Below are 72089 nucleotides of genomic sequence, written 5' to 3'. Positions count from 1 at the left end.
TATGTCAAATAATATTAGGTTTATAAGAAATAAAAGATGTGGCATAATTTCCACATTTTAGCAAACTGAACGCCACTTTTGCTCAATTATTACAGGAAATGTATCAAACATAATATAAAGGCCATCAAATAAACGACGTTTATTTGAGTTTTTTCATTCAAAGTGAATACACTGTGTATATTTCCTAACACGTCATCGTACAAACTGATGACAAAATCAATGATAAATACAGTAGATAGGTACATTGACTAGTATTTGCTTCTATTACAAAAAGTTTACGAGGAAATCGTCACAAGGCCCTCCTTCGATATCTTGCAAAACATAAACGCAAACGAAAACAAAATCGCCACTTCTAATTTCCACTTATCTACTAAATATAACTCTATCCGCCTCAACACAATTAACCATTCCCATATACAAATAGTACGCATCTAAGACATCACGATCCTGAGAACTTCATTACCCCGCTGTACCCCGCAGTACCCCGCGGTGCCCCGTCCGCATACTAGCGGAGCGCCCGGCGTCGCCCGTGGCGTCTCTACACTGTTATCTTAATTGATCTGGCCACGCCTCGGGCTCTCTATCTCGCAGACAATTAAACGCGCGTCGCCACTTCCGCAATGTTACCAAACACGCTTATAAATTCGCCATCGACGCAAATGTAATGAGAAACGCGCCATGAATTATGACCTCCACCTCCTCCTCCTCCTCCTCCTCGCCTCGCGCTGCCGGAGAAACTATAACACTGTCGAATTCTTATGATTTATATAAATAAATGTTGTTAAATTATTTATTAGAAGCACTTAAGTAATAACTGTTATTTTATAACATTCATATAATTTAGCGCGTTCTCAAACGCACGTATTGCGTCGCAGTCGGTCAAGTTGTCTCAATAATAATCACAACTGGTGGCTGGTGGAACATATATTACTTAACCAGAACGTATAAAACTTAATTGATAATTAACATTTATTTGTAAATTTAACTTTTGAATTATCGTGAGAGCTGGCTCCTTATCTAACACCAATAAGTCTTTTCATGTCGAGTTCCATGAACTACAACGTTAATTTTCTACTATTCTTAATTTTAATATAACAATAATATGTTTCAGCTCATCGCCATCCTCTGCCAAACGTGGGCCTCTCTCATAAAGCGCCAGCCATCCCAGTCTTGGGCATTCATACGCATTCATTCCCTGCCGTCCAGCTTCTTATAAATATTAGCATTACTTCAAACCTTTTTTTCTTTGGATATAATAAGCCTTCAGGCTTCTAAATACCTTCAATTTTTGTTACTCTAAAAGGTAAAAATGACGTCTATTTTGAGACATTTCGATATCGATACACTCCAAAGACTACTATAATACGTAGCTATGTGTATGTCGATACACAAACAAATTGACTTTCACATTACAGCAACATGTAGGCATTTCTATCAAACGACTTATTGGTTTCTTATAATTTCCAACAGTTTAGATGTAAGTAGGACAGTCGTTGTAACGGAGATAGTACACAGTGCAGTACCGACGAGGAAGCTCTCTCACGAGGGTCGCAAGGTCAGCCAATTGAATTTTACCAATACCTAATTTGTATTTGCAATTAACTTTATGTTTGACTGCGAAGGAGACATGCATGCGTTGCACCGCGTGGAGTACCTAGCTGTACTTCAGAGGGAACCTGAGAATCTAGTGTTGAGAGTTGAGACACAACAATCCCAATAAGCTTCAATTTCTTACTTTCCACCGAATTCTGGAGGTATCTCGTGTTAGGTGGAGGACCTCAACTTAACGCTTTGCTTCGTTACCAAAACGAGTGAAATGAATATATTAAATATTAGAGTTTCATAAGTGAGAATCAAACCCACATTCTTAAATCGTATTAATAACTGCTCATTTTGACGAAAAAAACACATAATGTAAGGAGATCTTAGTTATATTTCAATACATTTTCTCTACTATCTATCTAATGGCAGAAACAGCTTAAAGTTTAAACTGAATCAAATACAGAATACGACAAAATCTAATTAGAATAATTCCAAGCTCAAGTATTTACCTATTTATTATCTCTGCATAATATATCGTAACATTAAAGCACCTCATCGTTCAAAGTATTCCTTACAACAAACAAACACACATCTGGTTCAAAGGTAAACTATTAATATATAATTGATTATCATCTGACACTCATTTAAATCAATTCCCATAAATTCAGATTCTTAAAAAGTAATTTGTATGCAATAAGTGATTTATAATGCATCTGTAGACCATAAAGTCTATAGAAACTTATATTGAATACCATAACGCCGTGGTGTAAATGGCGATGTATTGCGGGTTCGATGCCGGGTTAAGTACGATGAGTTTTGTAAGTTACTTGTGACATACCTACCGTCATTCGTAAGATACTTTTTATGTAGAAACGAGAACTCTAATCGCTTAAGGTCAAACAAAATGGCTTCTATTAGGTTTCAAATTGTCGATTTATTCAGTTTTGATTTCTTGTTTGTTATTTAAAGTAATCGAGGCACTGACGGGGCGCCGACGCATCAACAAATGAGGGGAATCAATTATCATAATTATATGTTTACATTTTTTCTATATAGTTTCTATATAAGTTCTTCTCATTTTTTTCCTTTAGTTTCATGCGGTATTTTGGAGATAGCAGGGTAGGAGGAATGAAACTGGGAATCTCTTGAGGTAGTAATAAGACAAATCTCGTAGTTGGGTTCCGAGTTGCGACACTCAACATGCACTGCCTCGACAATTAATGGAAAGCGGGGAACAGAGTATTTTACCACAAGGTTCCCACTGGTCTGCCCTGCCCAGCGTGGAGTCATGAGCTCCATAGTGGCCAGTCAGTTAATAAAAAAAGTCTGGACTCATTTAAGGATCAAGATATTATATTCGTTAGGTACATTGGATATATAACTATAACACCTTTTCCATGTTATATGAAATCTTGCGTCGAACGGACACGACTTAGAAATAAGGAAATATATATTTAAGTGAAGAAATTGTCACAAAGATTTCGTCATTTCACAACAACAACACATTTTCTCTTATCACAGCGTTTAGAACATATTTTTCCTTATGTCAGGGAGAAGAGAGGCTGGTCGGACCCCGGCACCGTCAGACGTGACCTGAGACCACCCCCGACTCCCCCGTGCGAGGACTCGGCACAACTACTGATATGCTAATGGCCGCTGCTGATTAAACGGAACTAAGTCGTGTTGACCTACAGTGTCGTGGCCGCCCTGAAGTTAGCTGTAAATGGCCATGCAGATTTATTTTAAGATTTTTTCTTTTTCTAGAGTGTGAGACCCTCCTTAATTTTATGTTCTTTCAACATTTTTTTCTTTCAGAATACTTCTATTTACTCCCAACTATATTTAAAAGACTTATATATGCTACCAGTAGACATCTACTATACAGTTAATGTACCTAAAAAAATAATTGTGACTTGCCTGCTAACATCTATCGGCAGTTCCAAATTGATTTATATTCTTACTAAACAGTCTTGTGTCATAACATGCAGAACATATAATACTCCTTATATCTATATGAATATCGAAAACCCATTTATAATAGACGCACTCGTACAGCGTACAGCGCGTCCCGATTACCAACACAATATAAACACAGACGTACTCAATTCGCGAGATACATTAACTTGAGTAATAAACAATAGGAGATGTTCCGATAGTTCCCGATAGCATCCACTCTGCCGCTTATCGTCATCTCTTTGAAAACTCAACAAAGGAGCCCAAATCGATTTTGTTTAGAAACATTTCATATTGGCACTCGAACAACGAACAATAAAATATTAGACAGAGCCTTTTTAATGCTTATCTGTGATTCGTATCGATCACCAAATTACAAGTCGAAGTCTAAATGTGAGGTACTGCGAAGCAAAGTGGAGCTTATGCGTCTAAGATGAGGGTCCAGAGGAGACGGACGCTGCGTTGTAATTACCGAGGTCGGCCACGAGAATGGTCCATCACATCGTAACCGTTGACCGCCGCGAGACTGTTGCTTGTTACAGGAACGGTATCCATGTACTACTATAGTATAGGTACGTTATTTACTTTGGTTAGGTTACGGAAACTACTAGCTCGAATCGAAATATTACTTTTGCGTTGAATAGTCCACTAATAGTCAGGCTCAGGGCCACCTGTGCCTGCGGTCTGCGGTCAGTGGTACCTATTACGTGCATTATGCATCCTCATACGCAATATTTGTTTCTATTTGACCGTGCTGGCGAAGTCGCTGGCAAAGTCAGTTAGGTAGGTATATAAACTGAGCGGACACATTCGCGGATTTGACAGTGCCTATATTGAAAAACACTGACGTGTTGGACATTAGATTTTTTTGACTTAATAATTTCATATTTTCTGCTCTAGCAAGATAAAACACAACGTTAAGCTCCGTCACTCAACGTCTTTTAAAATGCAAGGTCTGTAATTAAAGCGTAAACATAAAGAAAGGAGTGTCTTGACATTAGATTTTGTCTACCCACTGTATATTCATCTCCTAAATTATTTTAAGATAATTACCATAAGCATGCAGGCTAAGGACCTCCATCTCCGACTTAACCTTTTATTAAGATTATCTTACAAAAATATAAATCAGTAACAAACACGCCAATATGCTCAAACTGGTAAGTACTTTACGACAGTGAATGAAAGAGATTATATTTAAGGACATTTTATAGACAATGTAATAGTAGCTTTCATATAGAGAGAGGCTATATAACCCTTATGCTCCGTAACTATATTAAAATATAGGATCGAGTTAACCTTAATTACAAATATATTGGGAATATCGAATAGTTCATCCGGCTGTTATCTATAAATCCGGATTGGTATCGACCCCCCGCAGTCCCGCGGCAGGACGCGGACGGACGTATCTGGCCGCCTCGCGTATAACTGTGAAAACGATTACGTACTTACGTATGTTACGTACATTTCTTATTTATTTATTTTTTTGTAACGCTGTACTCTGCATATGGCGGGAAGACAGAGGTAACCTAGTGCTAAGGCATTGCGTGTTGAATCTTAGGACACAACACCTCTTTAGTAGAATGAATTAATAAAAATATTAAATATTTGAGTTCCTCGAACGGGAATCAAACTCACAACCTGTCGCGTTTACAGTCGCACACTTGTACTGTTATTTATGTTAGTACATTATTTTGATTGGTCTGTATCTCACACACACGTGAGGTTAATTGTGCTTGACTCTATAACAAGCGTATTAAACTTATTTTAAAATACATTGTACCTATATGTATTGTGAACAACGCGTAGGTTGTTGAAATGATGACTGATCAAAATGTTATTAGTACTTAGTGGTTAGAGGTCGTGGCGCAGGGGCACAGGTTGTGGGTTCGATTTCCCGATATAGCGTGAAACCGGAAAATATATAGTGAGTAAAAGGTGTAACGAAACTAAGGCGAAAATTGGAGAACGGACTGTCTTACACAAGCTTCTTTCTGCTGTCCCTGGTATGCGGGCAAAACGTGAACTGTTTTTTTAATATAATTCGACAAAGTTACTTTGATGGAAGAGGCAGCGCTTCTTTTACTGAAACTGCATATAGGGTAAAATATTTCAAACCCGGAACTAAAGAAATTAATCGAAACAGTTTGGACGTAGGATTTTTTTTTCATTTCACGATTTTTCTCCATACCGGTATTCCGTGTGACGCACACATACATAAAATACTATTAAGCGTTGCCAAACTTCTACTTTTCATTCGTCAAAACATAACCGAACGAGAAAGAACGATATCTCACGTTCTTTTTCACGCAATTACCTATTTATTATAATAAATCTAAACAACGTTCAAAGCTCTTATTAAAATTGTTTAATAAAATTCTACTTTAAGGCAATTTATTATATCTCCTTTATTATGAAATTATTTAGAAATAATGCATAGTTCTTGAACCACCCACAAAATTATATTGATCTACGATAGATCACAATCTACTCTAAGTTCTGTTTAGATTTTTTTTGGCTTGTGCTTTTATTAAGTAATGTGTTATAATAAAAAAGCTAAGCAGATATTCTCGATGTTCCAAGTTTTACAAGTCACTAGCAGCTCAGTTGTAATCACTTACCACTTGGCCCTGCAACAATAGATATTTCAAATTCAAAACACTAAATATTTCAGTTATGATATTTTATAGCCATATATTATGATATTTACAGTTAGTACACTAATTCGAAACGAATAGGTATATGTTTAAGCAAATAAAGTTAATAGTTATAGATTTCATGTATTTTAGTACTGACCAAGAGCAAGAGCAGCAGCGGCACCAGCAGAGACAGCACGGCTTGGCGGCGGGCCGGCAGCCGCGCGCCGGCGCTGCCAGGCTGCACATCTGATATAATATGGCTATTTTTAATATTGTAATAATTATTATATTTTTAAACTCTTCGTAGTGGCATAGAATGTGACTGTGAACGCAACGATTGCGAGTATGATCCTCACTCGGGGGAAATTAATTATTTAATATTTTCATTTCCTTGCTTTAGTAACAATAAAAAAAGCTCTGCCTCTCTGTTATATTAGCATTACGCGTCGACTGATTAGATCACAAAATGATATTGATTTCACGCTATATCGGGAAATAGAACCCACAACCTGTCGCGCTACATACTTACATTTAACATTAGTGTTACATCGTCGTTGTCGCATTCTCCTCTTACTACCACTAATATTTACATCATAAGTAATATTAAAAACTCAACATTTGTTTGAAATGTCTTAAAAGAATGTATGTTTTGATACACACTTGTACACTCAAATACTGGCACACAATAGTTTCATGTTAGAAAAATACTCAGTAATCACATCATCACGATCACGAAACATCCGATTAATGATAAAATTAATATTAAACAACATCCAAATAATTTAAAACACTTAATAATTATTTAACGTCTAAAGTCGAACAAAATAATGTAAATACAACAGAACTTAGCCGTTCCGCGGCTAAGTTCTGTTCTTACACAGATAATTAAAAACATTGTAATAGTTGCCATTAACTAAAATACTTCTCGAACATACTTTTAAATTTTTTTTAAGATTTTCATTATTATTTATATTTTTTTAATTATTTTGATAGAAAATGGTATAAAAATTAAATAGAAACGAGTCTTATAATGTTAATGTTATGTCTTTTTTCTTTTATTGATTATTATTATAAACATAATTATTAAAACTTAAATGAAAACTAGTATTCAGATTTAGAGGTAAAATATTTTTTTTATAAAATCAGAATTGGTTTTTGATTTAATCAAATAGTGATAGATATATCTAAGCATTTACTTATTTAGCGGAAATAGTAATGAGAATTTTATAACATATTAAGAAATTGACAGTTTCAGTAAGTGGTACTTGTAATTTCGTGGTTTTAGGGACACGGTATTGAATAGAAAGTATCGATACTGTACTCATGAGTAGTATCGAAAAAAAAGTATCGTACCCTCAAAAGTATCGATACTTTGAAGTATCGAGTACTTTTTTTAGAGCCTAATGCGAATATGTAGCACGTCAATGTCAGTTAGTAAGTAACGTCTTTGTAAAAAATAACAAAATATTTTTTTTAAGCCACTAGCCACATAAAACTATCAACACAAAAGTATCGATGTTTTGAAGTATCGAGTACTTTTCTTAAGAACTAACGCGCATGCGTTAGAAAATCAAAGTCAGTCAGTAAGTAAGTAACAAAAATAAAAAAATATATAAATCCCATTCCTCCTCCTTACAATCGTTTAATAATAAAAAACATTCGAGCCGTTTCGGTGATAGGCTCTCGGAATTTTTTTCAGAGTAGGTATTAGTAGAAGTGCAACTAATTAATGTACTAATTACTATTATAATTATTATCAAATAGTAATTAGAGAATAATTTAGAATGTTACAAATATTATCTAATTACGATTTACGATCCTCGCATACAGGGGATCCAAAGAAAGATTGCGTGTCTGTAAGATGTTGCTATCATAAGTGTGAGCCGAAAGGCCAAGTTAGTTGGGTAATTTAATCGATACGATACCTATTAAAAAGTACTTGATTAGTACAAGTATCGAATACAAAATTATCGGTTTCGAAAGGCAATGTACTCCATTCCACAAAGTATCGATACTTTTTTCGTGTCTACGTGTTTTGCTTTGTTACTAAAGTTGGGTTACATACAAAGATTGGAGATCTCGAGCTCGAGCGGCTTTAATACCAAATCTTGCCCCCCTTTTAAGTCTATTATTTTTTAGGGTTTAACTACAAATTTATAGTTATTAATTTTTTTCCTAAACAAGTATTACCTGTATATGCTAGCTGTCAAATTTTATAATACTAGGTTAACCAAAAGTATCTTTTTAGTTTTGATCCATTTTATAGTGATGAAATATGCGTTTTTGCGATATAACCGGCCATACCTCTTTTTACTATTCTAATATTCAACTAAGATTTGTAATAGATGTCCATCAGATTATCGTACAATTGTAAAAGCTGTACAAAGGGGCCGAGAAAACCAACCATTAGTGCCAGCTAGTGCTTGCTAGAAACACGCTCGCGAGCATATGTTAGCGGTAGTATTCATTACGAATTTATAGTAAAAATGTGAATATGATTAATTAGAAAGAAACGAAATGTGTAAGTTGTGTATTTAAATAAAGAGTAGTTGTTATGATATTATTATGACTGAAGATAAAAATATAAATGAAGTAGGTACTTTTATTAATATATAATTTTAAAATAAATATTGTCAATATGATTTAGTAATTTGACTTCAATTAAATATTTTTTGATAGTGATTGTACATTATATTGTCAAAACTGTAGGAAGTTACTATGATATTGTTATAAGATTATAAATTAAATGAAATACTTTTACTAATAAAAATAAAGATTGTTATTTAAAAATAAGTATTGCTAATAAGACTAATTTAACGGCAATTAAATTCCACCCTGTATATATAATTATGTCAAAAAATTAAAACCAAATGCCTTTCATACAAACGATCTACAAGACTATTATACTACATAATACTGTTTATAAGTCTTATTTACAATAAGTAGTTAGTGTACCACATTAAACCAAACTAATATACGGAAATGACATTTTCCATCGCATGCAATGCAGATAACTGCAGTAACACAACCTAGTAGTGGACAGACTGCAGGCTGCGGGTTGCAGGGTGCAAGGTGCAGGTTCTAAGCTGCAGGCTGCAGGCTAATGAGTGGCGTCCATCCTAACGGGACGCGCCGCAATTAAGCGGGACTCGATGTATCGATACGGGACGTCACGGTGCGCCAATTTAACGTTATCGGGAGGACGTGAGAGGTTCATTTAGATAAGCCTGAGGGCTTCGATGAGGAAGAGTACTAACTCGTGGAAATGATATCTGTATTGCTTTTACACAGTTATAATATATGGTGAATGGTTGTTAAGTAATATGTGTATAATAAATTACTTTAATATGGCTAATGTGTTGAAATATGATTACTTGTAGCTATTGATAAATTGGAATTTTTATCCTACACGCTCCTCCTTTTCGCTTGCTCAATTTTCAAGACATTCCATATTTAACGATTGAATTCAATGCTGCACTTCATCTTCTTATCAGCGCGAGGAAATAAAAACAATTCACTTCCTCAGGTCCGAAATCCTCGGGAAGAGGGATACAGAAAAATCTTTATTGAAACGGTGTGTCCTTACGCCGGGTTCCCAGGTTCGCTCTGTCTACTTTGCTAAGTGTGGATTATAGAGTAAAGCTAAAAAAGCCGGATAAAGCTCTTACAATATTAAACTAGGTCGCTTATCATTTTTATTAAAATATAGAAGCATTCAACATGGATTCCAGTTCTGTGTAACATTTTGCTCTATGAGCATCAACTCCTCAGTGCCTCCTAAAGAGGCAACGCGAGCGTGACTCATAAACAGTTAATGAGTTAATTATGCAAGTAATGTAATCACTTGAGAGGACAGTCGGTTCGATATATGTCGCATTTAACCTTCCAAGTTACAGCCGCCTCGGACTCGTGGGGCTAAGTCTGTAGTAATTATTGCATAGTAATTTATTTTTATCTATACTGTAAATATTATCTAAGACAAGTGCAAGTAATACCTATAACAATATACTGCTTTAGTTTTATCAAAGCAAAGCGAAGGCATTCAACACGCAATGCCGTCAGAATTCAGCAGGAAATAGTCAACAGAAGTTTCTTGATGGGAACGGACTCTCTTAGCACTAAGTTCCCAATTTAAAGGCAAGATAAAAAATGGGCCACTAACCACTTTACACATGTATATTGTGTACAGCAGTAGAAATAAAAATCCAAACTTATACATAATACTTGATGTAATTGTTTATCACGCTGCAACCCGCTATAGTTTTAGTTGACATAAACATTAAGATTACTGACAGCCATTTTATGTTTACATTTTGGACTTTGCAACGTAATAAAATGGATTTCACAAAAATATGCAATATAATTACCATAATATAAGCGGATCATCCGACGCATCAAAACACATAAAACCCATATAGAGCACATAAGATATGGTTCCGTTAAGCAAACTTACCATAAATGTCTTCATATAGCAGAAGTTTTTAGGATTCAGCGCCGGTGCAGCTCCATCACGGAGAGCCCACACAAATCACTTACTCGCTCACTTGTCGCTGACTCACAGTGAACGTAGAGTCGCCATACTCTACCTAACAATTATGGTTCTATTTTTTGGTTTTTCACGTTTTTAAAATATATATAGATATAATTTTATTTAATCTAATTTTATTATCGTTAATGTAGTTTTATGGAGATTGTGAAAAACTAAACATTATTTTTTTAATGAACTGTCGTCGTGTTAGGAGCGAAGCGCGCACCACTGCAAGCAGTGTAAACGCGACGACTGTGGGTTCGATTCCCATAATTTCCTGGAATAAAATGTTTAATGGTTTCACATTCTTGCTCCGGTAACGAACCAGCAATTCCTCAAAAATTCGTAAAATGGGGAAAGAAGTCTCTGTTGAGTGCTTTTGCCAATAACCAGTCAGAGTCAATATCAATTTATAATTCTCAGACATTTTTACGAAAATAGGATGTATCATCTGTCCTGTCTGTCCTCATAGAGCAGTCACGTAAAATATCCAGATTAGGCCAGATCGTTGGTCACACCAGCCCAGCACATTACCAGCACTGAGTATGCGCCCCGCGTGTTCGCCCGCTCTGCGCTCGGCTCTGACAGTCGCCTCACGTACTTAATTGTGCTCTCACGTCGATTTCAAAATGCACTAACATATGAATTCACACTCTCCGCAACATATAGCCGTATTTCGCTAAACGGCCGCGATAGCTTCCAATGATTGGTTTTATGACTCTACAGTTTATAAAGGAAAACTCATATTTAAAAGTAATTGCGTTCATAAATTTCATGGATATAAGAAAGGTCGTATTGTAATGAATTAAAAAGTTGACTTTTTATCTAAAAATGGTTATAAGCCGTTTCTGCGTGGGTTAAGGTGTGATATTGATTGATCATTGTCGTTTGTTTGTGTAACTGTAAAGGCAACTTGTCTAAGTATGGCTCGTGGAACATATTGTTGATTTCTTTGAATGAAACTTGAATAATGGCTTTTAAGGTTTTGTGAGAACTAAGAAAGTGTTGAATATTCCTGCAAAAAAGGTTGAAATGAAATACAAATGTTTTAAGTTTAAATGTTAAAATGTACACATGAGTACACATATGTATGTATTTTCATTTCGTTTGTCTGTTAACTAATATTTCAGATAAGCCTTACATATGACGAATAAAATATTTGTAATTACCAACAAATCACAGCGATCATTGAAAGCTCTCTGTGTGTGACAACTTTGGGCACGATTTTCTCGACGTGTCCGTCGTATTTAACGGACAGATTTATCTTATTACTGGTTTTATGTAAATATGGCCTCTGTGGGTTTGTTCACAGCCTTCTGTTCCTTCAAAATTAAAGGCACGTTTGAGGTGATTGGCGGCGTCGACGTCGACGGCGGGTACCTCTATTTCACTTGAGCGCGTATAAATCTCGTGCAATGGCATATATAAGAGAAAGTCTAAAGATACTTTACAGATAAAATGTTCGGAAAAATAGAAACTTTTAAGATGGTCCTATGGGGGTAGTTTCCGTTTCCATTTGAAAATAACAAAGAATTGGGTGTTGTTCATAAAGAGGCTATGCAACAAAAAAAAACTGATTTTTAAAAGGAATCAGTAGTTCCTGAGTTTCCTGCTGCTTGAACAAACATTCCCTGAGGGAAGCGAAAAATTAAAAACGTTTAAATACTTATAATCTTTCTCATTAGCGTAGCTTAATGTAACTACTATCAATGTTGCAGCGACAGTGGCCTTAAATCTTATAATGTGGTCTACAGTAATACGTACAATGCAAAATAACGAATTATTGCTTTTAAATAATTTGTGCATGTTTTTTTTTTAGATTCTTTATATTATTTCTTCATGAAACCAACGAACTTGAGTTGAGATGTCGAATAGCAAAAATATAGACCCTGATGATTGATAGACTGCAAGCTGTCATGAAAATGTCAGTTATTTATTAACATTTTGGCATAACGGCGGACCGCTATTTGGTCGCACAAAAAGCTATAATTCTTTCACTTCGATCAAGACTTGATTATAAATAATATCAGAACACTAGTAAGATTTGCACAAAACCTTTACACATTCAGCTACATATTTTAAGTAGGTATATAAAAGATATAGCTTATTTTTCAAAAATAAAAATCAAAATAATCCTTACTAATCCTTATAGCTCCAATTTCATTCACTGTCGAAGATTAAAAACAAAACATTACAACATTCCGCACTTATAAAGCAGTGTTCTTTATGAAATGTAGAGTGGCTATTATTTGAGTATCGATTGCAGTACACTGGTGCAGTACACTGGTGCAGTACACCGGTCGGTCTCACGCCACCGTGACTCGCACCGGCGCAGGCGCAGGCGCAGGCGCAGAGCGGGCATTAAATGTCGCTCATACATTACTTTACGAAGGAAACCTCTATATAAATAACAATGAGGAAAATATGATACTTTGCTCAATGTTTATAGTATTACCGAGTTATATTTGGATTAAATTCGCTATGAACTGTATAATATGATTTAAGTAGGTTAATAATAATGTTTTTATTGTATTTTTACACTAGTATGGTCATCAAAAGGATCCTTTTCACATGCAGAGGGAACCTGGGAACCTAGTGGTAAGGCACACCGTTTCCTACTTTCCCCCGAATACTGGAGGCACTGAGAGTTGAGTGGAGGAAGTCAACGCCACGCATGGTCTTGTTACCAGAGCGAGAAAATGAACATTTAATATTAAATATTTCTTGGAATGGAAATCGAATACATTTGGACGCCTCTGCCTCTGCGCCACGACGCTTCAACCGTTTCACCACTTAAATAGTGATTTAACTTAACTTATTTATATGGTTTGCCGTTAAAATACTTTTAAATAAAATCTGAATCGAGATGTGGTTTTACAGCATATTTTTTGTACTTACATACGTATACGTCATACCACAAAAGTATCCGCCATATTTAATTAAGATAAGGTCTCTTTTAAGAACCATGCGTATAATAAGCCTTCATAACAACCATACCTAAGATCTTACATTACAAACATACAAAAAGCTTATTTAACTCATAATATTATTAACCTTACGGCGGCGGTTGCGGTGACGGCGCGAGGCATCACGTTTCAGCTATTGTTCGCATTGTTTCAGCGCGCACCAATGGCTCGCAGCCACGCCCACCTCCTGTTCTCCTGGACCTGCCCCCACGAGGCCACGCCTCATCACGGCAGCTCCTACTCCTCACGGTGATAGCATCTGATATATATCTACTTCCGTGATGCACTGCACAACTGTACTGGCACGAATTGACTGCAAACGCAATCGACATTAAATACTAATGAGTGAAACTTCTGGTAGGAGTAGTAAAAATATAATTTTATTTAATTATAAATAAATCTTTATATCAACGTCTCAATACAAAGAAAGATACGAAATAAATGGGAGTAATCTTTAAATAAATATTTCTCCCCATGTTTCGAGATCTCGTTGGCTATAGGAGCGATTAAATTGAAAATACGGATAAGGTGTTAACTGCGAGACATTCACGATTTTACCTTTAATAAATAGTATCTAGCAGTGCTAGTGCAGTAACGGTAACAGTGCATCTGGCCGGAGATCAGGAGATCACTCTATAAATACAATACGGCGTTATCCATCGCCAGTCTAACACCTCACGAGCTCGCGCCGCCTCACCGCCGCCTCGCCGCCGCCTGGTGCCTGTACATCTACTGCCTATCCTATAACTACATTATATTTATTGAACTGTCGTGCTTTGATAATATTTCCTTTCTTAGAATAAATGTTGTTTCATCTCAGAATCTGCAGAATGTGATAACAATAGTAGTAAAGAAAGTTGGTTTTTATTTTTAATTTTATATATTTGTTCATGATTTTATATGTGATATAAAATTGATGTTGAATTTATGATAAAAATGAAGTTATTTCCAACACACTAAAGTTGTTTGTTCTAACATATCATTTGTAGACCCAATCACTTATCTCATACAAAAAAGGAGAAGCGATCTTTACCGTCATTAAATATGTAACAGATCAGTTCACATCAATGTTTACAGACGAGGAGGCGAGGAGGCGAGGAGGCGAGGCGGCGACTTACAACTAGTGCGGATCATAATTGGCCAATTACATTCTACAGAGGTCAACGCGCCGCGCGCCGCCTCGCAGCCCGTGTCTTAGATACACCTCTCACCTCTCCTAGGTACCTACATCTAAGCCTCATCTCGTCGAGAAGAGAGCAATGATCAGACGGATGCTGCAAAAAACTCCCAGCCTCAGTCAATGAAACCAATCGGAATTAGAAAATGAAGCGTATAATTAAATTATGGCGATCACGTTCAGTTTTTGTCGGTCAATTCGTTTAATTAAAGTTCGTGTCACGATAATAGATACGATAGAAGCTATTTGAGAACATCAGACTGACGTTCATATTCATGATGAACCATGAGATGCGTACCTCGTCGACGTGCGATACTAACAAATGTTCATTTTGATACAAAACATTTAATTTTTTATGTTTGAATAGGTGTTGCCTTATATATAATAGTATTGTTTACTACTTAATATATAGTATTATACGTCATTTTAAATCACACAGTATTTATTGTATCAATGTTTCCTAGTAACAATATGAGACTTCAATTAAGAACAATAAGGTCGTCGTGGTGGTGCAATACCACAAGAAAGCGACTGAAACGCGACAGTTGTTGTTCGATTCCCACTCTGGAAAATTATATATTTAATATTTCGATTTTCCACAGGTTAGGCAAAGCTCGGCGTTGTATTCCACCACTCCGGTACAAGGATGCTGGAAAATAGGGAGCGGAAGTGTCCTATTAAAAAATGGAGTTTCTTTCCCTAGATTCCCAGATTGTCTCCGCCTCCCTTAGCTAAAAAAACTTAAGAATAGTAAAATTAATACTTAATAACAAGAAGAAAAAAGCAGCTTGTTAAAACAACCTACAACGACTCATCTTCCTGATTATAATCTCATAAAACATCAATTTCCCTAATGACTTCCATTTAGAGAAGTCGTAAATCACACTAACAATTAATAATGATCTCATAGAACTGATCGCTAACAAGCGGTAGGTAGGTATCGGGTAGGTATCAGGTAGGTGCCTACTGCAAGGACAGCGACAGTTTGATTATTGAACTGTACTTGTCTTATTTATAAAGCAGCAAGGTAGTTTAATTGGATCACTTGTTTGATATCGCGTTTATAATTATTGAACGTTTTCAATTGATATTGCGTAGAACGTATACTCGTAGATGAGGCCAGGGGACAAGCGTGAGACTGTAACGACAGGTTGATAACCGATTTCTATTCAAAACGAAATATTTTTTTCCTCGTTCCATCACTCAACACGCAATGCCTCGAGAATTTGGAGAATAGTAAGGAACCAAAGTATCTTAATGATAGCGGAGTGTCTTAACACAAGGTTCCCAGGTTCCTCCTCCCCACCCGGCTATGAGCGAGGCTAAATTAACGACTAGTGATAATATTATATTCAAATTACAAATATTAATCATCACGACGATATTGCACCATACGTAGTCCGCACCGTACATTAGGTGATGAGTGTCGGAACTGAACGTCACGTTTTGTTTCGCAATTGTTTATACCTACTCTATATCTTAATTTGACTAGGTACATATAGGAAATGATAGAAAGGAGGCAGCAATATGATCTAATTCTCACCCGCGAGCCGCGCGCCCCGCGTCCCGCGCCTCGAGCCGCGGCTGTCGTCCGCGTCGCAGTAAATTAGTCGAGATAAATCTATAGCATTCAAAACACTTATACAGCCCATTAGCGCGTACACCGACGTACCCACAGACCATAGGGTACAGACGAACGATCCACTTATGGGGCATCTAATTATTTAGGGAACTAGTTTACTCTCATTTATGTTTATAGATATCTTACGAGCACCTTTGTATTTTGTAATACAGAGCAAATAAAATTAATTGCATAATATAAGCTAAAAAGTTTAAGTCATATTGTAAATTTATAAATAGATTAATAAACAGAAGTATTTCTAATGAAAAAAAACTAACTTATTTTTCGGTGAATCTACGCCATGGCGGGATCAATTATCTATTGGGATATTATATATCCTATAATTTTTAACAATCCATAGTTTTCGTTAGTGATATTACAGTTTCGTAAAGAAACACTACAATGTTGATAGCGTATGGCTGGGCTGCCGGGCGCACTATCGACGACGCATCGCCTATAAATCTGCGCGGACAAACGAGCGCGCCTCACGCCAGTGACCGCCGCCTCTCCCATTCCCTTGTTACTGTTACTTCATACTTAATATCGAAAGCAAATGAATGGATAGATCCCTTCAGTATATAAGTAGTATAGCTGGCGGCGTACTGCTAGGTACTGCTAGGTACCACCGCCGGTCACGAGTCCGCGTCTGTATCGCATCACGAACTAAAGTGCTAACGCTCAGTAAACAATTGAAATATGGTGAACTTTGTTATTACAGTGAGCTAATATCTTTATATTATTGTATCTCTATACAACTTCCAAGTTCACTCCATCCTCCACTGTCCGTGTGGCAGGTGGCAGGTGGCAGGTGACACAACCCGCACCCATTGTGCCTATTCAGATACTTGTCAATTCAAATTCAAATTCAAAATATTCTTTATTCAAATAAACTTATAATAAGCACTTTTGAATCGTCGAATGAACATATGAACAAAAAGCTACCATCGGTTCGGAAGGCAGTTCTGCTGTGAAGAGCCGGCAAGAAACTACCGGCAATATCACTGTAAACACCTAACTTATTGTAAAATGAAACTTTGCTAGACTCTTAAATTCTAATTGAGAAAAAAAAAGCTTTGTTTTCATTTCTAGACAATAGATAGTAAATTACCTGTACTACAAAGGATGGTATTGTCATAGGAGGCCTGATGAAGCCTGGCGGGGGCTGGCGGGGCCTGGTGGGGCCTGATGGGGCTATTGAGGCTTGGCGTGGTGGTTGCACGACCGCGGCAGCTTCGTGACAGCGCGCGGTCCGCCGTCACGCGCCGCCGATGTAATATATGAAGCTTTCCACTTTGCTTACTTCTGTCCTGACCTGCTGGGATGACCACATTGCGTGGTTTGGTTTAGTAAATAAATGCTAATACATTATCCTCTTCTTTGAAATTGTTAAAATAGAACTTTCTAGAAATATACATTTTCAACAGAAATAACGTAGTCCTTTGACATATCTTCCTAATACAGTTAGGAAAACTCAAAAGTTGAGCACTAATTAATTCCTTATATTCTAAAATTATAGTTTAGTCAAACACTTGTCCTATGCACTTATACCTGTGTGCTCTCGCCGTAGAGATCAACCGCATGGCTCATTATGTAATAATATAATTCTCACATTAGTCCAACATCCCTTACAAGGCGACAACACTGCAGCGCCTGAACGAGCGTCATTTGTCTCTGCATCGTTAGCTCCAACGAGTTGTAATCAGATTACATGACATTCCCAAAAATAAATATATGTACAGTAAATTGGGACGTCAACGCACGGACGCTACACAATCGCTAGATTTATAAGGCGGCACGGCGGCGCGAACACCTGCCGTTACCTTTAATGGCCACTATTTTATACCTATCATTAACGATAAAGGAGCCCATAAAGTTCCCTAATCATCGAAGGTCTGAAGTTCGATTCCCGTGTCGGGTATAAGCCCTTGTAATGATGTGATGAATATAGTGTATGTAAGCTTTGTGCGACACGGGCGTCGGTAGCTGTTACACACCAGCTACAATATTAATGTGACTTAAAGATTATATATTTAACAGGCTATAAATTATAAATTTCTTATTACCTAATCGTTGAACCATTACAAATACCTGTATAATATAGCGTAAGTACTTTGTTAGGTGACAATATTTCACAGACGTAATATGAACAAATATTAAATAACGCTAATGATCGTTCATTATTATTAGAAGTCAATTTTTTAATATTTTTTAGATAATCCATATATTTGAGATGTCTTTTCTTTTTGAAAATGACCCAGTTTCACGTCTTGTTGTGTTGTAGGTACTTAAGTAGACGCGTTTACGTTGTGTACAGTGCAATAGCCACTAATAACGCCAAATAAACAATTAAATAAATACTAATCCAACAAATGACAGGCACCCCCCAAATTTAAACTTAAAGCCGCTGTGTCTTTTGTTATCCCCGAGTCGGAATCAAACTCGAAACTATCTGTTTTACAGCAAGAAGCTGTCCTGCTGCGGCACGACGGACTCAAGATAGTTCCTAGAATTTAAACAGTTTTAATGTTATCCCCAATTTGACAAAGCTATGGTATGCGAAACAAAGAGATTCGCGAGCAATCTGTCACGGCCCGCCGTCCTCACCTCCGCCTCCTCCCTCCCTATAGTAGTGCTCTATTTAGGTATTGAAAGCACAACGCACGACTCTAAGCTTTCCAATACAAGCTTTTAGCCTCGCTGTTTAGTTCTCGAGTTACGATCACAAGTCATGCAATGTGGACATACAAACATATAGATAACCACTTACGGAGATGATAAACGTCCATAATATTTTAGATATAATTATAGTGACTTTTAAATAAATAATAAATTAAGTTCCCATTACAAATATTGTTTGATAAATTGAGTATAATATAAAAATTCTAATGATAATATATTGTTTTTCTTCTCTATTTATCATTATTATAAATACAATACACTTATATTTTTTATTTATAATATGTTATACATTTAATTAGAAAATAAAACAGTATTGTTTGTTTTTAAACATTGTACATCTTTTTATAATAATATACTTTTGGGTATATTATGTAACCAGCAGGTAAATTATAGCAGAGATTGTTAAACAGAGATAATAGGCACCCTAGTGATATCCTTGGATATTCCAAGAAGAGACTGGACATCGTCATTATTTCGCACAAATTTAGACATTACCAAGACACATAAGCTCTAAAACAAAATCTTTTACAAATATTTTGCTGCCATACTAAAGTTATTAAGACTTTTCAACTTTATTTCTGTCGTCAATGTTTATTATTTAAAACCATAGCAACATGTAAAGTTATACACAAGAAACGAACGATACGAGTTTTATATTCATGCGACGATTTAAAAGTGCCTGCAAAAGTCATTAAAATTAATAAAAAATGCTTTGATTTCGATTTCAATATAAAATTACGTTACAATTATCTTCACATATTTTTTTTACTTACTTGTAATATAAAAAACACTAATTTATAGAAATCGATACATTCAGGACGAAATCCGGTATCACTATCTATAAATCATAATTAATAGGAACCAAGTTAACCCGAGATGGTCGACCGGCGCGGCGCGGCCTCACAAAGCTGGAGGACTAAGCATCGGGATGGGGCTATAAAAATACCAATCAAATCGTACCGGCTTCCTTGTCGCGTGGGCGAATCCTGCGCATGAACCTCTTTACCTCCTCCCTTGTTACTCTCACCTGGATAGGGCTGCTCACTTGAAACAAGAAGTAAAATACCATTGCAAGATGTTACAGCTTACTATTTTTTAAATATTTATGTAATTTGGTGTGTTTATTTACTTATATGTATTTTTTTCTTGATTAGTTTACAGTTAGTTAGCCATTGAGATTATCTTTTAATTTGCTAATTTTTGAATTCGCGTAAAGTGGAGAAGCGAAGGAATGGTTCTATATATTAGAATAGAATTTATAATTTTCTAGGTTCGATTCGCTAGTTTTAGTAGGCTTTTACTTTAAAATAATCCAAATCAATATAAAACTTGACAACCCTGCAGGTCTGTCAACCTGTCTGTTGGTTAGATTAGCATACAGATACAGGCGGCAGGGTCGGGGGTATGTGAATGTCATACGCCGTATCTCCACTCAAAGTTTCAATTACAACGCGGACAGTCTTCATTATATGGGAGTCACTAAATTCTGTATCCTTAAGAGAGCTCCCTTAATTGAAGCTGATAATAGATATTGTGAGAACAACGACAGACAGCATTTATATGCAGACTAGCGGACGCGCGCAGCTTCGCTTGCGTATTTACGGGTGAATTCTAATAACCCATGAAACATGTGTTCAATGAAATATTTTTAAGAGTCTAAATTTCAAATTTTATAAAAACCGGTGGTGATTTAAAGATTTTTCCATATAAACTTTCAACCCCTTATTTGCACCCTTAGGGGGTGAATTCTAGAAAACCATGAAACATACGTTCAATTAAATATTTTTAAGAGTCTAAATATCAAATTTTATAAAAATCGGAGCCGATTTTAATTTTTTTCCATACAAACTTTGAACCCCTATTTCACCCCTTTAGGGTTAAAATTTTTCAAAATCCCTTCTTAGTGGATGTCCAGATTACGAAAGTAAACTTTTGTCCAAATTTAACATTTCTACCATCAGTGGTTAAGGCTGTGCGCGCGTCTTACCTCAGTCAGTGAGGACAAGTCCTTTTATATATATAGATAAGTGTAGATACAGATCAAAAGCTCCATGTAAACTTTTATAGTATCAAAGGGGCTTCAGTAGTTTTTTAGTACTATTTTGCATATTTAGATTCCCGTCTTGACGTTATCTTTGTTCAGATATAAATAATAGGATATTTGTGAAAAATAGAAAATCTTTGGATATTTTTTTAATAAGTTTCCTAAAATGTATAATTGCAATTCCCCGAAATAAATAACAAAATGAATGCACAAATAGACACAGTACTTAAACAAATGCTATATTACCATAACATCACTTTTGTAATATATCTAAGTAAGTCACAAGACGACAAAATAAATTTCCCATTGACAGTTCATTATTCGTTATTGATAATTTTAAAACGAATGAGGCGCGTCTCGGCCGACGATGAATAAAGCCATTTCCGATTACACAAGGACTCTACTAGTTGTGATATGACCCAATTATATGAAGCTTAAGAGTCCTGATAATTAACATAATTAGAAAAGCCCATATATTATTCGAAGCGTGGACCACCGCGTCCTGCCGCCGTGCACCGAGCGGCCCCAGGGCTCCACCGCTCTATGGGAACTCACCGTTTACTAAACAAGTAAACAGAGATAAGAATTTTTATTGCTCCCTCTAAAGATCAGATGCACGCTCCCTTCGTATACGAATTAATATTAAACAATCGCTCTAACGATATTTAAATGAAGTTTTTAAGAGACCTCCGAAGGATGCGAGATAATGCGCCAGCACCGCGGTCACGTCTCCACTTCCAACGTATTACGGAGATAGGACCCGTAATAAGCGAGTAATGTTTCTAAGCGATCGTGGATGTGGGATTAGCTAGGCTGTTTCCTCATACGAGTACACCGTAACGGTAAACACCTTTGCTAAAATGTTTCATCATTTAGAATGCAATAAGTATGCACTGCACATTCATATTGAATTTAAATTGAGTGAATTTGAAGAAAATGTTTACTCTCAAGACAAATGCTAAGTACGTTAAATATCAAAAACATATCATTCATTAATCGAATTCAAAAAGACGGAATTATGCCATTTTTTATAAATTAGCCATAATATGAATTTTATTCTATGTTTTCTAGTCTGTTATAAACTCGTAGGTCTCTCGCATTCATTAACAGTAAAGTTCCTATACGTTTTGTATTCGTTTCCTCATTATATTCACTTCGCTAAGTGTAACATTCATAAGCTCGACTGCGGGTCAGCGAGCTCGCGTGTGACATGAAAACGTATGTAGTATGGGTGCATCAGAGGACTGCAGGATACCGGCTGCAGGCTGTACCTACCTACTGCAGCAATACCCCTTGTACTTCCATTTCACACCTATCGGTCCCCGGTACTTGCCGCTCGGGGTAACGAATATCGTGACTGCGCCGAACGACGAGTTATTGCTGACGATCTTTGCCCGTTAATCAAGGGAGCACCTGGTATCTGGTAAGTGCCTGACTGCCAGTGTTCGTGTTTATGTAATTGGACTGAAGTAGTATTGTAACTTATATTAGATACTACAATAAATTCCATAATTAATATATTTTTAAGCATATAAAAACCTTTTAACGATTTTGTCCCTAAGCAGGTAGGTACATGTTAAGAATCGAAATATCACCTCGCATATGAACTTAGAAAATAATATACAATATAAAGTAGGTATATTATTATACTTTATATCCCCTAGTAATTAGTTAACATTATGTTATTTTAAAGGATAGGTATCTAAGCTACGTTCTAAACAATTTATTCGATTTTGTATGAAACCTTGTTTGGTTTTTTAAATAGAAAATCAAATAGTATTTCACAATTATAGAATCTTAAAACTTGTACGTTTCTATTCAATAATATAGAGCATTACTGAGGAACCCTATCGGCCGCACTGCCGGCCGTGCCTGCCTGTGCTGCTCGTAAGGTGCACGGTGCTTAGTTTCAAACTGCTAGTTACTAGGATCTGATTAAGTTGTGAATTATTTTGACCGCTACTCGACACGCAACACTCCTCTTTATTTTAAATAGTTCTATGTATGAATAATAAAAATAACTGATGGCCAAAATATCAGTTTAGAAATTAAATAATCTTTCCATTGTAGCGCAGTGGCACAGTGAGTGTATACGCGACTGTTCTGGCTTTGATGATCACTCGAGAGAATTAATTATTTTCATTTCCTGGTTGTGGTGATAACACAAAGCGCAGCGTTGAGTCTCGAAAGTGGGTGAAAAGTGAAAAATGAAGTGATTTAACTCTCTACTTACTTTGATGTATACAGCCATAGAAAACATAAAAAGCAAAATGTTCTAGATGCATGCCTACTATTTCTAGTTCAATACATTTAAAGATTTCCGTTTTCTTCTTAATTAAGTGCATGTTCCTGTCGTCTGAAAAGACATCTAAACGCTAAGGAAATATAAAGTTCTCGAGTCAAGTGAATAGGTTTGAACTTGTGACCTCCAACGGTAAAGCGGCTGTCTCGTGATCGCGGCGCTATAGACTGTAGTTTATGTGTGCCTTAAAATGGGTTTTTATCGGAAAATTGTGATGAACTAGCGACCGGCGTACTCTGTTTTACTCAAAGTAACGATGCCCCCCCACATTGTGGATCATATATTTCACACAAAAAATATGTATAGAGTTGCGTTCTGTCGATCAAGAATGAGTTCTCGTTTCAACACAATCAGCGAATTTTCAGGTAAATATGACCTTCTTTGTTTACAGTATTCACATCTTTAAATGCTTTTTTGTTATTGGTTAATATAAAGTCAATTTCAGAGGAGATATCCATGTCCATTTTCTGGATTTTAAATTGCATTGTAAAAGCTGTTTAAAATGCTCAGTTTGTTTTCCATTGCAAAGGTTACTAACCGTTGTCCGTTGTCGCTTCTTTGACCATATCCATGTTTGCCTATTGTATATTCTTCTCCTATGTTGCAGGTCCCTATTTGGGCATTAAAATCTCCCATTACAATAAGATTTTTGCTAGAAATTTGTACTGTTGATTGTAAGTCTTTGTAAAAATGTTCAGTTTTTATGGTATCTTCTTTTTTATTTGTTTCAGTTGGGGCATACGCTTGGATGATAGTCCATGTTTCTTCTTTTCCATGATTTAAAGGTAGTTTAATACTGAGGAGTGCTATTCTTTCATTAATTCCTCTTATTACTTCTATTCTGCTAGCCAAGTTGTTCTTAACAAGAAAGCCAACTCCATACAGCCCAGGTGTTTCGCCCATGTAGTGTAGAAGAAATTTACCATTATGATTTTGAATCCCTTCACCAAGGCGTCTCATTTCGCTTATTCCAATTATATCCCACTTGATATTATCTAACGCCAGTTCTAGTTCTATGAGTTTTTCATCTGTTCGTAGAGATCTCGCATTTAGAGTTGCGATATATACATCTGAATTTGTGTTTCTTTTTCGTTTGATTTTTTTGCTTAGAGGGTTTAGGTCATTTTCCCCCACGAGGACCAGTCGGCTTGGGGGAGAGTTTTGTTTCGTTGTATTTTCATTTTCTTTCTTGATATTTTGTTTAGTTTTCCGGCTCGTTAATTGCTATTGGTTTTTGTTAGTTGTATAGTTAGAAAGAGAATTAGATCTACTTCTCATGATATCAATAGCGTTAGCTCTGTTGTCCTTCTGCGTCCATGTCTGCTGTTTCTTAGGTTGTGCGTTGGTCTGGGGCGATGAAGACAGTTGTCTCTTACGCTTGTCCTTGTTTTCTTTTATAATAAGTTTGTCATATTTTAGGTATGCAATATTCCCCTTCCTCCTCTCTTCCTCCAGTTTTGGTACTAGTTCTTTCCTTTTCTCCAATGTCTCTTTAGAAAAATCATCCTTAATATACATGTCTTTTAAATTCTTTTTATTCTTCATAATTTCACCTTTTTTCATTTCTGATACTAAGGACAGAAGGATTGGTCGAGGTTTTTATTCTCCTTGTTTATTTTACCAAGTCTGAACATTTTGTTAATCTCCCATTCTTCTATGTTAATATCTAAATCTTCTTTGAAAATCTTCTTTATTTTTTCTAGTAGCTGAGTGAATGATTTTTCCTCTTCTTTTACACCAAACAAAACCAAATTATTATTTTTCTTCTCCCTTTTCAGTTGTTCTACTTCTTCTTCTAACTTTTTTACATTTGCTTTTAGTTTTTGATTTTCCATAACAATCGGCTGTAATTTTTCTTCCATCTTTTCTATAATAGTATTCGTTATAGACTCTGTTATCGATATTGTTTGCTTCGAGAGTTCAATTTTCATTTTATCGAATAAAAGTTGAAATTGTTCATCCATTTCTACCAAATATTGTTTTGTATATTTAAATATTACGGAAGACGGTAGGTTAAATTTAAACAGAACAAATAAAAAGTTAAAGACAATTTTAATTTGTCACTGGTAGCACTGATAAGTCAATGTCAGTTTCAATATAAACTTCCTTTTGATTGTCACTTAAGATAACCTCACTATTGTTCGTTTCACATTCACACTTTGTATTTAGAATAATTCTCGTATGAAAAACCAAGTCTATTATCTCCAGATCTTCTTGACACTTATATTTATTAGATTGTGATAATAACGGCTTCGAAGTGGTACTTTAATATTAAAAAATACGATTAATTGGGGAGTTGCACTGTAACGATGTTTACGCTGTCGTAACCGGAACCGGAAAACTGGATTCACTTTTGTATGAATGGAAATTAGATAAAATAAATTCAAATTCAAATTCAAATTCAAAATATTATTTATTCAAATAAACTTTATAAGCACTTTTGAATCGTCGAATGTACATGTCAACAAAAAGCTACCACCGGTTCGGAAGGCAGTTCTGCTGAGAAGAGCCGGCAAGAAACTCAACAGTTGCTCTTTTTAAAGTCAATGGTATATTTTACTATTACATTAGCTGGCAGCTGTCCTGCCTGACATTCAATAGACATTAATTCCATACATGCTTATCCTCTAAATATTCTTGAACAGTGTAATAAGCTTTACTTGTTAGAATTTTTTTTACAGATATTTTAAATTTTGGAAGTGGCAAATTAAGAATACACTGCGGAATTTTATTATATACACGTATACTCAGACCCATAAAGGATTTATTAACTTTCTGGAGGCGAAAACTTGGTGTAACAAGCTTATCTTTATTTCTCGTTTCTATCGTATGACTGTCGCTATTTTTTCTATGACAATGTATATTTTGTCGAACAAAGAGAATATTATAGTATAGAAATTGGGAAGCAACTGTAATAATACCTGCATCTTTGAAAACATCTCGCAGAGAATCTCGAGCTCTTAGATTATAAATATATCTTACGGCTCTTTTTTGGAGAATAAATATTGAATTGATATCTGAAGCACTGCCCCTGCATAAAAAATATTACCTACAAAATAACATAACCAAATGAAACCTAAGCTTACATTTATCTTCCACCACTTCAGTCGCTAATTAGAACAGCTAATTAGTTATAAGGTACAACAATCTAAACATAGGAATGCGTTGTATATGTAGCTTGTTAGCATAGAGCAAGCTCAGCCACTAAATACTCAGTAGTGCTGTTCTTAGCATTGTAAGTAAAAGAGTTACGATACAGTTGAAAATGTAAACGACTGCATCGGTCACGAGTGTCGAGTTCTCGCCATCGCATCTCGATATCTAACGGTAGCGTGAAGCGATGCTCCACAGCCGCACTGCACACTTCGTAATCGAATTTACGAGAGAAGCGTTAGATGCGATTTCACGGTGGATGGCCGCAGTCCGCACCATTAAATACAATAACGTGTAATGAATAGAAAGATTAACTTACGAGGGGATTGGGGCCGATTGATCGCGTCTGTTGTGCTCGTGTCCCTCCCCCGTACGCCGCCGCCGCGCCGCCGCGATACGCACATTATAAATAAAGATTTTAATAGACATAGATCTGCTTGTTTATAGTGATGTGGTTTAGTATATTCATTATGTATTGTTATCTGTCACATTAGTTTTATCTGCATGTTTATTACGAACTCAAAACATTCAACGAGCTATTTTTTTTGTTTTAAACTTTATTTAAATATAAGTATTTCTTTGCACTTACTTGTAGGTAGATATTATTTTCACGTTAATCATAACTAAATAACATATAAAATTCTACATCGATTATTTCAAAATCTAAACAATTACAAAAACTACATAATAGCTATAATAATAATGAAACATTTACAACATATACACTATTATTAGCTTCCCGCCAAAACCGCGCGCACGCCGTATGGCGCAAATAGATGCGCAATGAAACAGATTAAAAAACAATTTAATCCTATTTGTGTCAAAGCACAGACAATACACTTGCGCAGCTGACGCCATAAAAAGTGTACACAAGTATATTTTAGGGCGCTCGCTCGCGGCAGTCTGGCGCGATTAAAACACAATAGTTTTTGAAAGTGATACATTAATTTTGGGTTCACAACAAGTGGGTGAAGTGGGCTCACTTGTTGCTCTTCGACAAATGTTTGCGAAGTCTCGGGGGCAAGAGTGAATAGAATTATATTAGATGAGTTATCGCATTAGATTGATTGCGGTCTGTTCTAGAATTAGATATGGGGGGCCGATTAAATGTTATTGTTCATTTTTAGGTTAGGGTTGTATTATTTTATTAAAACATGAAGTAGATTTTTACAGTTTATTTAATTTTAAGAAAGTGCCCAATAAAGATTTCAAATAATTTCTCAATATTGTTAACTCTATAATAATAAATAATAATATAGAAAATATTTATTAACGCCAATTTATTCCTATCCCCCGAGTAGGAAAATTATTTCCAACACCTAACTAGATTTAAAGTAATCTTGGCCATTCCACTAACAAGAATGAGAGTATCGATCACTGCCTTGCAGACTGCACCGGAACGGAGGGGCATAGTTGACCTGCGACCTGCGACTCGTAACAATGAGTGAGTCACTGCGGCAGCCCCGAACCATTACCTACCTGGATCTTATATATCAGCGAAATACGTCACAAATTTATAGTTATACTGCAATTTTTATCTCTATGTAGAGCGCGACGACAATAAATGTTGCTTACTGCACCAGTTTGTGTATGACACAAAGTGACGCTGAACTTTTTAACTTTTTTTAGAAACGTGCGTTTCTTTAATAAATAATTTGAAATATTGATATTTTTAAAATATTTATTCGATTAATTTGATTTAACAAATTATATATATGGGTCATACTCATATGAGTGTTATATAACAATAGCCATAACAAATAAAAGAAAATAGAACGATTTTTCATTCTAAATTTAACTATGCCTACCCCCTTATGATAAGTGGATAATCTACACATCAAAATTTAAAAAAAATGTAAAGAAAAAAATTCAAATTCCATCATTTGCCCCCTTCTGTGGGCTGTTCAGATTCGTAGTTCATAGTTTCAAAAATTTGTAATTTAAGTTATTACGCCCGTGTCATCAAAATCACACATATTTTCAGCGTAGAATATACTTGATTTTTTAATGATAATTTCCAAAATGTGCTTCAGCCTTTTTACTATAATTTCTAATAAACTGGCTGTTACACGTATCTGACTCTTTTCTGTGGTCCAAAAAATCTGCATTTAAAAAATTTCTACTAAAGTTACCTTAAATATAAAATCTTTTAATTTAGTAATAATAGACAGCTATAATTTGCTTACACCCATTACGCATGACGGATGTGTATTTTTATACTCCAATAAAAAGAATCGTGTATTTTATTCATGTATTTTATTATATAGGCACAATAGATATAAAGGAGTATTTTTAAAATCTCACTTGCCATTTCTCTATCCTTGAAAACTAAAGACCATTGCTGATTTTCGATTGGAAAATCTTTTCTGTTGACATATTTTCTGTTACCTTAAATAACGAAATCTTAGCTTAGCTAGCTTTTTTACATTGTTCAAGCCACATTGCCCTATTCAAATAGATCTGGGGTGCACTAAAGCAATGAAGAGAAGAAAAAACGAAGACGTGAGACAAGTAGAGCTAAACAAGATGCTATTATTAACTAATAATGTGCCATTATATCTATAAAACAAAACATTGATCGACATTGATCATCATCACCAGCAAATGATTTACATATTAGCTTCACCGGCAGCGAGGCGGGAGCTAATAACTGCGACACAGTTAATATTTCTGCAGTTATTACCGATTAAAGTTGCTATTGTTATGTATAAAATATTATTTTAATAAATATTATTATTATTATGTTTCTCTTTTAAGATTCACGGGTTAGGGATGAGTTCGATATAACAAAACGTAACTTGTAACCGATACGATGCCGAAACCATACCATATCGATATCTGTTTCTAAAAAACCGTTATCATAGAAACTTGTCTACTATCCGATGCGTATTAAAACTTAAAATCACACACAGCAGCTATCGCAACGAAAACGTAAAAACGAAAACTTCGCATAACACGAACTAAGTAACTACCTCTCTTTCTAACTATATGTTTCTCACGAGTGTAAAAGAAATGAAGCGAATATCCGATAACTTGCATCTATAAGATATTATTACTTTACGTTACAAAAAAGAACTTCTATATAATGGGAATAAGGTTGAAATTTCGTTAAAATATTCATATTATTTTCACACTTGAGTGGATTCGACTTTTAAATTCTAAACGTTTGTTTTTAAGTGACAAATGCTTATTTGAAATTTATTTTCAAATTTTTAATATTTTAGAAATAGTTTAGTATTGTATTTAGTCCTTTGCGATACGTATTGCGGACGAGGTTTCCTTAAAAATTGTGCATTTCAGTGTGTCTATATACTTTTTTTTAACAACAATTTCTATATAGTTTAAAGTTAATTAGTGTTAGTGTATAGCTTAAATATATTAGTGTATATAGACATCATTTTTTTCTTAAAAATGTCGCGTAAAGTGCGTGAGATATGGACCCATTTTGATAAAAAAGACAATGCTGATAACCTGGCTGTATGTAAATATTGCAATCAAAAATATTCTTTTAAATCAACAACCGGTAATTTGAGCACGCATTTGAAAAGATCCCATGCTGCTATTTATTTAGCAAAAAAAAATACAGAGAATGTCGAATTTGTAGAACAAGGTTCAATTGATATAGCGGTTGCTTCAACCAGTGCTGTGGTCGTAGAAGTTAATAAACAACAATTAATGGAGCCTCAGCCTCAACGTAAGAAACAAAGGACAATGCAGGCCTATACTATAAAAAAATTAACTCCTGATGAAAAAAAACGTGTAGATAGAGATTTATTAGATTTATTTATAAGCGATTATCAACCTTTTAGAATAGTTAAGAAAAGAAGATAAAGGATTCCAAAAATTTGTCAAAAATATACCCGGATATACGCTGCCTTCTAGAAAAACTATTTCTTCTACTATGATACCAGCGCTATATACGGAGACATTAAATAAAACGAAACAAATTATATCTCGAGACGCGCTTTCGATATGTTTGACAACGGACTGTTGGACATCTTCGCAAACGGAGAGCTACATCGGTGTAACTGCTCATTATATCGATGCAGATTTTGAGCCACAACAAATTTTATTAGAATGTAAAAACTTAAATGACAGCCATACAAGCACAAATTTGTCCAAAGTTTTAAAAACAATAATGGAAGAATGGAATATAACTCATAAAATTAATTTTGCCATTTCTGATAACGCTCGCAATATTGTTAAGGCTATAGAAACAAAATTAGGTTGGAAGCATTATGGTTGCTATGCGCATACTCTGAATTTAATAGTAACCAGTGCATTAAAAACAATTGAAGAGTTATTAGAAAAAATAAAAAGTATTGTAACCTATTTTAAAAGAAGTATTAATGCCACTGATATGCTTCTTAGCTATCAAATTAAGAACATGGCGGACTGTGGTGAGCCCAAGAGGCTAATTCAAAATATACCTACACGCTGGAATTCGGTATTTTTTTTCGGTATTAAAAGAGGCGTTAAAACATTGTATGGCATTAATTGATAGAACTTGGCCTGATATAAGCACAGTAGAATGGCAAATAATTAGTGAAATATGTACAATTTTACAACCATTTGAAGAAATTACTTCTTCGGTAAGTGGGGATAATTATTTAACTGGAAGCATGGTCATTGTTGTAACAAATTGTTTGAGGGCAATATGCGAAGATTTTTTAGATAAAGAGGAGTATAAGCTCTTTAATCCTGTAGTTGTAGAAATTTGCACATCTTTGCAGAAGGGTTTAAGAGAACGATTTTCTGGGGTCGAACATTGCAAAACATTTGGTGTTTGTACGCTGCTAGACCCTAGGTTTAAACTACTGTGTTTTAAAAATGAGCAGGCAGTATCTGACCTCAAAAAACATGTTCATTTATTAATTATGGGCCTCCTGGATCAAAATCAACCAAGAGAACCCACATCAATTGAAGAAAACACGACAAATTTTACAAAAGATAGCGCGTGGAGTAAGTTAGACGACTTTCTTCGCAAAAACAAGCCGCAAGGCAATGCCCACGCGAGGGCTATTAGAGAACTTCAAATGTACTTAGACGACGAGATGCTGCCTCACAAAAACAGCGAAGGCAAATGGACTAACCCCTCGCAATGGTGGAGGGACCATAAAGTTATATACCCAAATTTATCGTTTTTGTTTAAAACAAAGTGCAATATTGTTGCGACTTCAGTGCCTTGTGAACGGCTGTTTTCTAAAACAGGGCTCATAATAAATGATAGAAGATGTCGCCTGAAAGCAAAAAAAGTTGAACAACTGGCTTTTCTAAACGCTAATCTGCCTAAATATTAAAATAATGTAAATAGTATCTATTGTAAGCATGTATAATTATTGTAAATATGTACATTTTTAAATATATAATATTAAATTCTTATATAACTACTTTCTCTCTCATCTCTCTGTATACTTGGTGATTTACTTTAAATTCATAATACTTTTAAAAAACGCAACCAGCGTTTAATGTCAATTTGCCTTCATTTTATATCGTTAAAAATGATTTAACGTTTGTAAACTGTATTATCAATATCGATATCTGAAAACCGTTTTTGATATCGTTATGAAAACCATATATCGGTTACATAAACGTTATCGAAAAACGATAACGCCCATGCCTATCACGGGTTCAAAAGAACCCGGTCCTTTGGAAGGCTTGCGTGGGGACACAGGTCCAACACGTAGAGGTCTTTAAGAGAATATACAAATGTTTTACTGTGACGCATCAGCCTGGATCCATCGCTGGGCAACCACAGGTAATTGCCCAGAGATGGTCGGTGGTTAACGCGTAGGAACTATGGAAAATATGGAAATCTAAATTAGGACTATGGAATAGAATTTGAATGGACTGGGTATTGGATAAGACTACTGGACATCCGCCTTTACAATAGTCTCAAATTTAATGGTTGGTGGACGGTGACTCGCCTCCCACTAGATGGGCCCCCACAAAGCGGCGTAATGCTTCGAGGGGATAGATTACAATTCCTCTCTGGAGGACTCAGGTCCGTGGGGTCGCCACTCACCAACAGCTCGCCACAAGCGTCCCTGCGACTTTACTATTATTATTATTCTCTGAAAATTACTGTTGTAAATATGGATCAAAAGTTCAACCAATCCATTTTGGTGGATTAAAAATACATCTTTATTTACACACTTGGGTCTTTCTTTACTACTCGCTACAGCTTAAGACAAGACCTATGTTCTATTTCTACAAATTTGAGACATGATCCCTTACTTAAAGATCTGATTAAGACACAAAGAGTTTTTTGAAAATGACGAAGAAAACTTAATTATTTTTTTTTCGATATAATTGTTGGCCATTCATTAATGAATAGATATTGTTTAGTTTGATCAGGACTCTTTCTTATTGTTTTTAAGAGGCTAATATTTGTTACAGTATCATTATCGTTACGTTAACATTATTTATAAATTTATTCATTGTTTAAACAAAGATTTTAAGTTTAGATCCGTTGAGTTATGCAGAAAATAACTGAAACTATTATGAACAAACAAATAATGATAAGAAAACATGGATCAATATACTTGATACTCAGTAATTGTAACAATTATATTTTTTTTCTATTTATTACCTTACATTTTTAAGACTGAAGGAATCTGCTGTATGAATCTGACATTTACTAGATTTTTTAATTTTTTTCGTGACAATATTGATGTCATATTGTAATCAAGGTCGTTATTAACCAATACGATTATTATTAGAAGTAGGAAACCAATCAAATACATGTAGCACTAATACTTTATACTTTTCTGTAGAACTGTGTCCGTTCTGTGGTCATCAAAAAAATTATGCGTCGAGTATCTTTCTCGAAAACCAATAATGATCTGGTCTCATATTTTTCCTGTATTAGGTTAATCTATAAGAATTAAATGAGAGTGATTTTGAACAAATATTTCATTTTTTTTTCGTACACATGTAGGTCACGATTTGTGTATGACCCATATACGTCCCGGTGACGTTTCGCGACTAAAACTTTCTAAAGTAGTTATTTTTCGGGCTAACAATCGCATTAAAAGCTTATATAATTTTTGTCTTTTGTTTATCTGTGAGTAGAGAAACGGAGTATACAAAATGTAGAGAATTATATTTGATCTATTTATATAATAAAATTGAACTGACCGCTGTACGTGGCATTTAGGAATGATTGTGAAACGAAGGCCGTAGTGGCTCAGGGCACAAGCGTGTGACTGTAATCGTGACGTTGATGATGATGGGTTTGACTCTCACTCGGGGAAATGAATTATTATTTATTTATATTTCATGTGTGAGATCTGTTGAATTCTCCAACTCAACACGCAATGCACTAAAATTCGATGCAAACCGGAGACAGATTGTATTATTTTTATATAACACTAGGATTATTGATTGTATAACACTAGGCACCCCAGCTCCCTTCTACCACACTTCTATGTGCAGGATAAAGCATGAACCTACAAGTAAAGTAACTAACGAAACGGTACACCGCCGTACCTCCAGACCGCTACACTAACTTACCGTGAGTTACATTTGCGCCGCCTATATTTAAACAAGGAGGCTCCTAGCGGAACACGAAAATATTCAGAAACTGAAATACAAATATAAGAGTGTCTTACTGAAAACGCGACGTTGAAGGTGTGGGTTTAATTCCCACCCGAGAGAATGAATTAATTTGTCGATATCGCTCTGGTAACGGGTCACTCAACATGAAGTCTCGAATAATGAGTGGTAACGGCATTGGGGAATGTAGTGTCGTAACACTGAGATCCCCTCGTCCTCCACACCACCACAGTCCACCTACCATAGCGTATCTAGACTTCCTTAATGAGCACGTTGACATGCGCGTTAGGAAACAGGAAAGGGAGAGGGTTATTTTATTGCTTTGCAAGCTTCGGTTTAGTTATTTTAAAAGTTTCAATTCATACTAATAAGTTGCGTTATTTTTCGCTAATAGACCGCGAAGTGCCAATAACATCTAAATGACAAAGTCAACATCTTAAACAACCTAAAAAAGCGTTTTATTTCTTGACAAATTAAAAATGTGATTATTTTTATTATTTCAAATAATAATAATATATGGTTGAGGAATTATATATATATATATATATATATATATATATATATATATATATATACACATACTATTACTATATATATATACTATTATATATATATATATATATATATATATATATATATATATATATATAATAGTATTCATTAATAGTATCATGTGGAAGTCGGAACTGATTTAGATAAATCATGTTCAGTCCAAAAACATATTTTAGTATTTATTTAATAGGATTCGAACCTATAATTATCATATTATGCAATCAAACACGAAATTAATAGTCAAAATATTAAAAAATAAATAACGCTTACCAAAGCGTATACAAAAAAAAATGGACGCGATACGAATCTATTTTCATCAATTTAATAGACATGTAGGATTACATATACATATTTTATTTCATCATAAAACTATATTATATAATATATATATAATTATGTATATATAATTAATTTACCCAGCTAATGTGTCCTAGTGTGATCAGTGAACAAACAACAAATATACAAGGGGGGAATAGAAAAGAGGGGGTATTCCCTATGAACCCCGCCACTTCCCCTTCGCTCCCCCTGTCCTCGTGTTAGCTACAATTAATTAACACAACATACAATTACTATAATATAACGCGCGAGGTGCACTCGTGTTACAACCGACAACAAGAATAATAAAATAAAGCATTACATATTTTTTCATCTTACAAGACAACAGAGATTCTACCAGCTGTGTGTAGTGGGTAGGTGGGTGTGGGTTCCGAGGGGACCTCGCGCGGCGGTAACCAAACAATATATCTATATATTTATTACATAGTTATATATAATAATTAAAAAACATGAATTATCCTATACATGTAGAAGAATGGCGGCAAACGGTGGCAAGACCGACTAATAACTGTACAAACAAACATCTTTGGCTTACATTTTGAAGCATAAAATATATTTATCATATAAACATTTAATAAAAACTGATTACAAAACAACAGACATACACATTTCATTTCACAACGTACGTATTATATGTTTTATGTAGAGATTTTTAAAATTATAACTCAAATAGAATTTCTCATTATTTCTATATGTCGTACATTCTGTAGAATTGCGCAGATCAGTATTCACACATTATAAAAACGTGGTTTAAAATAGTCCCCTTAAATATCTGAATACATAAAATAACATTAAAATCAAAAGTAAGCGTTAATTTAAATTTGTATTGTAAAGAGTTTCAAATAACGCACTTTTTATTTTAGACAATAAAACATACTAGACCGTCGACCTATACCTGTCGGTTGTATTTTAGACAAATTAAATTCTAAAGAATGTAGGACATAGTCATTGTAACATTCGGACCCTTATTTTGTATATAAATAGGTTGTCTACTCGGACTGACTATAAAAGCAAAATCTATAAATTTACAGAACATTTAAGCTTCTATTTGCAAAAAAATAAGTAATTAAACAAAAAACCTACTACAGGATTCGAACCTGCGAATCATTAATAAATTCTTAGGTAAAAGACCCGTGCAAGGTAGCATATAATATTTGCAATATATATAATTTTTAAACTTAATAAAAATAAAACAAGTTTCATCTGTTTTTATAAAAAAACACATTCATCGATACATAACACAAACAGAACATGTCACAACGTTATGGCACGAAAGGATAACATTAATTTTACTTATAACCTCAAAAAGTTAAGTACTAATATTTTTTTAGTCACAGGAGCCTCTATTCCTCTTGTATTCTACTGAGGTAGTGACTTTGTGGGATTACTAGAATATTTAGATTTAAAGAAAAAAGTTTTTCAACAATATTTGTGTTAAATCAATTAAAAATACAATTATGTTAATAATTCAAACATAGTTTAGATTCAATAAAACAAAATCTATTAAATTATTTCTACTTAAAAAAGTATGAATAATAAAAAAAAAACACAAAATTCCATTAAAGCTTCAAGTACAATATAATCTCATACATTACATAATTAGACAAATTATAAAGAACAAACAACGTCAGGTATAAACAAGCAGTAGGTAGAAAACACTCTGAGGAAGTATTTGGCACAATCTCGGCAATGTTGCTTTAGATATTTTGTACTTTTCCCAAAACAACACTTTCGAAAAATATATAAAATTATGTAAATGAGTAAATATTCAAATTTAAAATTAATAAAAAAAGTTATTAAGCTCCACGCACGATGTACATTCCGCAAATATATATAAATATAGGCAGAATAAATTTAGTGTTAATTTGCAGACATTTTATGTTGTGTTGCGGAATTCAACGCCGCGCTTTGTCTACCAGAGCGAGGAAATGAAAATAAATCATTTCTCCGACTGGGGATCGAACTCACAAACGTCGCGTTTACTGTACCGCTGGGGCACCACGGCAGTCCCATTAAAATAATAAACAATATTTTTAGGGTTCCGTACCTCGAAAGAAAAAACGGAACCCTTATAGGATCACTTTGTTGTCCGTCCGTCAATCAAGATCATTTTCCTCAGGAACGCCTGGACCTGCACGTTAGAATCAAACTAAAATTTATATAATACTCATATCTAGGAAGTGTGAAAAAATTAAACTTCTAAGCCAGCGCAATCAAAAAATACAGCCGTCCAAATTAAAAGCTAAAAAAAAAATCAAAAATCAAAAGCTACATGGTACTTCCTGTTAACTCAGAGTCATATCATATTTTAGATATTTAGATATATATATATATATATATAATTGTACACTACTGTCAAGTGGAAGAAAATAACGAGGCAGGTCATTCTATTCAAATCTTAATTATTGTAGCAAAAACAACCTAAGAGTTGTGCGTGTGTTTCACACTCTATGTAAATATATCTCTGTACATAAATCTCTTGTTACTATAGTTTTCTTACACTTTGATTGTATTGCACAAACATTTTTTATACAATGAAAAGTTTTAATCTTTACATAACAATAAGTCCAAAAAATAACAATAAATCCAATCTCATTTAAAATTCACCATCTTAAACGATAACTACAATAATAATTTTGGTAAAATATCGCCTAATGTAAATAAAAAATACTCTTAAAACAATTATTACATAGCAATAAAGATTAATAGAATCTTATTTGAAAAATAAGCATAAAATATTTTTCAAAACATATAATGTGGCATACGTTTTCGTACAAAATACGACAAAATATTGTAAATTTGTAAAAAAAAAATATAAAAAATCGGACCGAGTTTCATTCGGACGCTAGAATAGTATTATTGTAATGAATAAATTATGCTCACTCAACTAATGATCTCAAAGATTGTTCTACTTAAAATAATACTATTATTTCTTAATACAAAACAAAAAATATATATATATAGTCATATAAAATATAGAAAAACTATGATTCGAATATATCGACAATTTTCAAGCACTGAGATTTATTATGCGAGAAGTAATCATTAAATTTAGAATAACTAATATTAAATATGCAAAATAAATGAATGGATGTGACGTTACCGGTTCGGTTGCAAACGGATTAGCTTTTAGAAAACTAAACTTACACAAAATCAATTTAAATGGATAATAATTATATTTAGTAAGTATTGCACTATTGTGTGATAAAACAATTAATAAAGAGTAAATATATATATATATCTGTTACTGTGACGTACACACACAGACACGCAACATCTAACACACGTAACCACTAAGCATTATATACTCACACAAACAGAAGAAACTTAATGTCACATCACTACTCTTTCCGTCTATGTAACTATTATAATGAATGATTGCATTAAAAATATTCAACTAAGTATTTTTTAATACATATTTACTATATATTACTAGAATTACCTATTGCAATGTGACACTGGGTGACGTACTGTAGTCTCACTGGCCCTAGAACTTTCTATTTCATCTAAATCATTACGCCATTCTATTAAGAAACAACGGATATATAAGAAACAATGTAAACATAGCGTTATCTATCACAGATAATAATAGTAATAACCGTTCGTATTTCATTCATTCATTTATCGGCCGCGTGAGACTAGATAACTGAAGATTCAATTTAATTCAATTAATGCTAAAAGGAATAATTTGAAATAATTTATTATTATTATATTATTAGTTCTCATCTGTGGAATATCTAAACCGACTTAGGCTATGTCATAGACCTACTATCTAAACGACTCAACAGACAAATAACACTAAAATACTCAAAAAATATTAAACAAAACACTCAATGGTTAGCTAAGAATATTTGTTAATTTCAAAAATAAAAAAGCATCTCCAAATTCTTGCAGTTGTGATATTAGGTGACTTCACTTATATTAGCGATATAGACTTTGGACTTATCAAATTATAAATTCATAAAAGTTTGACTGTTGTCTAATAAATCGTACAAATATAACAGAAAAATCTATTTTAAAGATGGATCGATCATTTAGTTTTTACGTCGTTAGCCGGATTTACTTTTAATTATATTTAATATTTTATTAATTTATTTTTATAACACTAACAACTACATAAAGCATTACATTTGTGGCTTTTTTATTCAACGTATAAATTGAACGAAATATTAATTCCCTACACTCCGACTATCGTACGACAGTTGACTAGTCGAATCGATTTTCGTGTAAAGTAATAAAAATCGATAATAAATATATCTCATAATGATTGTTTTGAACAACGCAATATAGATTTGTTCTCGAAGCTCCTACGATAATCGGTGCATACACTTAGCAACTAGTGTACTCTTACGTAATATAATCTATTTATATATAAACTTTGGTATTGATTCGTAAATTATAAATAATACTAAAAACGCAATGAGTCAACACGACTCGATTAACGACGTAGTAAATATATAAAACAATCGAGACGGCTCGAATGTTGTAAATCATATTAAATATAACTTGTTGGTGTACATTTTTTGAATTACGTTCGAAAGTAAATAATAATACATTTCGTTAAGTAGTCAACGTGTGATAAACGTAAGTTCAAAAAATCCACGCACACACATACACAACATGAATATAATCTCATGAGAAGTAAGCGACATTTGTACTGAAATGATCCCGTCAATATCCCACAACGGCACCTATCCTAGTCGCTTGGTGGCCATTTTGTTGCGTTTACAAAATGGCCGCCAATAGTCTCCCTAGTCTTAGCGTATATTTGGTAAACTAAATTATTCAATAATAATAAGTTTAGCTAGTTACAAGTGACACACATATTATTTAGTTAGGCAGTTTCAGTTAGACAGATCAACATCGGTCGTGGGATATTGCCGGGACGGAAGTGAACCCGCACTGTGCGTCATACTTGTCGCGGACTAGAAGCGGAACCTAACCGATGAGCCGGCGCTTTTTCCATCGTCGTGTTTTGTTTGCGTTTATTATCTTTTATTATGCAAAATCGATATTTCATTACATTTATGTTAACCGTATAAGAAAAACAAATAAATATATCCAAGATCATAAATTATGACGAAATATATATATTTAAAAGATAATAATATAAAACTTTAAAAACGTAATATTTGATTTGTGACGTTTGGACAATCAAAACGGAAGCAACCGACTACCACCGCGCCTCGTCTAGGAACCGACTACTGAGCTATACGCAACAGCGACACGAGTTAAGCACCTTAACAAAGGTATTAATCAGAACAACCCCAACCAGCGTGGGGTTTACAGACAAGGATTACATTTCCTCTCTTTACTATAAATGATAATTCTTTTTAATTTTCCTATATTTGGTATATAATCAGATCGATACTCAGATCTTTTTTAACAAGTGTTATGCCACACTAAACGTAACGGGATTCGAACACGCACCTCTTAAGATACATCCAAGAAGTTGCCAGAGGCTGTTAGCATCTTATAGATTTAACAAATCAGCAGTTTGTGTGTAATAAGGTACTCAATTTTAAACTCATCTCTTACATCGTTAGAGAATCATCATTGTGAATACACTATACTACAAATGTTTCAAATTTGATTAAAAACCGTCAAATATCTTATTACAGGCGAGTTCAATGGTCTCGTTTGCGTTTAGACTTTCTGAACGCTTGCGCATTGTTCACTTAGGAAAATCGAGAATAAATTAAAAGTAAGCCAAATCCTAAATAAATCTGCGCAGCGGCCACGACTCGTCGCTCGTACTGTAATATATATTTCTATCTGGTACTGTATGAGGAAAGATGAACAACATTCGTATTTATAAACATACATACAAATATAACACAAATAACAATTACATAGGTTCATTTCTGAATATCATAAACAAAAATACATATTTAAAGCGTAAATAATAAGTAAATAATATTTGAGATAATTATAGGAAATTATTTTAAAATCGCTACATAATCTATGACGCTAACGTATCTATGTATAAATACCAATGTCGCTATAAAGCTACAGACAGACATCCAAAAAGGAATAATACTCGTGTATCCAACACTATAGAAACAAATCGTTAAGCCGACACATTACATATAGCTATTTAATTAATACTTAGAATTTATAAAATAAAAAATAATCTTTTTTTATTTCTACGAAAGAAATATAGAATACAAGGACGACTAGAATATTCAAAATGCTAAGATATCAGCGAGAATGTTTTCATACAATTAAGTATATACAGTGTAAACCCTATATAACATTCCTTCATTTGACGTCAATCTCACTGAAGTGTAGGATTTACTAGTCTTTGATATTTTTTTTGTATATTTCCCCACACAATGATCCACTCAATAACGACAACATATCATTATTTCTAATGTGTGCGCTTTTATATGATATTTTCTAGCACTTACTCACTTACCAACACATGAATAGAATAAGTGTACAAATACATACATTAAACAATTGTGCAGCAAAATACGTCACAAAAAATGACAAATTATATTTAGAAAGCGATATAATTACTATTTATAATATTTGTTACTTACAAATGGTATACTTAATTAAAAAATAATACGATAATAAAAAATAATATTGATCTCATCATCTCCCTATGCAACGAGAACCCTTAGTGACGTTATATGGAGTTTACACTGTATATATACTTATGGCCTCATCGGGCGTAACGTAGTAGTCAAGTAACAGAAGTGTAGAAGTGTTGGTATTACCGCGGTAATATGAGTAATATCGGTAATAAGATCCAGGTGGTGAGGTGGAGGCGCTCACGGCTGAGGCGGCGCCGGGTTGAAGTCCTTGTTCACGAACGAAAACCCTTTGAATTCCTCCTGGAATAATAAATGATAAAAATGGTTTATAAAATGTTTATTATTTAACTATATTTATATAATTGCAATATTTAGAAAAGTTTATAAACATGAAAATTGATAGTTTGAATGATGTATACGCATACATAAGAAAGGATTCATCTTGGACGTAGCGGATAAGCTCCAAGAGCGTCGCCTGAGATGGTTAGCCACGTTTCGCGCCCGCCGCTGTGACTATGTCGGATGCAATTGCCTTGCTATATCAGTCCCTGGAATGAGACCTCCCGGACGCCTAAGGAAGCGCTGGTTGGTCGTCGTGATGGAGGATATGAGAGCCAATGTTCCAACCACCGAGGACGCTAAAGACCGCGCAGAGTGGAGTAATTTGAGAAGGAAGGCAGAAAGAAGAAGAGTTTGTATGATGTATAGAGTAGGGTACCTGGTTAATGGCGCGCAGAACGTCGGGCGGCACAGGCGTGAGGCACGGCTCCTCCTTCGTGAACTCCGCGTCGAAGTTGGCCGCCTCGCGACGCGACTTCTGTATACGATACAATTACATTCACTCATTAAACAGAAATCATTGTTACAAGAATTACAAATTAAAATAGAGAACGAAAATGACCCGTTGCGACAGTCAGGGAATATTACACATGGTTCTCAGAAAAAATATATATTAAGAAGTAGTAAGTGCACTCACCACCTTGGGGCGGAAGGGCGGGCGCACGCGGCGCGCCTGCAGTGCGTCCCAATCCACGTCGCGGAAGAAGGCGTGCACGCGAATGCCCTGCGATCCCCCGGACACCCCCAGGCGCCGCGCCGGGGCCTTCGTCATGAACCCCTTCAGGATGCCCACCGCCTCCCGGCTCAGCCACACCGGGTACAGCACGTCGTCGTGTAGGATGGACTCGAACAGCTCGTCCTCGTTGTCCGCCTCAAAGGGCGGCTGCCCGGCCAGCATCTCGTACAGCAGCACGCCTAGCGCCCACCAGTCCACGGACGGACCATACTCCAGCTCCTGCAAGATCTCGGGCGCGATGTAGTCGGGCGTGCCGCAGAAGGTGGCCGTGGTGGCACCGTCAAGGATGCCCTCCTTGCACATGCCAAAGTCGGCCAGCTTGCAATGGCCGTCGGCGTCCAGCAGAATATTGTCCAGCTTGAGGTCGCGGTACACGACGCCGTGCGCGTGCAAGAAGGTGAGCGCGAGGGTGACCTCGGCGGCGTAGAAGCGCGCGCGCGGCTCGTCGAATTTACGTGCGCGCTGTATCTGGAACATGAGGTCGCCGCCCTCCACATACTCCATGACGAAGAACAGGCGCTCGGGCGTCTGGAAGGCGCAGTGCAGCGCCGTGAGGAAGGGGTGGCGCGCCGCCAGCGCCAGCACGCGGCGCTCCGTCAGCGTGCACTCTACATCGTCGTCCTGCACGATGGCGTCCTTCTTCAGCACCTTCACCGCGAACACCTCGTCGGTGCCGCGGCGCTCCGCCAGCATTACTTTGCCGAAAGAGCCCTTGCCCAGCACCTTGAGGAAAGTGAAGTCCTCCAGCGCCGGCTTGTGCCCGCCGCCGCCTTCCGCGCCGCCTGCACCGCGCACCCGAAAACAAATAAAACAATCAAATTTAATATATAACCAACAAAATAATTTAAATAGAATTCACTAACTATTGAAAGTATATTAAAATAATCCTCATAATAAAAAAGATAAAAGAATAAAATTATAAAAAAATAAACATAAATGAACCTTGGTAACCAAATATATCCTGCAGGTCGTCCCAGTGCGATCGCCACGGCGTCTTCGTACCTAAACGAGCACATTATAAATATACAAACAGGCAAACAAACAAGCAAAAAATGCATATTCTTTATATTTATAGCATTACACATTGAGGCATGAAAACGTTAATTTCTTTTATATACGATTATTAAAAATTAAAGAACAAATAATAATATTTATTAAAGAAAAAGTAAAGTTAATTAATAATTTATTAGTAATTTTTTAATTGTAACTTTGTTTTCTTTCTGTTTGTGTACAACAAAGTATAAATAAATAAATAAAGATACATTCCTCATGCTAATAACAAAATAATATCATATAACAAATAACAAATATATTAACAAAATAATATCAACTTACTTCAACACTTATATTATTTCATCCCTATATAAAAATTATTTCCAAAAAATCTATATTGCCAACCAAAACATCAATACAATTGCTAACAAACCCACACACAACACAAAACACAAGCAACACCCCAACACCGAAGCATGTATGTATGAGACAACATAAAAAAACCTTCATAACAAGTGAATATGTCCTGAAGCTCCGCCCACTGGGGGCTGTAGGGGGCTCCCCCACCCCCCGTTATGGCATCATCCCCTTCGAACTCGATCACTAATCACAATTTACATTATTAATATTAATTATTAACTGTCTTGTTTTTCATTTCTTGTGTTATAACGTATCTATGTACGAGTATGTTGTGTTATCATTATACTACTGTAATTTATTTCTTAATCTATATTTACAATAGATGAAAAATTGAGTTTCATTCCTTTATTTACGAGTACATTTGGAATGTAAGGAGCTGATTCAGAAAGAAATTTATTATTACTCATAGACTTGTTGAGTGTGTCAATAAAATTTTAATGAATTGTGAGATATAAACATGTAACTCAGTAATCAGTTCTATGTATGTTTATAGACTTTTACATGGAATTTTTAATTTAACTTAGTTTCCCTAATCTATTTATTCTGGACTTTTTTGTTTACAAGATTTATATGTACTAGCAGAATGTAGAAACAAACAAAAACAAAATCTTCACACACACACACACAGAACTATTAAAATAAAAAGAGTAAAATTAATAATGAAACAGAAACTTCTGTTTAAAATTTAATAAACACAAACAAGTATTTTCAAATAATAATATACACTCAAAATATACTAAACATGAAGCGGGTGAATATATGGCATAATATAAATAAAGCTACATACAACTTACTCAAATCTGTATTCAAATTGGAACCTAGCAGTTATTGAATCTTTTCCCATTGACCATTATCCAAACAGTATACTAACTTATGTTATTTATTTTATTATAGGTGGGCAACAGAAGTCTGTTAACGAAAACAGAGTGTATTAACACTAGGTTCCCAGATTACCTCTGCCTATTATGCGCGAAATGTAGTGTAAAGCTAAATAAAAGAAGTCTTACAAGATTTATAAAAAAATACTACAGCTTGATATTAAAGATTCAAATTTTAATACAGAAAACCTTAGTGCAATATACAGAGTGTTTTTGTCAGCACCACTTTAAATGAGGCCACAGTTTTAATTACTCTATAAAAGCCTTATAAAATGAAAAGTTATTTTTTCAAACAAAATAAATTATCGATGTACAATAAAACGCCATTTGTCACGCAGACATTATCCTATCCGCAGGGACACCGCCACACACAGGATTGCGACAAAGTTCAAAGTTGTTTAACCTTTAGTAATATTTTTGTAGTATGCGTTAACATAATTGGTATCTATGCGTAACCGCCTCACACAAAATACAGGTATGGATAAACATCGTGAAATGAAAACAATCCTACGTCTAAACTGCTGAGGTACCTTGATTAATTTCTTTAGGTTTAAAATATTTTACCCTATATGCTGTTCCCGTAAAAGGAGCACTGACATTTCCACTCTGTATAAGACATTAAAATATAAACGAATACGCTACTCATAATAAATACGAGCCTACAAAAAGGTTTATATACTACACTACACATAACTAGTACTAGGAAGGGCACACATACATTTGTCTTCGTTTTTGTCATCCTTGTCGTCCGACAGCTCCGGGGTACCCTCCAGCAGCGGCGTGTTCAGATACTACATAAACAAACGTATGTATATACTTTTTTTAGAAAACATAAAAAATAATGTAGCGAGATTTGAACCTACAACTTCTACCACCGCTACCACCACCTTGTTTGCGGGCGAAGCCGCGATTGAGCCGTTAGTTTTAAAAATATAATTGTAAAAGAGTTTTCAATGATCATATTTTTTTTGCATATTTATTTTTTAATCACTTTCATTTTCTAATAATCTCACTTTTTTTAAAACAATTTAAGCTTCTTTATTTTGCTATTGTGAGGGCCAGTCGTCGCGCACGGGGACAAGCTTGCGACTGTAAGCGCGACAGGTTGTTGGTTGAATTCCCACTCGAAGAAATAAATTATTTAAGAAATACCTTATAAATGCAAAAATACGTTTTTATAGTAGACTGTAAAAACGACGTTTTAAAAGTTGGGGGATTGTACTGGTTTTGCAACCCAGCGTGCTTTAAAAGCTTATTTATCAAATTCAAAATATTTTTTATCAAATAAACTATTACAAGCACTTTTGAAAGCTACCACCGGTTCGGAAGGCAATTCTGCTGAGAAGAGCCAGCAAGAAACTCAACAGTTGTCCATATCATTACATCACTAGCAATTAAATACTTCAAGCAATCATTTTCACAACGAAAGAAATTGTAAAAAAATGAGTTACAAGATTCTGCACTCACGCCGACTATATAAGTATTATAATCATACTTTGGAACTCTAATTACATTTTTATAATATAACTTTAGCTATATTGTTTTCACTTTTGAATGATGAAGGTACAGGCTATATAATTTAATCATTTCCATATTACCTTAGATGCCCTGGGTCGTGGGTTCTTGTCTGGTGAGATGCCCATCTGGTTGAGTATCTCGGCCATCATCTTGGTGTTGATGCCACAGTTGTTGGCCACATTCTTTTGGCACCGCTTGTGCACGTTCATGGAGCACACTACACATATAATGTTATTTTTAATAAAGAACATAACAATCGTTTCAATTTTAAGCTTTATTGTACTTAGCGCCAATTTCACGGCCCTCGGTATTCATAATGAAAATCTTTTTGTGACAGAACAAGATCTGGCCGTCCACATAGTGATCGTACAAGGCGATCAAAGTGGCAAGGAATAGAATTCGAAGAAATCTTGTCTTGTCAAAGAAAAGATTTTATTTCGGGAGATGAAAAGATCCAAAGGAGCCATATTTTTGTGAAAAAAGTATCAAAACATCAAAACTATTTTTTATATGTAGAATTTTTTTTGCAAATTGAAAAAACAATAAACGCGTACCCTCGCACTGCAGACCCTGCTTGATAAGCCCGTAGAGCAGCGAGCCACAGTGGTCGCAGAAGGTGAACCGCTTGTAGGAGTGCACCACGAAGCGGTGCGGCACGTTCACGTTGAAGCGCTGACCGCCCGCCACCACGCCCGCGCCGCCCTCTTGCTGCAACCACAACCACCACCCACTGTGTAACGCTAGCTCCCCAGATGCTCTCTGCCTACCCTACTATGTGCGGAGTACAGGCAGAATGAACCCAGTCTTAAGACAATCTGACCCCACTACTTAATTTTTAAGACATCGCCTGTTGAGTGGCATTTTGTCTTACAACTAGAGCAGGGAAAATGTACCTAATTTCTTGTCCAGAGTGGGAATTGTATCCATAATAACCACGTTTACAATAGAACACTGTACCATATTAAGCTAAAGCTAAACGAAGGGAAATAAGACATGACTGACCTCCTCCTTCATGCCGGGGCACTTGGTGACCACGGACGAGTGGCACCGCTTGTGCACCACGCACGTGCACACTGCGCACACACGCATACATATATTAATTATAAAATATTTAAAATAATATTTTTTTAATATATAACATAATGTTATAGCTTTAACATAGTTTAGAAACAGATTAATCAATTTCTATTTATTTTTATTCAAAACACTTAAATCAAAACATTCTCAGTATGTTTCACAATTTAAAAAAAGTCGATTATGACTGAGAATGGTAAATGCTTCCATTTTAAATACTAAAAAGTTTTTTCATTTTATTTATTTTCATTATTTAAAACGGAACTTATTTAACGTTTAAAATTCTACATGTTCAAAATAAAAATTGAAAATATTTAAAACACTTACCCTGGCACTGGTATCCTTGTTTACCGATGCCCCTGTTGCAACATATAATTATGTTTCAAAAAATCAGTACATACGTATGAATTGCATCTACAATATTTAGTATGAGGTTTTGTGGAAAAGGTATTATTAAGCAATTTCATTCAATTGTATTAAATGTTAAAGAATTTTGTCTACTTGATGAATTCATTCACTAGAATCTATGCCTGAAACGTCAAAAACATGAAATTTTAAGTAATATTCCCCTGTCTGTCTGTACTGTCACTTATTGTAAATGCATAGAAGCTGTGGTTATCTCATTCTTAAATTCATTGATTTTTATATTATAAGAATATTTTGTGATTTTACTACTAGGGTTTGTTTACACGTGGTCATGGTGAGTTAAGAGTTGTGACAAGTGTTGTAGGTTGTCTGGTACAGTACCATATGAACTCCCTGCAGTGGCTGCAGAAGGTGGGCTGTCGCAGGAAAGTGGCCATGAACTTGTGACCGTTGACCTGGTGCACGCGTCGCCGCATGGCGCCGCGCCGTCGCGCGAACCCTGCGCCCTCCTTGAACTCGCGCCCGCGCGCCGCCCGCGCCCCGCCTCCCCCGCCGCCACCTGCGCCTGCGCCCGCGCCCGGCACGCTCACTGTGCAAGTCACAACGACGAGTAGTACGGAGATAAACGACACACATAAGCGCGCAAGAAAATACGAGCGAATGCAATCCCTATAAATATACACTAGGGTTAAAATGGCTATCACAAAGTGACGAGATGGCATTTAAAATTGAAATGCCTCGTGTACCTCCAGATATGAAGAAGGCAGGGCACCAACGACAAGAGAGGCTGGGAGTAGTAATGTCTGTTTTTGACGCCTCAGTTTAGTAGACAACAGTAGAGATAACGTATAGGAAAGAATAAACCATTATCCTTCGGAGAAGGAACTCTATTTGAAGAATGGCACAATGATCTAAGAGGAAATAATAAAGAAAATTCGTCTTCTCAAACATTATGGGCAAGATAGACGGAAACCATCAAAGCTGTTTTCTGCGACGCCAACAAAAAGAATTATGCTGTAGCTGCCTACTGACGGTTTATATGCAACGAGCGACGGAGCGACTCCAAGGCGTTTCTCTAATGGGTACGGAACGAATCAGCCAAAAATACACCGTACGTGGCCCACCGTCTGTCTGCGCCCACAGATATCAGTCAGTTTGGGTTCAGGTTTCGGCACTCTACCGAGACCGAGTCTGAGTGTGTGACAGGATAAGAAAAAGAGTACTGCTCCTCAGCATTTCTGGATGTACATCAAGCATTTGATAGGGTGTGGACCTACTTCACAAAATAATGACCTGGCTTCCCCACAGCTATGTGGAATTGATGAAGTCTTATCTCCTGATTGTGTCAAGTGCGAGCTACATCAGAGCTCTTAGAAATGAAAGCTCCAGTTCCTAAGGGTTCAGTAAGGGATCAGTGTTGGGCCCAGTGCTGTACACACTACACAGTAGACATTTAACAAATGGCGTAGCTATTACAATATACGCCGATTACACGGCCAGCTAGGCTAACACTGGCACACTTGGCTCTGTGATGGTTTCTAAGATGCTACAACGGGGACCGTACAATGTATTCTTATGCCTAAACTGAATTTGAAAATCTGTACACGTCACTTTCGTCGTGAGAAAAAGCGACTGTTCTCCCATGCAAAGTAAATTAAACTATTTTGCCACACACAGATAGAGCAAAACCAATGCTGAAATACATAAGGAATTACAAATGAACACCATAAAGGAAGAAACCCTTGTCAGTTACAGATAAATATACAGGAGCTGAGGGAAGGCTGGAGCCTACCTACCCTATTGAACTTGCTGCACCACTAATGATGCCTACTTAACAAAAACAACTTAAAAAAAAAAACATCTTAAGTTCCTAAGAGAGGAGAATATTTCTTCACTGACACACTCAAAAAGCAATTAAAACACCCTCATCACATCTGCTAGAAATAAAAGTTCTGATTGCATAAAACTGAAAAATACAAAAAAAGTATATTGTAAAATCTAATCAGTTTTACGCTGTACCCTGCACACCACAGTACCCCCACTTTCGCCCAAATTTTTAGAGCAATAAAAATATTAATAAATTGCAATCTATTAATAAAGAATTATGGTTTCACCCTGCGCACAATATATACATATGGAACTATAAAACTATATTAATAATAACTTAGACAATACAAAATACCTTGAGAATTCCATTGCAAATCTATCTTGAGATGTAACTTCCCTTGAGGTTCTAGATCCACCTGCAAACGCACACAGTAAGTAACACTTGTACAACAGTTATTATTTTAGGTCAGAAAAATCTTAAGTATGTCAAGGCCATTAACAGATAGATATTTTTTTTATTGCTTTAATAACTTTTTAATAAAACTATCTTCCCTTAATATTCAAAAATTTGATTTTTAAATATAAATTCTGTACTGTTCTAGTTAATAAAAATAATTTAAATTCATCTCTTTAATTTCCTTTCTAAATACTTTCATTAATTTTCATTATTGTAGCAAAGCCTAGTTAATTAACTTCTAAAAAAAATACATTATTATACAAAAAGGATTAAAAATTATTGATAATTAAAACAATAACAAACTAAATAAATTTTCAGGAACAACATTGTCACAACAGGAAAATACTTTCATTGAATCCAATCCAGGCACATAAGACAATATTATTGAGATGAGGTCACTGTGATGCAAACAGGATGCTGGGCATGACAAATTCATACTTCTTGCAAATGCTCATATTTCAGATTCCACTTATAAATGTTTATTTCATTTTAACTATATTATATATTATATTTCAAATTCAATGGCACAGATAAAGCCACTCAAAATTATCAATCAAATCAAAATAAACAAACAATTTGTAAAATATTACTACTGTTATAACTATTTATAATACTGCAAAGATTAGATAAGAAAAGCCAAATCTTGAAATATTTCACAATTGTTGGATAAATGACAATTAAATTGTGATTGTGAAACTTACCCAAAAATCTGTGGCATCTTTGTCGCGATGCATAAGATCTTCAAAGGGAATAGTGCAGTTTGCAACAAAATCATCAGGAGGAATTGCAGCATCATGGAACACAGTGATGCCCAAGCTACAACATTTAAATATATCAAAAATAGCATGATACATCAATGTCAGAGGTACGACTCTAGCAAGGGACATACCTGGAAACATTGTGCACTTCATGTGTAAAAGACTCGTTCCACACGGGGTCGAAGGTCTTGGGTTTGGTGCTCGACTTGTCCAGGTGATGCTCGTCGGCGTCGATCGAGACGTACGGGTCTATCGGCTGGTCGTCTGCAACGTATCGCGTATTTACAAATAATACCAACACCCATTTTGGTAAACATTCAACGCCTATTTTATGCGCAAAATTTGTTCGCACTACACCAACACTGATTGAAATGCGTTTGTGTGCATAAATAATGGGAAGTTACGGACGCGGTCGTGGTCGCAGGGTGCGTCGCAGGACTCACCTGGTTTCCCGAAGGTCATGTTGTGCCGTTTCTGAAAGTCGGTCGGCCGCAGGCCCGTCGCCTCGCACACCCGCACGCGCACCGTGCCGCTGAACATGGCGCCGCCGACCACCGCACCAGCACAGCGAGTCCCCAACGCCGCGCCGCTCCGCCGCACTATCACTCCCTCTGCGTTAATCCACCAACAATCATTGAAGATGCTTCATAATTCAGATAGAAATAGAGACTTGACAGCGACGAGCTCCGCCATGGATAGATTTATGTTGTCTATGATTGCTAATTCACTCCTATTGGATGTGGTATTGGATTCTTATGAAAATATTGTCTTGCTTATGGTATATATTTTATTTTTTTAAATGTTATCTGAATTATAACTTCTAAAATGAAAAGTTAATATAATTTCACGCTAAAACAATTTGATATTTATATAAATTGGTAGACAAAAGAGAAAAATAAACTTTTGTTGACTATAAAAATATATTAAATTTTAAAGATATTATTTGCAGCATTTATAAATGTTTTAATCTAAATAACAATATTAACTTAAATAGATCAGTATTATATTGTACACTATACACATTATTTTGTGATTACATTTTTATTTCTATTGTTTTAATTTGGTTTATTCATTGCATTTTAAACTTCATACTCTGAAGAGATTCATTGCCTTTGCACGAACCGAACGCAACCTTTGTCAAGTTGACAATATAAATTTGTCATACTTTGTTTCTTATTTACAATGCTGCTAATTGTGTAAATTGAGACAAATAATAATGGGATTCTTAACTATTTTGAAGAAATTACGACAAAAAGAAAAAGAAATGCGTATTCTTATGTTGTATCCTTTTATAATATTATCTTAACGTCCATACCCTGGTTGTACTGTCGACTCATAGTTTTTCATATTCTTAGTAAATTTTCCGCAGTAGATTTAGTTTTAAGATAAGAAATAATTTCCTAAGCGATCCAAAACAGAGGCTTGGACAACGCTGGTAAAACAACAATTCTGAAGCGCTTCAATGGTGAACCAATAGATACGATTTCGCCAACGCTTGGCTTTAATATTAAAACATTAGAACATCGTGGCTATAAGCTGAATATATGGGACGTCGGAGGACAAAAATCATTGAGGTAATTATTTCATGAATTAAAATTTCAATTTAACGGCAACTTTTATAGAAAACTTTTGAAAATGGAATTTTGAAAAGTTTTCTATAAAAGTTGCCGACTGTAGCCTTTGACCATCTGTTTACAAAACTTTTAAAAATATAAAATTTTGTTAATAGACTTGAGAAACAATTAATTAAATATTTGAGCCATGGTAGAATGTTAACAAAAAGTGCAGGTTTAAAGTTTTTTAATTACTCTCATTCAGTTTTTTGAAACAAATAGTATTTGAAACCTGAAAAAATAAGAAAAACAAAGTTTACTGATTCTAGATCATATTGGAAGAACTACTTTGAAAGCACAGATGGTGTAGCATGGGTGGTGGACAGTGCTGATGCAAGACGCCTGGCTGATTGTGCCAAAGAGTTACACTCCTTGTTAAGAGAGGAGAGGTTAGCGGGAGCCACTCTACTGGTTCTAGCTAACAAATCAGACTTACCTGGTGCTTTAACATCACAGGAAATTCGAGAGGTACATTGAATACTTTATTATGTAATAAGTGTTAATTGCTTTTTTTTAAATATTGTTAATATGGTTATCTGTTATACTCTATATAAATTGCAATTTAAGTCTTTTCAGAATTTATTTGGTTTCACTCACATAAATTGTCATATTTAATAAAAATATATTTAATTATTTCACATCTGTTTGTGTCAGTAGGTTCATACTTATGTATGAGTACATGGCAAACATATTTATTTCTTGTGTCAATCTCGCAAGAATTATGAGATCAAATATAATTCTATATGTTGCTCCAAAGGGAGTTGCCCCTTTACTTTTAACATTAGTCTCAACAATCAGTTCAGATGCATAAAAGATTCTGCCAGTTCAATAATACAGTTGTATTCCAATAAAAGGGGTTCTTTCATCAAGTAGCAATTTTTTCAAACAAATACTTTAAATTGATGTAATTTTTTTATTTATGAACCCCTTGAAATAAAATAAACACTAATTGTTATGTGAAACTTGCTAGAACGCAATTGTGAAAAGGACATTTTATTATTTAATTGGTTAAGCTGTTTCTAAGATTAGTGTGAACAAACACACCAACAAACTGACAATAAAATTTAAAACCATTGTTTAGAGTTCTATAACAATTCAAACAATCAGACTGTTTGGAAATATCAAAGATAATTTGGCCTTAATTTTATGAAACTACAAATAAGTCTGATATTTTTAGTGGTTAAGCTCTAAATTAAATGATCTCCACAGTTATTGGATATTTGGTTTAAAATGTAGTGTTATACTCTTTGTTTCACTATTCACTTTTTTTTGTTTTGTATGATAGTTACATTCCTCATAACATTATGGTGTAAGTCTTAGTTAGCCTTAATTAACGGAATAACAATAATAATTAATGCAATCAAATTGCTTTAAGTGTGTGTACTGCAAAAATAGCTAAATATATATCAGTACATTGTATAACAAAAATATTTTATTTTATTAGTTCTATAAAAAGGCTGCAACACTGTATATCTAACTCTTATAAATAAGTCACAATAAGGCATTTGTTCTTTTTTATTTGACTTGGATATTGAAACTTAAGAGTGAAGTGATATAACTTTCACCAATGAAATTTTATGATGATAAACTTAATGTTACATAGTATGTAATTTGGACGTATACATTTCGAGAAAATGTAAAATTTAAATAATACAACGCTCTGTTTACGGCCGCGAGCCTAGGTTCGACAGGCGCGGGGGCGCTCGCTGCCAACAACATTCTCTCAAGCAGCAAGCTAGCGTAGTGGTGCAACCACTAAACATTTTCTCAGAATTTTCATAATTCTGAGAAAATGTTCACAAGTTCTTCATGATTGAATAATAATGTTATAGGTGGTATGCAGGCGAAGCCGCGTGTGGGCTGCTGGTGTCTTATATAAATTTATGAAAAAAAAAACATAAGGAAATATTAAAAATACTTATATATATATTTTTTTATTATTTCCAGGCTTTAGAATTGGACAGTATCAAAACCCACCACTGGCGCATAGTGCGATGCTCGGCCGTGACCGGGGAGAACTTGCTAGACGGCATGGACTGGATGTTGGACGACATTGCTTCCAGAATATTCACATTAGATTGAAACATACATTATAAAATATATCTGTTATGCTTTATTTATTTTTTTAGCCTCACACTGTACCCTGCACAAAGCAGAGTGGGCAGAGGGAACCTGAGAACCTAGTATTAGGACACTCCGCTCCCATTGAGACTATTCCATTCTTCACTTTCCGAATTCTAGAGACATTTCATGTTGAAACACTGAAGTCAACGCCGCGCATAGCCTCAATGCGAGAGAGTGAAAAAATTAAAGTATTAGATATTTTATTTCCTTAACTGGGATCAAACCCACAAACTGCCATGATTGCAGTGCCCCTGCTCACAAATAAACTCTATTCTAATCTCTTATGCTTAATATGAAACTATTTGTTGTGCTATTTGTATATTTTGTTTATTTCAATTATAATACAGGCAGATAATTGTAATGTAACATAAAATTGGTGAATGTTGTTTGTCTGCGGCACAAAGTTTATTCTATTAAGATTATGACATTGCCAGATCAATAGATTTATCAATATCTATTTAATTTAAGTTCCCTTATGTATATCATAAATATTACTAAATCATAATGTTTTAAATACCTTATAATTATTTGTATGTATTGACTTACACTTACATCTAACAAATATAGATTCAATACTATAATCAGTAAGTCTGTATTATAGGTGAGAAAAGATGTGTCTCTTCTTTCATTGGCCTATTAATATTTCTGTAATAAAAATACAAATGAATAAATAATAATTATAACTTTAGTTCTTTGTTTTCATATTTTGTACCCTAAATCTTATTAGTTTTAATTGATATCATGATGGTAAAAAAAAACTAATTCTGTTAAATTTATTTATTTCTAAGATTGAAGTAGAAATTTATGTTTAAAGTTACAAGCATACATATAATATGTTACATATACTTTGTACTTTACTTACACACACTAATGAAATCTTTATATTTTTGAAAAAATCCATTTGAAACCAAAATATTTTGATTTTTATACAAATTTATATTTATCTGTTGCTAAAAATGCCAGACATTGAATAAGAAAATGATTTTAATTTTATAAATGAAATAAGTAAATTATAATTATATTTATATAAAAACTAACCTAAGCTCAAGAGCTATATATTTACATACATATATTATAAAGGTTTTTTTATCACCTGGCAAAACCAAGTACAAAAATCACAATAAAAATGACACTTGAGATGTTTAAATTTGAATACAATGGAAAGAAAGAATTATCTGCATATGTTGTCTATCTGCATCTTAAGGACTAGCAACACAGGGGTTGTGGGAGGTCATCGTCATTGAGATATACCAACATTTGGCACTACCTCTGAAAGGGCCCCACTTTCAAGTTAGTGTGTAGGCATACTGTCTTAACTACATATTGGACTGATAATACTCAAAACTTCAGCTTTGCTAAAATGAAGTAGGTCTGGCGGCCTGGCTGTTACATTTTTGTTTATGTTACATAAAGGTATGTTCAATGGGACAACTCTCATATAATAAATATTATTGAATTTATGTATAAATGTTAATGCTAATATTAATAGATATAATGGTGTTTTATAAAGGCACTATTTTGTAATGGCTTTGCTATATCTATTGATATCTAACATGTGCAGATAGAGTTTTCCTACTTTTTGTATAATATATTAAAATTTTCAAAGTCTTTAGTAGAATAATATATATAAAAATAAACTTCCATATCAGAGACAGAAATATAGAATTTTACTAAGTAATCTTTTAGTAATGAAAATGTTATTATAAAGAACATTTTACAGTTTGAATTTGTTGCAGTAACCAGAAATCATCCAATCACTCAAAGTATAAAACTTACTGTCTATGCAGGTTGAAAATAACAACAGAATTGAAAACTTACTTATCACAAGTTGCCTTGTGTGCTGGGGTTTGTTTGCAACACCCTAGTAAACTTTGGTGCCTTACTTACTACAGTTACTTTCAGCATCAACAATATAATACTTATGTATTTGTGAATAAGATTTTGACTGAATACAGCAATCATGTATATATAATACATACATATTTTATATAATAGCTAATGTAATAGATCCAGCTAATGTAATAGATTGTACCATTGATTTTGAAAAGAGCAACTGTTGAGTTTCTTGCCGGCTCTTCTCAGCGGAAATGCCTTCCGAACCGGTGGTAGCTTTTTGTTCATATGTTCACTCGATGATTCAAAAGTGCTTATAATAATTGCCGATTTGAATAAAGAATATTTTGAATTTTAAATCTCTTGTACAAATAATGTAAACATTTTTTTTATGTATTATACATTTCACACAGAATTTACTTATTCATTTTTTAAACATTTATATCTAAATAAAGATGTAATCAAAAATACAATAAAAAGTTAACATACATATTTATCTAAGATAATAATCTCAAGTGTCATATTATATAATTATAGTGAACCTGTTAGGAATGGTCTCCATTTGCTTCAACTTTCTGTTGGACAGTATCTTTAGTGTCTACACTCTCCAACACTAATATTTTTTCATCAGCTGTGTGTTCTGTACTAGTGTCCATTTTAATGTCATCACACTCTGAAACTTTTGAAATAAATTTAATTGTTAGATGAATATATATTTAGGTTTTGTAACTGCTGTTGAAAATTCATGAGATACCATACATCTTAGGATAAACATATCATGCTGTAGAAATAAGTGTCAAAATGTCAACAGTTGCTACATCTTAAAATTGAGCGTAATTTACAACACTTGTGGAGTAACATAATCATTCAGATTAATTAAAAATAAATAAACCAACAAATCCTAGTGTTAAGACACTTCATTCCCCACTTTAGTCTCCGAGTTATTAGAGACGGAATTCAACGCCGGGCGTTTGTCTTGGTGCAGAGCAAAAAATGACACACACCGTTGCGTTACATTCTCTTTTGTCACTACGCCACAACGGCCTTAATGAACCAAACTAGGATAAAAAAAATAAAGAGAGCACAAAAAACGTCACAATATTTAATTTGCTTATTATATAACCTTAAAAATTGAAAACACATTCTAACAAGAGATTCTAAGACATAGTAGACAGTTAACTTACCTTTGCTATGATCATGCGTGGCCCTGTCATCATCACCATCAGCATCGCCATCACTATCGTCCCCTTCCTTATGGTCTGCCTCCATTGCGAACTTGTCCCTCCGCCTGCCCCCATCCACGGCCTCCCCCTCGGCCGCTTCCCCGGCCCCCGCGACGTCGGCGGTGCGGGGGTTGTGTTGCTGATCGCGGGGCGGGGGTCGTGGCCGTCGACAACGTTGCTCTATCCGCACTAGCTCCTCTTGCAGCTCTTCGCGTTTTTTTGTCATGTATTCTGAGGATTTTGTTTTGGTTATTATTTTTTTGTTCAAAAACTCAGTTATTTGTTCTCTATGATGTGTATTGCAAAATGGGCGGATGGAACCCCATGTTGAGACACTTAGTCCTCCATGTTATACCAGACTACTCATAATAACTATACCAGAGTGGTAAAATGAACATTTATACATACAATAAAATGCAACTAATCAATCTGTACATAGAAGATTTATATAAACCCAAAACAATGATTTTCACTTTTTTATGTATTGTTTTATCTGTTTGTTTGTGCTTTTAAACTCGGCACACTAAACTCGGAGAGGGTTAGTAATAAATGTTATTAAATTGGTTGAAAGATAAGTTTTCAATATATGGATTGGCTACCTTACTATGCAAGAAATAGCACACACAACTACAACTTACTCTCATGAACCTTCCTGGTGGTAACCAGCTTTTCTTCCGACTTTTCCGACATTTTCTTAGGGATCCAGTACAATTGGGGCTTAGCTTTTGTCAATATGAAGTTACTCAGGCACTGCTGTGAGGCTTCCCACTTCTCGAACTCCTGGACTCGCCCCATTTTGGCCTCTAAAGCCTTTATGGTGGCTTTTTTATGTTCTCTTTCCGCAAATAATGTTTTTCTTTCTTTTTGTTCCCTTTCTTTTTCCAGTCGTGCTTGCTCTTCAATCTTTCTTTCAACTTGAGCTTTTTTTTCTTCCTGTTGAAGTAATTTCAAAATTAAGACATTATACAACCATAGAAAAACAAAAATTACACACACACAATGTCTTGATAGTATTTGAGTTGACATTACACATTGTATACTCTAAAATATTTTCGTTTGATGTTTTGTGGCCACAGGTAAAATCAAGATTTTTTAAAAAACTAAAGCACACACCTTAGTTTGTAACACAATTTCTTCTTGCTTAAACTTTTGTAATGTTCCAAGTAGAGAACCAAATATTCTTCTATTCCTAGTCCTAGCTTGTTCATCATCACCCTGGGCTCGGAGGACAGCAGCCCTAGTGGGAAGTTCCCTGGAGACTGCTGAAGACATTCTAGTCCTCTTTGGTCCATCATCTTCTCCATCACTATCGGGAACTCTGGCTGATAATCTAGACAGAATATATTTAGTTAATTTTCTAAGACACAGCTTGAAATTTAATCATAAGGAAAACAAATACATTAATTAATGTAAATTTCGTAGCTTAAATGTGATTTTAATGACCTTTACATAATTTGCTTATATCGTCAGTTCACTTAAGTCTGCTGTTCGACCATGATATAGCTTCTTATCAAAGTATTTAAACATAATGAATAATGAGTTCTTATTATGAGGTGCAAGTAACTAGCAAAAATCGATTAAATTTACACAAAATTATGTGCAATACTGAAACTAATACAATAATTACTTTGAGCGTTTACTTTTTAAGTATATTAATAAAAAAGGAAACTAAACTTGCCTGCTAAACACAGTTTTAGTTTCATGTTTGCGTTTTAATTGATCCTCATTTTTATTATAATTATTCGTTACATCAGGATAGGAGTTCCGGCCGCCGGGGCGAGCGCCGCCTCTCGTATAGTCTCCGGTTGCATTAAATCTGTGATAAGAGACTTAATTAATATATTATTTTGTTGTAAACTGAAATTACTTTGCTGAATATCGCTAACCTATCAGTAAACCGTCCGGATGATTGTACAATTTTCTTTATATTTTCGTCTATTTTAAACAAACTACTTCTCTCACTTTCTAGTTGAGCTCGTAAGTTATTAAATGATACAGCTATCTCGGTTCCCATGTTAATAAAAATATGTATTTACAATAATTAGCATTTCAATCTCTTCGCGATCACAACTTTTGATGAATTTATTTGTACCGCAGATTATATAAAATATTTACATGAAAAAGCGTTCCTTTACACGTGGCTTAATTGGTGTACGAATACTTACAATTTTATTCATTGTTTATTAAAAAAATATTTTGTTAAACATTTGTTATTTGCATTTAAATAGTCTTGATTACTTAGTTATATTAAATTAAAGGAATTATGTTAATTGCTGTGTTATTTTGCCCAATTATTTCAATTGTGCTATTGAACGCTAGATGGCGCTACTTACAATCATTTTGAAAAATGTTATACATGTTAATAAGCCATTTTTTTAGATCTTCTCATCCTCTTTTTTTAAAAAAGGTACCTTCACATTATATATAAATCAGATTTAAAAAATAACAATTATGCTCTCAATATTATAAATTTTACTTATTATAGGTACATAAACATATCACAATCATCTGCGCCGTCTTTCGTTCTTGTATTCCGTCATAATATGTAGGTAGATATTAATTATTTGAATACTTAATATAGAAATTAAAATAAATTTTACATCATGATCTAGTTAGCAAATGTTTCACTATTTCCTAGAGTTTTACGGGTCCGAGCTTCAATCTATATCCCGCATATAGCATGGAGCCTCCTTGATACTAAGTTCTCTCTGCCTACCCTACTATGTGCGGGATACAGCGTGAAGCTGTATAATCAAAGTAAATTAAAGCGTGTTATTTGTGTTTCCTTATTAGAGGACTTACTAATAATTGACGTGTACAATAATACGCGTTGGCGTTGCTGTAGCAACGTGTATGCCAGTATAATCATAAAAGTATAAATATTGTCAAATTCATGGTAGTGTGTGTAACGTGGTATTTATTGATTTAACGTACTTTATAAGCATTATTATTGAAAAATATTCGCGTTCTGCACTTCACCTTTATATAAACTAAAAGTGTGCCAAATTTCATACTCCTCGTTCCGCGCAATTTTCATAAAAAGGGGTCCACAGTTGTGCATTATCTAAGCACACATAATTTATATATTTTTTCTTTTAAACGTATTAAGATTTAGAGAAAGCTGCTTGGTTTTTCCAATTAAAGATGCCGCAGTGGGATAGATGCCCCATTTTCAAAATACCTAACTTCCCGAACTCGCGACAAAAAAATTATTGTACAAGCAGGAGCCACAGTCTTCCCGCACCAAAGTTATTCACGGACATTCGTGCAATGAGGACGCGTTTAGCACATTTGAGTAAATATCTCCGCGGCGAAATTCGTGAACGCGTCAAAGATTTAAAGGTTAATATTTTGCGTTGTATAACTTTATAATTTGTAATCAATTACGCTATATTTTTTATTACGTCGATGTACTGGTTCATTAAGACTGTATCTAGGTGCTTATAGATTCTATTTTGTTTATAATTTCCTAAAAAAAAATCCTTGGCATCTATCCCTATCACAAAGGATAGTTGCCCTGATTTTTCGAGGTATAGGTTAGGGGCGTCTATCCCTTTTTACTCAGTATATGGAGTTAGGTATATATTTTTAAAATATTTTTTAAAGTATTTATTAAATTAGCATTTTTTAAACACAAGAAAGATATAGCTAAGAGAAAGCAAAAACAATTGAAAACTAAGTTAGACTGTTTCATTAGAATCTTTAGAATGTTTCGAAAACTATAAATTTACGAAGTCGCAATCCGACTGGATTCCATGTTTAATATGTCAGACTGGACTACATGAAACCTGTACATTTTTCAGAAATTATCGCGCAAGATGTGGAAAAATAAAAACCCTATCTGGCTAAATTTTAATTAAATTGGAATAACGAATAATTATTATTTGAGATAATTAGAGAATTAGATTAGATGATTAGAATAGATAACTAAAAATTATATTTTGTTCTTTTTAATATAAAAATGTATAATTGTGCAATGTGGATGTTAGTATTTATGATGTTATAATATTTTAATTTATAATATTAGTGTTTTACAACAAAAAATATTAAGAATTGTAATTTTGTTGTAAAATTTAACTTAAAAAATATGATAATGGATGTTGAAACTTAAGAATTTATATTTTAGTTACACAAATGTTTTAACATTTTAATAATGGTTACCTATTTTTGTGATATTACAATTTAATAGCAATTATAAGATTTTAAAAAACACTATATACTTTTCATTATTATGATTATGATTGTTGGAAACTAAATTGCTGTTTTAAAATTAGAATTATTTAACAATTGGTTTGGTTTTTTCATTTAATCGGTATAAAGTGCACCTACCTTACTCTGCAGGCATCTATCCTCCCCAGCATTTCCATAGTGGGGCAACTATCCATATAGGTAGGCATCTATCCTCAAAATTAGTGTTTCACGAAAAGCTATTTTTTGTAAAATCTATAATTGATTTGTTAAAAAAAATATAAGTAATTCATCACAAAGGATTGAGCTAGCTAAATAAATAAAAATTATTCCTATAAAAAATATATTTTATCTAATTAGGTGGGTATTTCAAAAAGTAGGGCATCTGTCCCGGTTTTACCCTATATTAAGCGAGACCTATTCAAGCTAGTTTCTAGCAGGTTATTCATATAAAAAATAGCATTTAAAAAAAATATATAAGAGTAATTTGGCAAGTTTCCCAAATATATAAAATTTCAGGGTAACTTATCATAACTCTACAAACCCCGTGCCCACGCACGTCACTCAGTTGCCTAAATTGTAATTAGTAAAAGTGAGACTCTCTGTCGGTTGTTGCTTGTACGATTGCAGGCAGGGATATATTTTATACATGAATAAAACGAACGAACAGTAAGTCAATACAATGGTCAGAATTGTCAACGTGGAGGATGTGAGAAGTTAAAGTTTAATTAGTAAAGAGCTTTCATTTAACCATAAATGTAAGTTTTCAATGGACCAAACATCAGAAGACACGTCAAGGAGTTTAATCATGCGAACTCAGAAAGAACACCTCAAACCAAGAACAGAAAACAACAGAACAAAACAATTTCCTCATAAATGCGAGTAATATAAGTCTACGTTTTTTATATGTTATCTTCCTGAAATAATTTATATTATAATATCAGGTTATGATAAGAGCACTTCTAATAGCATCCATATTTTTTAATTTTTTATTACTTTTGTGAAGTAATTTTATACTAATTTGCAAATTGCCGCCTATGCGGGCGGCGCGAGGGCGGCGCGAGGGCGGGCGGCAGCTACTGCCGGCGTGACGGACAACATCGCGCGTCCGTCACGTTTAAGATAAGTGCTCAACCAATTACTTTAGTGTCCGATGAAAACATCCCAATAGGCTTTACGCTTAATATAAATAATTTTTTTTCAACTTTTCGAGATAAAATTTTCTATTTTCTCGCTCTGGTGTTGAGGCAAAAGCGCGGCGTTGAGTTCCGCCGATCAACACACAATATCTCCAAAATTCGGCTGAAAGTGGGGAACGGAGTGTCTTAACACTAGGTTCCCTCTGTATACTGCATACAACATGTGCGGGAACATCGTGAAGCTGAATTTTTTGTTTCTGTTTATTTCATGATAAATATGAAGGAAATTACGTTGATTGATACTTTTCTGCTACGTCCCTACTTTCCACTGCACGGTTGACACGTGTTGTGTGGCGGAAGTCAACGCCACACAACACGTGTCACCAGAGCAAAGAAATGAAAATATTTATAAACAATAATTCATTCTCTCGAGTGAAAATCGACCCCACAACCTGCGTCGTGCTGCGTCGTGCTACTGACACGTAACTACCACACCTATGACAGTAACGATTCTATCAGTTTGATTAAATTCCAACATAAGAATTGAACGGAAGTATTTAATTGTTTAATAACTTAGTAACTTAATTTAATCCTTTAAAATTATAAATAAGTACCTATTTATATTTAATATTTCCTACATGCTTTTACGTCAAATAAGCAATAAAAAGGAAAAAAATTGTTTTCACAATTCACGCTTCCTATATCTTACTCATTCTTCCTATGTCATACCTGCTTCACCTATTGTAAACTACTACCTTTCTGCGCAAACTAAATGATTTTTACAAAATTTAATATTTAAATACACCTAGCTTTATTATAGATGAAGTAAAAATACCAGTAATGTACTTAAAAAACCGCGGTGATCGTACGGGAGTGACGCTTCTCGGTGTGTTTCCATAAAAAGCAAGATCCTGACGCAGATTCCGTCGTAGCGCTCGAGCGTGTCTCCTCGAGGCTCGAGCTGCGGCTTACAGCCAGTTATAGCGCACTGCAATCATTACTGGCTTATGCATTATGTTCACAAATACATATTACCTTAGTCTGTTGTATTGTTAAGTACCTACAGCATTACTTTTATAGGGAATTTTTCAACTGACGATTTAGTTCTCGATCAGGGTACCTAATTAAGATATCGAATAATAATATAAAGACATCCATGCTATATAATAAAAACAATCAATGATCTATAGTGGTTGGTGGTGGTATCGGCGCAGCAGCGTCGCAAGCCGCGAGCTATATCTGAGCGGCGCTCGAGCGTTCACGCGTGCATGAAAAATGGCTGACGCGACGCGGACGCCCGTACTCGCCGACACAACTGTTATTATTGAAAATAGGATTTCATTATATTTAGACACGCCGAGAAGATCAACGAAAGAGTGGCAAATAAGAAGAGTGGTAAGAAGGCCAGGAGAAGATCTCACTTTACCTTCTAGAACACAGTAGGTAGGTATCGATGATACTGGAGTAAGCACACGTAAAAAGCATGAGTACTCCCCGACACGAAAAGTTCATGTATACGAGGGTTGATGACAGTTGACGAGGCTGAACAGGTATGAGGGACCGTAGCGTTTGGTGCTCCTTTCTCACTCTTATTTTTTATACTTTCTTATTCGTAATATATTTTTTCTCGGGAAAGGGAAAAAATTTTTTACATCATCCTCTTGCTTGATACTTTAAGGGCTTGGATGTGGAGAGTCGTGCAATACATATGGTCACGAGTTCAGGAAAAGTCGACGTGTAGTTTTCCTGCCCAACATTCACAATGTAATATTGTGATCGTCACGCTGATACGGTGACGTAGCGGAAGTGGTAAACACAGACCGTAGAGTGTGGCTTCACTTCTGTAAAGTAGCCGCAAGCTTCTGATGGAGTATTTTTTCACTACCTTATCTCCTACTTAATAATTTCAAATAAATTGTTATTTATTAAACACATTGAGTGCACGTCCATACTGGCGAGGGAATTACTGTAGAGGTATTGGCTGAGGCATTCCTCTGTCCGTCTGCCGTCAGCGTCGTCGTCGTGAGTGTCGTCGTCACGCACTCACGCACTGTGCTGTAATTGATGCGGCGGACCGGACCGCTCTGACCGGATATTAATAACGGGACCGATATATCCTAAATACAAATTCTTATTCTAGCAAGGGAGATAAAAGATTTTTTGCAATTGATATTAATTGATATCATATCCCGCTATAGGTATTCCTCAGTGATACAAAACAAAGCACTCACTTTCTTTCAATAAAACGCCATGTAGGTAAACGCTGTCTATTTGTGTGAAAAGTAAGCAGCTTGAATGTTTATGTAACAAAGGCACTTTCTAGGTCCTAGGTTATTCTTACTTAAAATTAAATATGGATATGTGAGGAATCGTAGGAACAGCTTTTTAATTTTATTTTAAAACATAGCTTATGACGTTTATTATAGCGCAAGCTATTTATTTACGGTTTTCCATTTCACAAATGTCTCTCTAGATTTACAAGCGCGTTCATAACAAAAGACGTCCCTCCATGTTATGACAGAGTTAATTTTGATTTGTTGTCTCTCGCATTAAAAACAGAGAGCACAATTAATCAAGCTGTCGTGTAACGATCAAAGCGGCCACGCCGCCGCCATTACGTTTGCCTGTGCAGCTACTTACGTTTCCCGCTAAATTCCGCCATTTTGTTTATTTTTTTATATAAAAAGGAGACTTGGATAATTAAATGATGTAGTTTATAAATCTTAAAAATACTCATATTAAAATGAATAAAACTTAAGACTATTTATTAAGAAACATAAACCTACTTGTATATAAAAAAAATCAGTACATAATATGTAAATTTTACTGGGTCACTTTGTACATAAAAAATTAAAAGCCCTATTTTCCCGCTAGATCTTACCGCCATCTTATTTATCACTTCGTTACGCAAAATGGCGTCCAGCAAATAAAACGTTTATCCCATTAATAGCTCAAATAAGTTGTTTCTTTATATTTGTGGAAAGATTGAAGCGGAGCGAACGCGCGGAACTAAGCGACATTCTGTTAAGAGCTTGGAACGAAACGTGTTTAAATTAAACGACTCGAAATTTATAATGTCACGCAAAAGTGAGTTTGGTAAATGAATAACAAAATTAGTTCAATAGATTTAAATTTATAAATAAACATTCATTTTAAACGGTGCACTACTGCCACATATGAAATGTGGAGGATTTCAAATGAAATAAAAGGTATATTTTCTTATAATCTTAATATATTTTTTGTTACAAAGAAAAATTATACAGTTAGGTTATGTCTGCATACATATAGACCCTCAGAAGAATGTTTACAAACATTCATATATTTTTATTTCAAATTAAAAAAAAACCACGGCTCGAATTAAACATATTCTTACAAGAATATTTCTTATTAATATTTAAATAATAAATCATTACTTATACTTATCTATTTTTATCTACTAATAATAACCCAAGAAATTAACAAAGAACAATAAAAAAACTGTAAGTAGCGTAAGTGTGACGCCACACTAGGTTAACAACCGCAATGGCGCGAACGCAAGCGTCTCGAGGCGGAGAGAGCGTCACTACCGACCACCGTCTGTAGAGCGCCAACAAGCTGCGTCACTCCCAATCGCCTGCAGCGAGACGCATCACCATACTAGGGATGTTCGAACTGTCTTAGAACGATATTCTGCATCACAATGGATCATAATACACTGTGTCGATTCAAGTATTAGTTATATTTCTTAGATATAATTTTTCTTTCATAAATCTAAATTTAATTTTATTAGAGAAACAAAACCTGCGGAATGTTGCGGAAAACTAATAATTTTGATAGCCCTTGTGGATCTAGTAGATTGCGGCTTTCCCCGTACTACTTATTCGATGATCAATATTTAAATTGTCCAAAATTATATATTCAAATAGATTGGTCCTAATTTTTTAACCCGATTGTCATTATACCTGTGTCGATTAAGTAACGGATCGAAAGTCATTGTATTGATACACACATCGAGAGAATTGTGTTCCTTAGTATCGATTCACGCGAGTATTGGATCGTATGGAACATCCCTACACAACATACAATTACCACGACGCATGTAAGTACTTACCTATACAGTGTACAAGCTCTCTGACACACTCTAATTGATATTAATTTTATGTACACTTAACATACTATTTTATGAAGAAAATTGCTTCAAATTTGTGTGAATTATGAGTGCCAATAAACTAATATTGTGGCGTGATATTGTGACAAATTATTTTTAATTTAATACGGATATCATTTAAAATAATATATAGATAAGGCACTAATGTCAGCTTCATTACATAATTTTTTTTCCAGAAAATAAAAGCCTGCAATAATTTGAAGTCAATTTCGAAATAATAACTTCCGTTTCCTTTCAAGAGTTATAGTATCTTGATAAAACATGAATTGCTCAATAAAATTCATACATTTACTGGACGGTTTACTGGGAAATTGCATTTTAATGAGAAAATTTAGATAATTTGCTAAATGACAGTGAAGTTCTGAGTAAGATACGGTGGTGGAGATGAAAGAGCAGTTCCCAGAAGCGTCGCGTCGCCGCGCCTCAGTGGAGCGGCGCCGCGCCTAGTGTGCCGCCAGCTTTATAATTATACAACTATCATATTGTATACCTAAACAACTAGTTAATACTTTAGTTATTGATACAGTGTAATGATGGGTTAAATATTATTTAATTTACAAACAGCATGATTTTTAGCAGCTTTAGATCAATCCATTTATTTGCTCCTAGGTGCTGATGGCGGTTAACAAAACAAGTACATAAGTTTTTTAGCTTCATGCATATTTAGGGAAACTAGAATTAAGACACTACGTTTTACATTACAAGTAAACAATATGAATTGCATAAGGATCTTTTGATTCTTTCCTTGATTAAAAAAATAAAGCAATATAATGTAGTGGGTCATTGATTGTGAATTTAAATCTCATATTAAACACACACACAGAATGTAAAGCGATGCTAATATATAAATAGATGCTAGTATGAATCAGTATGTATAATAACAAATGAAATATTCCATTAGACTAATGGTTGTGGTAACAATCGGTGGGCGGACGTCGTGTCCTAGCTACGAACGAGCTCGTAGTAGGTACAGCTCGTCGCTACACTCATACGATTGATGACTGAGACTGGGACAGATTAATTAATTAATTATTTACATATCTGCTATTTATATTATTGTACTGTAATCTTGTAGTATTTTCGAAAATGCACAAAAACACTTCACACAAGTATTACTTATTAGAAAGTCTTTTTTATTAAGAAACGCACATTGTTTATCTTTTATAACTTGGCCTGACAAAATAAATCTACGAAATATAAATCTATACTAATATAATAAAGCGGAAGAGTTTGTTTGTTTGTTTGTTTGTTTAAACGCTAAGATCTCTGGATATACTGGATCGATTTACTTTGTTTTTGTTTTGTATGAAAGCTGCATTCTTCAGAAGTGCTATAGGCTATATAACATTACATTACACATATATACTAATAAATTAAAATACTTTCTAATTTGACATGCAATTTATTCTGCCATGTTAATAACAACCGTCGTCGCTACGCGACCGCTCCGTTCGTTACCGCGACACTTTGATATTCATCCTTATGAAAATAAATATAATAGTCACTTTTAGCATTTCATCTAGATTGAAATTATATTTCTACAGAAATTATATTCTTATATTTTAAGCAGGCGTAGCCGCGTCCGTGTCCGCTAGTAGGTGTATACTTGAAATAGACTTAGAAATAGACAATAATATATCATAGCGACGTTATCAGATGTAAAGACGGAGGCTGCTCCAAGAACGTTCTCAACGCTCATAACCGATACTATCACTGTAAATTATGAATGAGCCCTCCAGTCACCTGAGACTGAATTACGGAATGAAATGCCTATTTAAATAAAGTTTAAAATGAAAATTTAATGAAACACTAGGTATATATTTATAGGTAAGTATATTAGATTTAAATTCTAATCATTTCGGTATGCAATATTTTAAAAGTGTGCCGTAGAGTTCTGCCACTCTACACAAATTACCACCAGATTTCGATGGAAAGTGGGAAACGGAAGTGTTTCAATGTAAACAGAATGTCTTTACACGAGGTTCCCAGATATACCCTGAGATCCGGCCGTTGAATCCTGCATAAACGAGTTTTCTTAATTAAACCTATATTAATGAATAATACATGATTAGTAGAACAGATTACGCCTGGGTTGCCTGGAAGAATCCTGCCGCAATCACCTTTAATTACATTTTTTCGTAACTCGTTTTTGGAGAAAATTGCACCCATACGTTTTTTATATGAATCGCACATCATTTGAAAGATAATCGCATAAGGAATTGGAAAATTAAGGGTTGCCAGCTCTCAGTCTGCCGCAAGTCTAGGGTTGCCTGGTTTAAACATGTCACTAAATGTTAATAATTTGCACTCATGTGTTTTTTTAATGAATTATATATCAAATTAAAGCTTATTTTTTTCTGAACACTATAAAACAGGGTTGCCTGAAAAATTCCTGCCGCAAACAGGGGTTGCCAGCGTTTGAAATATTTAATTCCGGTTCCGTTTGACTATGAGAATAGACGATGAAATGCGCGGTCTGCCTTATGTTTTAAAGTAAAATATTATATAATAGAAGGTCAATCTTAAAATCAATGTTTATTCTAATTGTTCACCTGTCAAATGATGATTTTAATGATATTAAGTACACGCAGAAAACTATTTAAAGATCATAGGGCAGAAGAAATCATCCTTATTTTTCAAGTAAAATAATGAATCTATAATATTGAGTCTTTGCAAAATCTATTTTCTAAATACTAATATTTATTTATTAATTTAAATAACCCTTTTAAAACAACTAAATTATCTAATTAAGTAAATGTTTACAAATATCGATCTACTATAAGGTATTAATTACAACATGTTTCCTTAATATAATGAGAGGTGACAATTATTGCGGATATTTTTTTATTAATTAAGAAAATATGGAAAATTACATTTCAATAAACAATCTCTCTCTCTCTTCGCCATCTGCTTGTTTGATTTGACAACGCCGTCCGTATCCGTAGAAAGAACTATGGCGCCCATCTTTTTGGTACGAATATTTACGTTTTTGCAAAGTAAATGAAAACTATTCAACTAATAAAAACTATTAAAAAATATAGATAAAAAAATGTCGCTAGCAAGAACTTGTCCGTCTATGCTGATAGTTTTTAAGGCATTTAGGTCTGAAAGAATTGTTCTTATAATTATAATAAAGCGTAATCACTCACTCACGTCCCTAACTTAGTGTAATCAAAACTAAGGCAATTCCCACGGCCACAATTGTCACATTTTATTAAACTATATAATATTAAACATTAAAGTATACTTACGTTTTGCATTAGAAAATAATTAAAAATACTTCTTTATATTTTTGTTTTTAAACAATGAACTTTTTGTAACACTGTAAATGATAACCGTGCATTGTGTCACTATTTAAAAAAATGTCACTGTATTTAAAATTCATTTTTTGGCGAAACAATAACATAATTTTACACTTTTGGAAAGATTCCTTGTTAAATTCTATCACATTTTCACATCTTCATTTTTGTCAAGTAAAAACGTCGTTACTCCAAAACGAAAGGTAAGTAACTAAGTAATATGCTCAAAAACAACTCATTTGGCCATCTGCACTTTTATTGCATTTAGAAACAATACATCTTCGAAAATAATTTTATTGCATTTGGTTTGCTTTGTATCGCGCCGCAAAATGTTTATCTATAGTAAAAAATAGCCAACTAATTGATATTTGCCGACTCTTGGTCATAAACCGTAAATAGCGTTTATTAGTCGGCATTACTGTCGGATTTTCTTCGAATTTATTATGCTAACTTAGTTTTGTTTATTATAATTCTATTATATATATTTCTTTCCTATGCAAATTATTAAAAATTGCGTGAGAAAAAATCAAATCAAATCAAATCAAACAAGTAGAGGACGAAGAGAGAGAGAGAGAGAGAGAGAGAGAGTTCATTGAAATGTATTTTTCAATATAATTAATAAAAAAAATATCCGCAATAATGGTCACCCTTCATTATATTAAGGGAACATGATGTATATGTATGTATATTAATAGTTTATAGAAGATCGATATTTGTAAACATTTACTTAATTAGATAATTTAGTTGTTTTAAAAGGGTTATTTAAATTAATAAATAAATATTAGTATTTAGAAAATAGATTTTGCAAAGACTCAATATTATAGATTCATTATTTTACTTGAAAAATAAGGATGATTTCTTCTGCCCTATGATCTTTAAATAGTTTTCTGCGTGTACTTAATATCATTAAAATCATCATTTGACAGGTGAACAATTAGAATAAACATTGATTTTAAGATTGACCTTCTATTATATAATATTTTACTTTAAAACATAAGGCAGACCGCGCATTTCATCGTCTATTCTCATAGTCAAACGGAACCGGAATTAAATATTTCAAACGCTGGCAACCCCTGTTTGCGGCAGGAATTTTTCAGGCAACCCTGTTTTATAGTGTTCAGAAAAAAATAAGCTTTAATTTGATATATAATTCATTAAAAAAACACATGAGTGCAAATTATTAACATTTAGTGACATGTTTAAACCAGGCAACCCTAGACTTGCGGCAGACTGAGAGCTGGCAACCCTTAATTTTCCAATTCCTTATGCGATTATCTTTCAAATGATGTGCGATTCATATAAAAAACGTATGGGTGCAATTTTCTCCAAAAACGAGTTACGAAAAAATGTAATTAAAGGTGATTGCGGCAGGATTCTTCCAGGCAACCCAGGCGTAATCTGTTCTACTAATCATGTATTATTCATTAATATAGGTTTAATTAAGAAAACTCGTTTATGCAGGATTCAACGGTCGGATCCCAGTCTAATACCATCTGCCTACTCTGCTAAGTGCAGGATATAGTGTGAAGCTAAAAAAGGTATAAACTATAAACTTTTTCAAGTTGAGTT

At 34.5% G+C, this 72089-nt stretch overlaps 5 protein-coding genes and 1 pseudogene across 5 annotated transcripts; 2 read left to right on the top strand and 4 right to left on the bottom strand.

Annotated features, from left to right (window-relative positions):
* Positions 1–19442: 19442 nt before the first annotated feature.
* LOC146537094 (uncharacterized) lies at positions 19443–24669 on the bottom strand. Its single transcript, XM_085189475.1, has 2 exons — positions 23987–24669; positions 19443–20146 (listed from the first exon to the last, which is right to left on the bottom strand). Exons 1-2 carry the CDS (start codon positions 24406–24408, stop codon positions 19969–19971), a joined length of 600 nt encoding a protein of 199 aa, XP_085045601.1. The 5' UTR covers positions 24409–24669; the 3' UTR covers positions 19443–19968.
* On the bottom strand, positions 24669–25783 carry LOC146537093 (uncharacterized; annotated as a pseudogene).
* A 3202-nt stretch (positions 25784–28985) lies between these two features.
* LOC146537092 (E3 SUMO-protein ligase ZBED1-like) lies at positions 28986–32132 on the top strand. Its single transcript, XM_085189559.1, has one exon. The coding sequence runs from the start codon at positions 31089–31091 to the stop codon at positions 31899–31901; it is 813 nt and encodes a 270-aa protein (XP_085045685.1). The 5' UTR covers positions 28986–31088; the 3' UTR covers positions 31902–32132.
* A 2884-nt stretch (positions 32133–35016) lies between these two features.
* Positions 35017–51694, bottom strand: Pkc98E (Protein kinase C). The gene is made up of 15 exons (XM_085189670.1): positions 51398–51694; positions 51086–51218; positions 50898–51012; positions 50095–50155; positions 48294–48501; positions 47874–47905; positions 47475–47545; positions 47027–47180; positions 46553–46689; positions 45673–45745; positions 44161–44259; positions 43606–43665; positions 42565–43445; positions 42307–42405; positions 35017–41888 (listed from the first exon to the last, which is right to left on the bottom strand). Exons 1-15 carry the CDS (start codon positions 51492–51494, stop codon positions 41826–41828), a joined length of 2283 nt encoding a protein of 760 aa, XP_085045796.1. The 5' UTR covers positions 51495–51694; the 3' UTR covers positions 35017–41825.
* Positions 51695–52069: 375 nt separating this feature from the next.
* Arl2 (ADP ribosylation factor-like 2) lies at positions 52070–55379 on the top strand. Its single transcript, XM_085189673.1, has 4 exons — positions 52070–52235; positions 52373–52528; positions 52837–53035; positions 54515–55379. The coding sequence occupies exons 1-4, from the start codon at positions 52171–52173 to the stop codon at positions 54647–54649; spliced, it is 555 nt and encodes a 184-aa protein (XP_085045799.1). The 5' UTR covers positions 52070–52170; the 3' UTR covers positions 54650–55379.
* Positions 55380–55450: 71 nt separating this feature from the next.
* On the bottom strand, positions 55451–59841 carry Pnn (desmosome associated protein-like protein pinnin). Its single transcript, XM_085189671.1, has 6 exons — positions 59634–59841; positions 59426–59563; positions 58861–59077; positions 58386–58680; positions 57709–57978; positions 55451–57203 (listed from the first exon to the last, which is right to left on the bottom strand). Exons 1-6 carry the CDS (start codon positions 59759–59761, stop codon positions 57070–57072), a joined length of 1182 nt encoding a protein of 393 aa, XP_085045797.1. The 5' UTR covers positions 59762–59841; the 3' UTR covers positions 55451–57069.
* Between the last annotated feature and the right edge of the window lie 12248 nt (positions 59842–72089).

The sequence above is a fragment of the Heliconius melpomene genome, chromosome 8, assembly GCF_056956725.1.
Source record: "Heliconius melpomene rosina isolate 202511_hmr_F chromosome 8, ASM5695672v1, whole genome shotgun sequence".
NCBI lineage: Eukaryota > Metazoa > Arthropoda > Insecta > Lepidoptera > Nymphalidae > Heliconius > Heliconius melpomene.
The sequence above is the reverse complement of the archived record's forward strand: the minus strand, read 5'-3'. Positions and strand labels throughout refer to the sequence as shown.

Coding starts and splice junctions, on each gene's coding strand:
- Pkc98E (XM_085189670.1), bottom strand. CDS start 51,494: ATGTTCAGCGGCACGGTGCGCGTGCGGGTGTGCGAGGCGACGGGCCTG. Junction 50,156..50,897: donor AAGATGCCACAGATTTTTGG/GTAAGTTTCACA, acceptor GTGCGTTTGCAG/GTGGATCTAGAACCTCAAGG. Junction 46,690..47,026: donor GCAGGGTCTGCAGTGCGAGG/GTACGCGTTTAT, acceptor TTATATGTGTAG/TGTGCTCCATGAACGTGCAC.
- LOC146537092 (XM_085189559.1), top strand. CDS start 31,089: ATGGCATTAATTGATAGAACTTGGCCTGATATAAGCACAGTAGAATGG.
- Pnn (XM_085189671.1), bottom strand. CDS start 59,761: ATGGGAACCGAGATAGCTGTATCATTTAATAACTTACGAGCTCAACTA. Junction 58,681..58,860: donor AAATTGTGTTACAAACTAAG/GTGTGTGCTTTA, acceptor TTACTTCAACAG/GAAGAAAAAAAAGCTCAAGT. Junction 57,204..57,708: donor CACGCATGATCATAGCAAAG/GTAAGTTAACTG, acceptor TTATTTCAAAAG/TTTCAGAGTGTGATGACATT.
- Arl2 (XM_085189673.1), top strand. CDS start 52,171: ATGGGATTCTTAACTATTTTGAAGAAATTACGACAAAAAGAAAAAGAA. Junction 52,529..52,836: donor GGAGGACAAAAATCATTGAG/GTAATTATTTCA, acceptor TACTGATTCTAG/ATCATATTGGAAGAACTACT. Junction 53,036..54,514: donor CATCACAGGAAATTCGAGAG/GTACATTGAATA, acceptor TATTATTTCCAG/GCTTTAGAATTGGACAGTAT.
- LOC146537094 (XM_085189475.1), bottom strand. CDS start 24,408: ATGAGACGCCTTGGTGAAGGGATTCAAAATCATAATGGTAAATTTCTT. Junction 20,147..23,986: donor AGAAGCGACAACGGACAACG/GTTAGTAACCTT, acceptor TCTTGTTTCAAG/TGAGCAGCCCTATCCAGGTG.